General features: G+C 34.0%; 1 protein-coding gene across 1 annotated transcript; it reads right to left on the reverse strand.

Annotated features, from left to right (window-relative positions):
- Positions 1-20,536: 20,536 nt before the first annotated feature.
- Positions 20,537-30,118, reverse strand: LOC131513192 (small ribosomal subunit protein uS15m-like). Its single transcript, XM_058732541.1, has 2 exons — positions 29,406-30,118; positions 20,537-20,780 (listed from the first exon to the last, which is right to left on the reverse strand). Exons 1-2 carry the CDS (start codon positions 30,065-30,067, stop codon positions 20,537-20,539), a joined length of 906 nt encoding a protein of 301 aa, XP_058588524.1. The 5' UTR covers positions 30,068-30,118.
- Between the last annotated feature and the right edge of the window lie 41,971 nt (positions 30,119-72,089).

A 72,089-nucleotide genomic window follows, 5' to 3' on the forward strand; every position in this document is an offset into this window, starting at 1 on the left:
GTATATATATATATACGTATATATATACACATATACGTATACATATACATATATATATATATATATATATATATATATATATAACATTGCTGCTATAAACATTGGGGTGCATATACCCATTTGAATCCATATTTTCATATCCTTTGGGGAAATACCTAATAGTGCAATTGCTAGGTCATAGAATAGTATTATTTTTAACTTTTTGAGGAACCTCCATACTGTTTTCCAGAGTGGCTGCACCAGTTTGCATTCCCACCAACAGTGCAAGAGGGGATCCCCTTTCTCTGCATCCTCGCCAACATCTGTTGTTCCTGTGTTGTTAATTTTAGCAATTCTAATAGGTGTGAGGTGGTACCTCATCATAGTTTTGATTTGTATTTCCATGATGATGATGAGCAATATTGAGCATCTTTGGATGAGTCTGTTAGCCATCTATATGTCTTCTTTAGAAAAATATTTATTCATGTCTTCTGCCCATTTCTTAACTTAATTATTTGTGTTTCGGGTGTTGAGTTTGATGAGCTCTTTATAAATTTTGTATACTAACTCTTTATTAGATGTGCCATTTGCAAATATCTTTTCCCATTCATAAGATTGCCTTTTAGTTTTGCTGATTATTTCCTTCGCTGTGCAGAAATTTTTATTTTGATGAAGTCCCAATAGTTCATTTCTGGTTTTGTTTCCCTTGCCTCCAGAGATGTGTCTAGGAAGAAGTTGCTATTATCCAGATCAAAGAGTTTGCTTCCTGTGTTCTATAGAATTTTGATGGTTTCCTGTTTCACATTTAGGTCTTTCATCCATTTTGAATTTCTGTTTGTGAATGGTGTAAGAAAGTGGCCCAGTTTGATTCTTCTGCATGTTGCTGTCCCAACCCTATTTGTTGAAGACACTGTCTTTTTCCCATTTCATGAATGGTAAAATTAATCTAAAGGAAATAAGGTGATATTGCTCCCGAAACTATGATATTTGTGAAGTGATTTGTCCTCTCCATACCACAAGATCCTTCTCTATGAATGAGGGAAATGAGTGAAGTAACAGGTTTACTCTCTTATGGATCAGGTTTACTGTCTTATGAATTACTACCAGCACTTATTATTTTTTCTTCCAAATTTCATTTCCATTTAAATAGCATATGGCTTAAAGAATAAAATAGTTATAATTAACAAATTTCAAGAGAGTTTTCGTTTTATGACATTTTATGTTGTCTTAATTTCTATTTTGTTTGTGCAATTTAGTGTAATAAGTGGGGTTCTCCAGAGAAAAAGAACCAATAGGAGATACATAGACATTGATACAGATTAGATGTAAATATATAGTTTTTGTTTTTTGTTTTGTTTTGTTTTGTTTTGGTAAGGAATTGGCTCACATGAATATGAAGGTTGAGAGATCCCAAGATCTGTAGTCAGGAATCCAGAGACACAGGACTGGTGATGGTTTGATTCCAGTCTAAATGCCAGCCACCTCAAGGCCCAAGAAAAACTAATGTTTTAGCTGGAGTCCTAAGGCAAAAAAAAAAAAAAATCTATGTGCCAGTACAACCAGTCAGGCAGAGGGAGTTCCCTCTTACTCAACCTTTTTATTGCATTCAGGTCTTTAACTGATTGGATGAAGCCCACCCATATTGCAAGGAGTGTCTGCTTTACCCATCTAGCAATTCAAATATTAATCACCTCCACAAACACCCTCATAGATGCACCCAGAATAATATTTGACCAAATGTCTGGACACTGTATCCCAGTGAAGTTGATACTCTGAAATTAACTTTCACATATAGAAATATTTATGAATATGGTGAATAAATGTAAAGAAAAATGTATGTCAAAGCAAGTAGATACATACTGAAGAGAAAAATATTGCTTGCAATGTTAATTTTTTATTGGTGGCATCAATTTAATTTTTAAGGTTTATTTATTTGTTTTTGAGAGAGAGAGAGAGTCAGAGGGAGAAAGAGGTTTAGAGAGGAGAGAGAATCCCAAGCAGGCTCTGTGGTGTCACCGCCATCTGATCACAGGGCTCAATCTCACGAACCATGAGATCATGACCTGAGCTGAAATCAAGAGTCCAAAAGTTGGCTGCTTAATAGACTGAGCCACCAGGGGTGCCTGGTGTTGTGTTCATTTTATGGCTGAGGAAAAACCTGTGAAGGTCTCACACTATTGGAAAGTTGCAGAGGTAGTGATTGATTGCAGATCTCTTTCTGATTCCTAATGTTATTCTCAGTATGGTGTAGTTCTGCAGCTGGTATTGTATTTAGATGGTTATTTGAAAAAATCATATACAATTACTCAAAACTCTAAAAAGAAAATATATCTAAGAAATCCTTACCAGAAGGGACAGACTTTAAGTTAGGCACATGGGAGCAGATTGCTTAAATTGAAAAAAAAAAATCAAAACAGACTGATTTTATAAAATAAAGTATAAACTTCAAGTGCTCTCTAGCACCATAATGGTGATCCCTAACTTCCCTGTGATCTTTATATTTATAAATCCTGTATTCATCACCAATACTGTTCACCAATGTTCAATTTCTCTTGCTTCTGGACACGTGGTTGGACTGCCCTTCTCAATTCCCTTGAAGTCAGAAAGACTTTCTAAAGTCCAGGAAACACATGAGACAGAGCAGGTCCTGTTCATTAGTATACCCAAAATGTTTACCTAACTCTCTGGATCAGCACTACTACTTGTTTGTTTCAAAGATTATCCATATGGGGCGCCTGGGTGGCGCAGTCGGTTAAGCGTCCGACTTCAGCCAGGTCACGATCTCGCGGTCCGTGAGTTCGAGCCCCGCGTCAGGCTCTGGGCTGATGGCTCGGAGCCTGGAGCCTGTTTCCGATTCTGTGTCTCCCTCTCTCTCTGCCCCTCCCCCGTTCATGCTCTGTCTCTCTCTGTCCCCCCCCCCAAAAAAAAAAAAAAAAGATTATCCATATCCATAGATTTTTATAGTCATTTTAGGCTGAATATCAATAACGACCTCAAAAGCAACATATAGATATAGGATGCCAATACCAATGATTATTTGTAGATTGTTCTTTATTTTTAAATTTTTTTAAATATTTATTTATTTTTGAGACAGAGAGAGCATGAGCAGGGGAGGGGCAGAAAGAGGGAGGGAGACACAGAATCCTAAGCAGGCTCCAGGCTCTGAGCTGTCAGCCAGAGCCCAAAGTGGGGCTCAAACTCAGAAACTGTGAGATCATGACCTGTGCCAAAATTGACTCTTAACGGACTGAGCCACCCAGGTGCCCCTTTGATCATTCTTATGGGAATATTCCTATATACTTCCATCAATATAGAATGACCAAGAACTGACTGCACGGCTAAATATCCTGTTGGATGAGTTTCGTTATCTGCAGTGAGTTCTAAAACTAGAAATAAATTTCACTTGAAAGAGCCACAGACAAAATAAGGTATGTTAGAAAGAGAATATACAGAGCTAGTAGATAAGATCTGATATAGGGAAAGTGAATAACATTCTAATGGATTAGGTTTGTGAATTTATCTTTAAGCTCAAGGATAATGTAGACGCTTCCCTCTCACCCACCCCACAATACCACATCTGCCTCTTTGTACAGCTAAAAAGTACTGCCTTCTCAGATAGGTTTCATTGTCACAAGCACCTAAATGAAAGGCTTTTCAGAACAGCCTGTTAGTGCCCTCTATTGATGTTTTCAGTTGTTCAGATCATTTCAGAAAAAGAAACCAAAATGATTTTTTAAATGTCTCTGAAAGAATTTTCTGCAGAGGAGATGGCAATAAATTTACTATTTTCATGATATACATTTTCAACCATTAAAATGTGTTTGATACATTACTATAACACCAGCTTTCCCTTCTTTGGCTGGATGCACATTAAAAAAAAAACACAGGAAGTTAACATGATTGAAAAATGCAAACTCATTATGAAATTTCATAGATTAGTGCACAAACAATAGATTGTCTGAACAAATAGCAGGGGAAATTTCTAGTCAGTGTTTGCAGCCTGCAGCACAATCAGATGCTAACTAAATCTTTCACAGTGTTGCTCTGAAATTATTTTATGGTATGTAACAAAACCCTGGAAAAAAGGTATGCCTGTACACTTTACTCAGATCCCACATTGATCACTAGTAACCCTTAGTTTTAGTTTTTGTTTTTGTTTTTGTTTTTGTTTTCCTCAAGGGTTGCATGCTTCAAAAAAAATTTAAGTTTGAGGGCTGCCTGGGTGGCTCAGTCAGTTAAACATCTGCCTTTGGCTCATGTCAAACATCTGGGTGGCTCATGTCATGATCTTGGATTCGTGAATTTGAGCCCTGCATCAGGCTCTGTGTTGACATGTCAGAGCCTGGAGCCTGCTTTGGATTCTGTGTATGTATGTGTGTGTCTCTCTCTATTTGCCCCTCCCCACTCATGCTCACTTTCTCTCTCTCTCTCTCTCCCTTTCTCAAAATAAATAAATATTAAAAATATTTAAATTTGAAATTTTTATTTCACTTATACCACATTTCACTGATTGTTTAATATATGTGGGCTGTCTCTGTAATCTAAAAACAACTGAATTACAGACTGCAAAATTTCTTATTTTACTTTATTTTATTTTTATTTTATTTTATAATCCTCCCCCCCCCCATTTTTTTTTTTTTTTTTTTTTTTTTTTTTTTTTTTTTTTTTTTAAAGAGCCTTTATTCGAGGTAGCTCGAGCTCAATCCCCTACCTGCACCGACGCAGCGGTGAGATACCGGGGAGAGAGAGCGAGTTTTTTTTTTTTTTTTTTTTTTTTTTCAACGTTTTTTTAATTTATTTTTGGGACAGAGAGAGACAGAGCATGAACGGGGGAGGGGCAGAGAGAGAGGGAGACACAGAATTGGAAACAGGCTCCAGGCTCGGAGCCATCAGCCCAGAGCCTGACCAGAGCCTGACGCGGGGCTCGAACTCACAGACTGCGAGATCGTGACCTGGCTGAAGTCGGACGCTTAACCGACTGCGCCACCCAGGCGCCCCAGCCCCCCCCCCCCATTTTTTAACCTCTCTGCCTTTATCCCAGTTGGAAACTCGTAAGATTTTAAATAATAGTTTGGAGAAAATGCAGTTTAACTTTATTAAGAATTTTGGGTAGGAAATGAGCAATCTTCCTCATGATGTAATTAGGCAAATAGAGATGACAAATGGGAGTGAGGATGGAATGGATACATTTCTAATGTCTACTGAGTCATCATTTCCCTTTGGTCCATCTTTCTTACCCTTAAAGGGACTATACAGACACCAGAAATATTCATTTGAAATGAACCAAGACAAACACATGAACAAAATACACCAAGAGCCAAATACAAATCATCTGAAGAATTCTTTTTGTTGCTTATGAGGTTAAAAAACAAAACAAAACAAAACAAAAAAACACCATTTCTCTGATCATATTTGCTAATATAATCATCTAAAATTTTAATTTTAGCTTTTCTGGATGATTCCACAGGTACTCATAGATTCAGTCATTCTTAAGGACAAAATTCCCAAGGTTTACTCTCTACACTTTCTACAATTTCTGTTCCTCAGTGATTTTTTATTATAGTTGTTTTTTTTGTTTGTTTGTTTGTTTTTTTATAATGAGTACTAGCTACTAATTTAACTCCAAACTCTATGCAAATTCTATAACTCTAGATGTTTTGGCCAAAGAAGCTTGCTCAACTTTTTTTTTTTTTAATCTTTATTTATTTTTGAGAGACAGAGAAAAAGACAGAGTGTGAGTGGAGGAGGGGAAAAGAGAGAGGGAGACAGAATCTGCAGCAGGTTCCAGGCTCTGAGTTGTCAGCACAGAGCCCAATACAGGCCTCAAACTCAGGCGCTGTGAGGTCATGACCTGAGCTGAAGTCGGACACTTAACCGACTGAGCCACCAAGGCACCCTGAAATTTGTTCAACGATTATATTTTATTTATAACCCTTCCCTGTGTCTTTGAAAAAACTAATTCTGGAATAGAAAAATACCTATGAGGGGAATATAAGTTTTTATTTCTCTTTTACCACTTTGTACTAAGAATAAATCTGTTTGAATTAATTTTTTTTAACATTTATTTGAGAGACAGGTGAGACAGAGCCTGAGGGGAGGAGGCACAGGCACAAAATCTGAAGCAGGCTCCACGCTCCAGGCCCCAGGAGTTGTGAGATCATGACTTGAGCCAAAGTCAGATGCTTAACCAACTGAGCCATCCAGGTGCCAACTCTGTTTGAATTTTAAAAGCTCTATTCTTATGTGCATCTGGATGGCTCAGTCCCTTAAGCATTCTTGGCTAGGAATGATCTCCTGGTTTGTGAGTTCCAGCCCCATATCAGCTCCATGCTGAAGTGCGAAGCCTCCTTGGGAACTCTCTCTCCCTCCCTCTCTCTCTCCCCATCACCCACTAGCTCGCTGTCTCTCTAGAAATAAATATGTAAACTTAAATAATAATAAAAACATAAAAGCTCTATTCTAATTATATCAAAAACTCAATAACATCTGACCTAGTGGGAAGATAGTCAATTTTAAGTGGATCACATGAATGGAAAGCAAAATGTTGTCTCTTACAAGGTTCTGATGTCTTTTTCAAATGTAGTTGTAGAGAAAAGAAATGGCCTCTGAAAACTCTTGAATATGCCGTTATGTAAATTTACCTCATCTTCACCATGGATGAATTACTAACCATGACTAAAAGAAACAAATCTACAAATGAGTACGAGTATTTGGAACATATTTAGTACAACGTTAGATGGAAGGGTGAGACGTTTAAGAAGTTTTATTAGAGTTCATTCAAGAAAAGTAATACATATGCACACACACACATACACATGCAGAGAAATCTTTTTCTAATCCATTTGCATTTTTTCAGCTTCAGTATCCCACTTTCATAATTGTGAAGAAAAGAGGAAAGATGAGAAAATTATATATAAATTAAATCTTTGTTGTTGTATTCCATTTATGAATTCAAAAATGTCTTAAATTATCACTATAAATCAAAATCTATTATAGGTACAGGAATAAATGCTAACAAAGATAGAATAATCTATAAATGAAAAAAACTATATATTCTTATATAGTTGAAACTGCAAATAGAGTTGAAATTTCAAAAGGATCAGAAAAGAATAACATACTTTTGGATTGAAAAGAATTGTTGAATTTGAGATTTTTAGATAAAAATAAAATGAAGTCCTAATTTAAAAAATATCAAAATAAATTCTATAAGGATTCACATTTTGTTATACAAAATTGTGAAGTTACTCAGAAACTTTTGAATGATTACTTACATAACTCTGGAAAATGAAAGTTTTTTCAAGCATGATTCCATGTGTTAACACCATAAAAAAAAAACATTTTGGTATATTTGACTACATGAATTTTAAAGTGTTGTAGACCAGAAAAAAGAAAATGAAGAGAAATACAATCTGAGATTATTTTTTAAATACATATGATGTTTCATATGGAAAGAGCTTTTATGAGTAAATGAAATAAAATGAATACTCCAAGATAAAGTTGTACAAAAATTATACAATAAATAATAGAAGAAAATGAATAATCTCATCAGTTATTGAACATTAAAAAAAGAAAAAATAACAATGCTTAGCAGTCTTATCATTGGGAAAAAAAGAATGTCTTACATTAGAAGAAATATAAAGAAATGGAATGTTCTAAACATACATTTTTGTTTAAAATCTAATAAATACATATATTCTGGTTGGTGATATATTAACAAAAATGTAGTCTTTATCTTTCAATTCACAAAGTCCCCATTAGGCTTTCTCTAAGGGAATAGTAAAAGACTTATAAGAAATTATCCCAAATATTATTGCTTACATATTATTGTAAGATTGATTAATATGAAATACCTTAAATATTTACTATAAAGATTTAAAATATAAATCTATAAAATATAAATATATATTAATTAGATGCATACCAATAATCATATATTACAATACTAGCTAATCTGCAAAGATGTTTAGAAAAGTTAGTTACAGAGTACAACGTACACTTAATTACTGTGATTTCAACATATGTATGTGTGTTTGTGTATCCACAAATAATACACATGCATGGGAAATATTAGAAGGAAACTGATTGAAATATTAACAGTATTTATCTTTGGATGGCTAATGGATTTTAGATGATCCATTTAAACGTTTTCTTTTACTTTATTGGTTATTTCTACATTTTCTGAAATGAATGTATTTTTGAAAAAAAAAATTGTTCCTAAAAATATTTGGAATTCATCTTTTTTCACTCTTGCTATCCAACAATAGGTTTACCTTTAGTACCTTTCTAAGGTAATTCATTTTTCATCTGCTGACAAGAAGAATAATTCCAAACAGGAAAAAAAAATGGCCAAAAAAATGATATTTTACTTTTTTATTTCACTTTTATAAAGTGAGCTATCAGGCATATTAAGTTGAAAACCACCAGGAACCTTACAATGTGATACTTTGGGCTGTGGAATTTAGAGGTTTATATACTACAACATAACATCAGTAGGACTTCTCAATATAACTTCTTGGAGCAGGACTTCTTTCTAAAGAAAACTGGGGTAAAAAAATTTTTTATAAACCTTCTAAATAAGCAGTCACAACTGGGATGACACAAACATACCTTAAGGAAGAGGTTGTTTTTCTTTTTCAGAGTTTGTTTGACAAAGTATTAAAATTCGTAAGATATCCCTTATGCTTTTGATAGGCCATCTTGTGGTAATGAAGCTACTTTGTATATGAATGTATATGTATATATATGTATATGTATATGAATGTATATGAATATAGGGCAACTGAAAAAATGTAGATTTATTTTTTTTGAATACATATACTTTGTATGGGAATCTAGAAGATGGTAAAAATGGGCTTATATAGTAAAAAGACAGCAGTGGTCCAAGTATGGGCTACTTTCTTCTTGCCTATTCTTTAACCATTATTTTTTTCCTCTTATTTTAAATTCTTATTAGTGAATCTATTTACCCAAGGTTATCTTTTTGAGCCAAATCATAAGTTACTAGCTAGCCTGTAAATAAACCAATTTTAGTTTATCAGCCAGGGCTTTTGGAGTTGAGTATAATTTAGTGCTAGAAGGTTGAATTTCCCACATAGAAGGAGTTTGGGGTGTAAATTCTCCCAGAAAGAAGTATAGAGAAAAGGACACTTGAAACATTTCTAACGTGATTTGTTGTATTATTTGTTTATTATGACAGTGCTTATAAATATCTTTCATTTTAGTATGAATCCACCCCATTTAATACAGTAAATGAGAAATATATCTTCCCATTAATGGATTTCAGTCATTTCTTATAGGCTTAACCATATTTGACAATATTTTTTCATCTACAAAAATGGCAATTTCATATGACTCAGCCTACTACTAAGAACTAATGCAATCCTTTATTGCAGAGATTGTTCTATTGCTGCTGTTCTTTATTTTTTTCTGAGATAAAAGGAATTTTATAAAACGGGTTGATCTATTAAAAACTCTTTTTGGAAAAGATAGCAGTGAATAATTGATCCTTCTTAATACCCAATCTCCCTGCTATTTCTCCACTTTTAAGGAACTTATTCAGTTTCCAAATCTCTTAAATCATGTAAAATTATTTCTATTACTACCAGTAACTGAAAGTGGAACTGATTCATCTGTTTTGTTCTTTTTACCCTGATGTCAAAGGCTAAGACATATTCATAAAAATTGAGAGTAAGTAAACAATTTAAAAATATCAACATTTAAACATTTAATTTTTTTCCTTACTATCATATTCCCTCTAGACTCCTAATCAAAATAGATGTTGGTGTTCATCAAGTGGTGAATGGATAGATAAAGTATGCTATATCCATACAAAGGAATATTATTTGGTAGTAAAAATATATGAAGTACTGATATATTCTACAACATATCTAAACCTTATAAACCATTATGCCAGGTCAAAGAAGCCAGTCACAAAGGACCACATAGTGTGGAAATGCATTCATATGAATTGTCTAGAATGTGCAAATCTAATATAGATAGAGAGAAGGTCAGTAATTGTTCATGGCTGGGGAGGATGGTAAACTAGAAAGTAATATGTTCTACCAAAAGACTAATATGTAAAATATTCTAGGGTCAAGAACGATTAAAGAAAGACATTCATTTTTTAATATATTGTAATCCACTGAATGACAAATTGCTTCATTTCTAAGTTAAAGTTGCATGGGGATACACAGGAAAGACATTGTATGAATGGTTAAGAATTAGTGATTGGTAGATGGGATGGTCAACAAAGAGACACAAAGTTAAGTGATCTGGAGATTTCAATCCTTATGACAAAAAGGATAGTGGGCCTGTTTATCAACAGATGCAAATTTGGTGATGGTAGTGGTGTGTGTGTTTGTGTGTGTGTGTGTGTGTGTGAGAGAGAGAGAGAGAGAGAGAGAGAGAGAGTGTAGGGGGTACATAATGAGGACATAGTGAGACAGAATAACTTTTCAGAATATTCGTACTGGATATTTCAATGGGAAATGCAGAGTAGCATAGGAAAATGGAAAGCAAAACATAGAGAAATGGAAATAATTCACAAAAATGGGACAGTCTAAGTTTGGCTATTAGAAGAATAGCCAGGCACAAAGAAGACACAAAGAAGAAAAGCAAGCTGAGAATTCATTCCTTGGGAATTCTATTATTGACTATATGTAAAAAAGGGGGGGGGGGAAGATGACCCAGTACATAATTTTGAGGGAACAGTAAAAACTGTAGAAGACATTTTACGAGAGTATAGCTTTGTGGATATCAAGTAGATAATGGAAGGAGGTTCAAGGACTGGAAGGGCCAGAGTTATGAGACCTAGCCATGGATCTTTATATACATAAGATTTAATAACTCAATGAGTGAATCCTTACACATTGTATTTTCTTCTCTTTCTTGATGAGACATCTGATAAAAATATACCCGTGCTTCTAGTCATTTTCTCAACTAAGAGAACTTTTGTTCTCTAATGAATTTAATGATGGTGACAGAAGGTGGTGCCAAAGTGTGGGAGGTATGGAATGGCACAAAGAATCCATGGAGAAACTATAAACAGCACAAGATAAGAAAAAGAACATTTGCCATTTGTCCCAGCTCTGCTGGGAACTAGATATGTGTCCATAAGCAAGCCCTTTAGCTGATCTCTACCTCCTTTTCCTTAGCCACAAAAACATGCCATTTGAACTTGTCTTGAAGGATTCAGCTGAAGACTTACAATCTTTTAATCTTAAACATAAGAGTTTCCAGACTAGAAAGACAAACTTTAAAATACTTCTGAGACCTAAAAATATAGAAGTTATTTAGTACCTCAAAACCAGGAGAATAAAATTTCATCTTCCTGTAAAATATATAAAATGACAAAGACAAGCCAATTGAGGCAATTTTTTTTTCTCAAATTAACGTTTATAATAACTACACAGGGAAGAGGCCAGATAAATGTATTAATGGCATGGATGCATGTCAGTTTTCCTTGTAATTCACTTTTACAGTTTCTAAACTGTAGATAGTTTACCATGGAAAGTGTAAAATATTGGAAAACATGACTTGAATGTATGTATATTGAAGGTAAGTTATATTAAGAAACTGGTAGATTGGGGCGCCTGGGTGTCTCAGTCGGTTAAGCGTCCGACTTCGGCTCAGGTCACGATCTCACGGTCCGTGAGTTCGAGCCCCGCGTCGGGCTCTGGGCTGACTGCTCAGAGCCTGGAGCCTGTTTCAGATTCTGTGTCTCCCTCTCTCTCTGACCCTCCCCTGTTCATGCTTTGTCTCTCTCTGTCTCAAAAATAAACGTTAAAAAAAAAAAAAAAGAAACTGGTAGATAAATAAAGCCATGATGTACATTCTTAAGTACTACCATTAACATTTATATGAAAACACGTGTAAATTTTCTTCTACATATAGAAAATAGTTAGAAATTTTGCATTCAAAACAATATTTAGAAACAAATATATGGTTTTCAATATGAAATATTTGTTCATGACATAAAAAAATTTCATCAAATAATAACATAGAAGTTTGAAAGGTTTTTCCTCACATTTATATGCTTTATAAATGGCCACTTAGTTATATATGATGGTGACTTAACAAAACCTCATATGGGGGAAAAATAGTTACAAACAGAGATGGAGGAAGGCAAACCATAAAAGACTATTAAATACAGAGAACAAACTGAGGGTTGATGGAGGGTGGGGGAGAGGGGAGGGCACTTGTTGGGATGAGCACTGGGTGTTGTATGGAAGCCAATTTGACAACAAATTATATTAAAAGAAACTTATATAATACTTGCATTATACTAAGAGCATAGATTGGAATTTAATTTTCTACAAACAGGAAGTTTATCTACACATAAAAGTGAATTTTTATGTAAGACATGTCAAGATGGTTTTTATTACTAGGTGGTGGTTTAATAACAGAGACTTAAGTGCTAACTAACCTGAAGTTTTATGTCAAGAGCAAAAATTTCTGAAATTCTCATTTATTTTTCAAATATTATCTCTCCTGAAAGTAGACGGAAATTTCAGGAAAAAAAGTCACAAGTATATATGATATGGGGTACCTAATACCAGAAACAAAATATATACTGTATATATTCTATTATCTAAAAAGTTGTTCATTCCCTATTACCACTATCCCACTCCTGACACAAAACAAATTCAATGACAACACTACCAAAACCTCAATGGCAACCCTGGAGAGTAATATGACAATAAGTTAACTCAAGATTAGAGGGGTAAGTCCTTGGGTGATCTCAAGATGCTTTCTTAAGGTACAGTATGCTCACTGCACAGTGGAACCTCTCTCTGCTAGGAAGAGGACAACATCACTTTCTGCTTCTATGATAAAAGCAATCTAATCAGTAAGCCATATGCTTATTATTATTTAAGATTTAGAATTATTAGAGGTGTTCATTACCAAAGCCAACAATTCATGTGCTGATGGATGTCATTGTACTGTATAGGGTACAGAATGAAGCCTCTGCTGAACATAGGCAGTGGTCTCTATGGACTGGACAAAGAACTATGTAACAAAGACTTAAAGAGGCCAAAATGAACATTATACCAATGGGTCCCAGAAAACCTTCAGATTTCCATTTATCTATAGCCTGAAATGCTGCCTGTATCCAGTCTTATGGTCTTATAAAATTATGATGCTTTTCTATGATGAGTCACCTACAGTATGATTAGATTAATGTTCAGAAAATAACCTTTCCCTCTCTCACCTCTCATCTTTCCTTCTTCTCCATAGGGGAAGAATAGTATGCAGTCTTTCTGATAATATTTTGTCATGTGTCATGATTTGGTCAATGGAAAGGACAATCAATATATGCCAGCTATTAGCTCAAGCATTAGGATGTATCATGTATTTCATCTACCTGTGCTTTGTTTCCAGTCTTTGCAAAGAATAGATATCCCAAGTAACTTCCATCCATTAAGTATGGGCCCCAGAAAGAAACATTTGGAGGAGACTTACAGCCTTAAGCACAGCTATTCCAGGCAACCACATAATTGTTATCGTTTATGTTGTTGAGATTTTACCTGCATTTGTTGTTTTTGCTACATGGTAATAGTTAACCAAAGCACCCAGATGTATTAACCTTATTGTATGTTTTTGCTTGACCAAAGACTAAGGAATGTTGTGAGAAGCCAAAGAATACCATTAAGCTCTAGAACATCTTTTATAATGTACTACTGTAGACTGATGATTTCTGGTGCCAGGCTCAGGGCTTCTTGCTTATCTCGGTGCTCACTCTACAAACAACACCTCATTTTATGTTTCTGATATCATGATTGCTTCAGCAGAACTTTCTCAACCCAGGATTTAAATTTAGTAATGAGATTTCCCAGAGCCTACCTAAAGAGAGGAAATTCCAGAAAGGAAATCACCATTCTTTCTGAACATGATGTGATATTTTGATTGAGAATTATTTCAGGGAAGAGAGTCAAATTTCCCCTAACAGCCAGAGCAGAGAATTTAATTTCCATGTAATAATCCAAGTTAGTGTTAACTCCAAAGTACCTCCTATACCTGACAGAGTCAAATGCACACCTATGGAACAGTCTTAAAAATTGGCCTAACTATGAGGATTTTACTTAAGTCATGATACTCTCCTAATTAAAAGCTTTAAATGGTTTTCAATTGTGTTAAAAAAAAAATGTAAGCCCCTTTCCTGCACAAACGGGGCCCAACATCCGGCCCCTGCTAGCCTTTCCTATTCATCACTAACCAACCATTTGTCCCATTTCTTGTTAATTATGCCTCAACCTAACTGGGTTTTGTTTTTTTTGTTTTTTTGTTGTTTTTGTGTGTGTGTGTGTGTGTGTGTGTGTGTGTGTGTGTGTTTACTTCTTAAATATTACCAACTTTTTCTCTTTCTGGGATGTTATTCTTATTGCTCTGTTTGCCTCCTTGGATCTTTCCCCCCGATCTTCATATGATTAGCTCATTGTTATTCTTTAAACCCAGTATAAATATCATCTCTCCAGAGATGTCTCTCTTGCTTACACCAACCAATGAGACTATCTCCAACTGCTCCATCTTTTATCCTGTTTGTTCTCTCCTTGTGTATAAAGAGCCTGTAATTATTGTGTTCATTTTAAAATTTTCTTACTATCTGATTCTCCTATTAGAATATGATCTCTACAATTCCAGAAAAATTATCTGTTTGGGTTATTGGTTTGCCAGTATTTAAGAACCAGTAGGTGGAAACTGTAAGGTGATATAGTTCAATTTAAGAAATTTCCTAATGAGGATTTCCCATGTCCATGGATTCCCTTTTGATAGATATGTTAAATCGTAGACTAGATGCTTATTCCCAAGGTATTAGTGATATATTGATGCATTAAAAATCTTCCCAAAATTCAGTGATTGACAACAGGCATTTATTATGTCATGGTTTCTGTGGGCCAGACATTTTAGATCACCTTGCGTGGTTCCAACTCTGTCTCTCACTTACAGCCAAACTTTCAGCTAGGGCTATATCATTTCAAGATTGGAAAGAGCCTTAGCCTCTTAGGTGGCTCACACATGGCAGGTTGTTTCTCCTATTCTGAGTGTTTTGGAGAGAGAGAGAGAGATTGAGAGAGAGAGATTGAGATTTTTTTTATATAACCTAACTCTAACTGACATTCCATTACTTTTGCCAAATTAGAAGCTAGTGTTAGGTTCACGGCACACTCAAGAAGATATTACATAGGAACATCAATACCAAGAGACTAGGATTGTCTTAGAATCCATCTACTATCATCAGAGCTATTGTAGAGTATTCTAGAATTGGTTAGCAGTTTATACTGGCTTAGTACTAAACTTTCACTGCCAGTACTTTTTATTAAATTTGTCATTGAAATACTTGGAACACCAAAAAGCTTTTTAATTATTTACAAGACACATTTCTAAAGTAATTCCTGTCCTAGTAGGGTTGTTTGCACCCTGAAAGCCTCTACAATTTGAATACGTCAGTTATATTCCTTCCTTCCTTCATTCATTCAACAAATACTTGTTGAATACTCAAAGCTGACTATCTGCCATGACAAGAAGATGTTAAGTAATGAAAATATACTGAAGAAGAAAAAAAGTGTTTGCATTCATGGAACCTAATAATAGTGGGAGAGTGCCACATTAATCAAATGTTTAATTGCATTTAGACTTTCCTGGATAAATCCCTTAGAGCTCTTCCTTTCTCCTGTTACAACTGCATCTGCTGCTGCGGCTGCTTCACTAATTCCATAGATTCAGATACACCACGGGGGTTAAATTATGTCTTTAAAACTTATTGATAATGCATAGTGAAGTTACACCTAATCTTGGCTAGTTTATGAGTTAGTGTTTAATGATTTTCCTCAACATTTACATTATTAAGATGTTACATTGCTTCATAGTATGTGTTTACTGCACTGGTTAACCAACAACAAAACAAGCTACGATAGATACCACTTACTCCATATTGAGTTGTGACTAAAGGTTTTTTTGATGGGCCAACCGTCTTAGCTCATGGATTAAAAGTATAGCAACATCAAATAGCTTTGAGACTCATATAAAGCATCATCAAAATTCATGGTAAACATATCAGGAGAGACTGCAGATAATGTTTAAACTCATTGTCAAGACAGTATTGCCATCTTGCCTGGAATTGATAAGGTTCATCTAAGCAGATCAAGGGAAAGCTCTTTCCATTTCTTTTATTTATTTAGTTAGTTACATTTTTTTTTTTTTACAAGCTTGCAACATAGGTGGGGGGAAAACCTTCAGACACAAAGAAGAATGAATCGCTGATAGTTATTCACCAGACATCCTACATATTCTGTTGACTTATAACTTTGTAAATTTCGGAGTATGTTATTTCTTACCATCATTGCTTTTGTTGTCTTTTCTCTTGGCCAATTTTCTGGGCGTATTCCCCACGGAATAGATGAAACTAGCCTGCTTGAACTTTTTCTATGATGTGTTTGACAGAAACTTTTGTCTTTCAAAGAAAAGTAAACAATCGCTGAGGGATTGAATCTCTTTCCAGCCTCTTTAGTATGCATATTATGGACTGAAGGAATGACCTAAGAGGTCTTTCAATTGCTTATATTTTTAATAAAAGGGGCCTTCATTTTTTAAAAAGTTTAATGACTTGGGATTTCATTTACACCAAATAATGAGAGCCTGTGCAAGACTGCAAATTGTACTTTGGGTGTTGTCACGCACTGCTGCACTTGATAGATAATTTATTCAGAGGCCTAGGAGAGAGCTTCGTAAAAATAAGTGGCTTTGAGGGTGCCAATAAACATTGATGCCATGCACGTGCCAGCTGTGAAGTCATTAGTAGGTGAAACACCCTACTGTGCAAACTGCTTCAAACTGACTCGAGGAGGGAGGTATTTTAGCCAAAAGCAGAAATGAATTCATAAATGTGTCCTACTTTCAGTTCTCTGTCTCAGTTCTGTTTTAAAAATGTCATTTATTCCTTTTTTTGGTTGGTGTAGGTTGCTGGATATAGCCTTTGAAAAGGCAGAGTGCTCTATTTTTTCAGATTCTTAACAGATAATTTTAGTGCAGTCTATCACTGAACGATTAGCATTACAAATCTGCCTAACTAGGTAGTAAAGGAGATGACCAGTTGAGATTGTGCTTAGAACTTCTTGTTAAGAGTAGATGAGGTTATAGGAAACCATGCTTACACACTGGTACTAGTTTATATTTTGAGAAACATATACATACATATTATTTCATTTCTGCTATAAGTAACTGTGAAGCAGAAAGAGAATTAACTTGTTCTGTCTATCTGCAAGGATAGAAATAAGAACTATGTATGCAGAGTAAAATAACTAGATTTTGAATAACAGAATTTTCTAGAACTTTATCTGACCAAGGGGAGGTTAGTCGTTTTCCATAGCCAGTGAGTTTCTCGTCCCTGAAATACTCCAATATATGCTAGATAGCCACTTGGTAGCAATGCTGTACTGAGAATGTAGGTTTCCAATAGCAAGGATATTCTGCCAGATGACTTTAGCATACTTTCTTCCAAAGATTGGTTTCTATCATATTTTTGCAAAGAAAATTTCCTCCAGGCTAATTTTAGCTCTATAGTATCAGGCAAAGTAAAATAAAACATTATGGCAGGGAAAAATGCAAAATAGAATTCTCTACCTTGTAATTGGGAATACTTAGTTTCCTTTCTTTATATTCTGTAACAAAATCTTCTGGGAGAAAAAAAAAAGTACTGAAAAAGCAGCTATGAATATGGGTCCTCTGGATTATTCTTGCAGCATAGAAGAGTGCCCATTCAACATGTTCTTTATTTTTACTTAATTATGATTCCTGTTACTTCTTTCATTGTCCATTTCTTTTCAGAAGTACCCAAATAAGCAAATGATAATTTTTAGATTTATGTTTGTGTAACCACACTATTATCAGCTAAATGCAACCAATTTCACAGTTAATACTATACTAATTAGCTTTTCATTATATTAAACATTTTAAAACATTTCTTAATACTGCAAGTGAGGCCAGGAAACATAGAGGAGTGTTTGGGTCTTGCTCAGCGAGCTGTGAATACATCTCCTGAAAGTACACAGATAACTGAGAAATGAAGCCTGAAGTACTATATGTAAAAATGTCTGCAGATGAAATACTGTTTCTTTAAGTTGAAGGGCCAATATAATTATGATGGAGGTAAAGCATCCATTTAAAAATACAGTCCAGGGGCGCCTGGGTGGCGCAGTCGGTTAAGCGTCCGACTTCAGCCAAGTCACGATCTCGCGGTCCGTGAGTTCGAGCCCCGCGTCAGGCTCTGGGCTGATGGCTCAGAGCCTGGAGCCTATTTCCGATTCTGTGTCTCCCTCTCTCTCTCTGCCCCTCCCCCGTTCATGCTCTGTCTCTCTCTGTCCCAAAAATAAATAAAAAACGTTGAAAAAAAATTTTTAAAAATACAGTCCAAATTTACAGAAAATACACTTGGCACAATATAAAATATATTAGATTTATTACTAACATTCTGTTTTGATTTGACATTGCAGAAATTACTCTCCAAAATGAGACTTGGGTGCCTTGGTGGCTCTGCTCGTTGAGCATCTAACTCTTGGTTTTGGCTCAGGTCGTGATCTCATCATTCAAGTGTTCAAGCCCCGCATCTGGCTCTGTACTGAGAGCATGGATCCTGCTTGGGATTCTCTTTCTCTCCCTTTCTCTCTGCCCCTCCTCTGCACACTTTCCTTCCCTCTCTCTCTCTCCCTCTCTCTCTCTCTCTCTCTCTCTCCGAAAATAAATCAATAAACATTAAAAAAAGTGAATCTTGAGCATTTTTCAGTTTTAGTATTTGTTAAAAAATGATAATTAGCATTTCAATTATGAAAATATAATTTATCATAAAAATATAAATATTGTGAATATATAATGATTCTAAATAAAATGAATTTTAGGAATGATATTTTTATAATATGTATTTGCTCTATTATAATCAGAGCAAAAATGATATCAAGTTAGGATCAAAGCTTGTGAAACTGGAGAGAAAGTTGTGGTAGGAAACATTAGACTAAAAATCAATGCTTTATATGACAGATAACTTCCAAGAGTTCAGAGTCTAAACACGTATGTGGTTTTAAAATCCCAAAGTAATCATTTCCATTTGAAATACTCTAAATTTAGTACTAGAATAGATAACTATTTTTATTAAGGTTGTGATAATCCTTTAGAAAGAATTCTAGATCTATGGTTTTAAAAGATCACAAGAAAACAAGGCCATTAAAACTGTATCTAAGGAATAGAACATTCAGATATTGCTTTTATTTCATGGAAAAATCAAAGTATTTATATCAAACATTGGACCTTGGAGAGAAACGGTGGCAATCCAGTTTCATTCTATATTTAGACAGGTGAATTAAAAGTAAATGATCTTTAGAGAAGCAATAGAGAATATTGTATCATCAAATATAATGCATAACTGAGCATTTCTATATCTCTAGTAACTGAAATTTTTAAAATATTTTACCTGATGAAAAAATGTCATTTGTTTAAAACAGAAATTAAGTAAAAAAAGGCAGAATTATTTGTAAGTAAATATTCCCCAAAAGTATAAAACATTTCTTAAACAATGTTATTATATATACAAATAGTTCTCTAAGTTTCTTCAGGGAAAAGTTTTTCATATAGCTAGACACAGACATATGTGTGCCTTACATACAATTTATTTTTAAGGGCTCTTTTGAATTATAAAGAATATCATCTATTGGTAGTTTGGATCAATTTTGAAATATTGGATTTTTGCATTTCAAAGAATGTGTGACTGCCAGTGTAAATGAAAAGTGTTTTTTAACTGTGCCTTGATTACATTGGAGAATATATTTCCCATAATCCCCTCTCTTACATAGTTCTGAGTTAGACTTGGCTGTGATAGCAACCTGTGAGGGAGTATAAATTTAGTGCTGTAGTCTAGTACAGTTTCTTCCCCAAGTTGTACCTATTTTCAATAATTTCCAAGGGTATTTGATACTTATAAAGACTCTGGTAGATGGACTCTGAAGTTACAGTCTATGCAGTTGAATCCAGACTCTACTACCTGTCTGTGGTAACCAGAATAATGACTTCCAAACAAGTTCCCAGAGTTTGTGAATAAATTATATGGCAAAATGAACTTTGCAGATGTAATTCAGTTAAGGATCTTGAGAAAGGAAGGTTATCCTGGTTTCTTCAGGTAAGCCCGATATAATCAAAAGGATCTTATAAGAAAAAGAGGGAGGCAGGAGTCAGAAAAGGTGTTGTGATGCAGGTTATGTCACAATGATGCTTGAAATTATCCAATGGCTTCTCATCATGCTAAAATAACCCCCCAGCCCTGTATCTTGATATAGTTGGGTTTAGTCTAACTCTCTTAGCCCTTTTAACACCATTCCATTGTGAAGAATCACACTGTAGATGCATTTGTTTTCTTTATGCTCCTGAACCTACTGCATTTATTCCTACTTAAGTTCTTTGTATTTCTCTTTATTGAATGGTCTTTTCTCATTTTCTAAAGGTATAGCTTCTTCTTTTTAGTCATTCATTTCTCAGCTTAAATATTCCTCTTTCATATATCTGAATATTTGCAATCTCACTTAGGTTCATTGGCTATCTGAGGGCTATGCTCTTTGCTGGCAATTTCCCCTTTATTTCTTGAGACAAACATTTTCTCCATTCCTGTGGCCTGAGGATCCTCAAATTCTGGCACTGTTACTGTTTTTTTCCCCCCTACCAACAAACAGCCCTTCCTTGTCTTCTCTGAGTTATGCTTTGTTTCTCCATGTGGAATGTGTCCCGAGGGTTGAATATGTCTGGAAATGGCCTTTCCTTTACAGCTAGGGCAGAGAAATATTATATTTTTTAAACCATAGTATGCACACTGTCTCTCTCAAAGATATTCTACTTTCTTGTGTCTCTTTTTTCTTTTTTTTTTAATGTTTTTAAATGCTTATTTATTTTTGAGAGAGAGAGAGAGAGAGAGAATAGGGAGGGGCAGAGAGAGAGGGAGACACAGAATCCAAAACAGGGCCCAGGCTCTGAGCTGTCAGCACAGAGCCTGATGAGGGGCTTGAACCCTCGAGCTGTAAGATTTTGAACTGAGTTGACCTGAGCCAAAGTCGAGGCTTAACCAACTTAGTCACTCAGGCCTCCCTCTTGTTTCCCCTTTTTGGATATTGATCAGTATCTCATATTTTGTTTGTATATTAATTTAACTATCACCCTTACTCTGTCACAATAATGTAAGCTCCAGGAAGCAAAGACGTTGTCTTTATTCTTTACTGTGGTGTTATGTGTGCTTAATACAAGGCATAGCACATTAAATGTTTGTTAAATAAATGTATTTGTCGGTTTAGATGGTGATTAGACTTCTTATGAATCAAACTGCATCCGATTTTTATAGCCGAGAGAGGATGAGGAGGTTGTTTAGTCTGAAGACAAAACACACACACACACACAAACAAACTTGCACAGAAAGGGTCCAACAGTTTTCCTCAGTAATTAATTCCCCAGCCAAGCTTTGTAGAACTTGTATACAATCCCTAGAGAAGAAGCTGCTTGAGGAAAACAAATACACTGTTGGGGGGAGGGGGGGTGTCATTTGTAATCTATAAGTATGGAGGCAAAACAATGTGAATTTGGTGCACAGTTCCACATAAAATTAGGAATAGATGTTCTCCTTAGATATAAAGTTGAACAACTTTAATGGCTGCTCTGTTAGTAAAATCTGGAGAGATCACATTTTCAGTGAATGCCAGTATTGTCACTAATGAGCATTTATCGTGGCAAAATGATGCTCTGTATTTAAGGTCATGTTGTGAGGAGCATGGAAATACCGGTAAAAAGTGAGTAAGAGGGCCATGCAACATTGCATGTAAAAATAATGCTGAACAGTTAGCTGAAATGCACTGATGTGGCCATCTTTTTTAAATCTATATTTAACTCTGATTTCTGCTCTTGCTTTCAGTACATTTGAAAGAGAATAATGGTCTTCTTCTTTGATGCCATCACTCTAATTTTCAGATGATATTGTGTAGTGTGATAACATATTTCAATATCTAAGATGTTTGAATAGATGAAATAAAGTTAATTGTTGATTCTTATTAATTTTCTGTCACTGTAGGATGCTTTTATGCCTCTTCATGTAAATGATTGACTTGCATAATTGCTTGTATGTCCAAGTACTGCTTTTTGAGAGATGACATCAGTGAATTTAAAGATTTTATTTTAGATTGCCTTTCAAAATTATTTCAGATACCTTCTTATATATAATTATTCTGCTTAGGCGGAACAAAAGTGGGCCAAATTTATGCTAGAATTATGGTACTCTTTTTCTCTGACAATATATACTTAGCTATCAAGCATTTTTATGTCTGGCATCTAGTTTTCTAGCCTAATTTTCTGTTGGGGGATTAAATGCATTATTCTATTCACTTACCAATCTATCCTTCCACCAACCCACCCACTTATTAATTCAGCCATAATTTTTGGAGAATTATCTTTGTATCAGACACTGAGGTTTCCCATGGTGATACCAATTAGGAAAAACATATGGTCTTTTCTTTGGAGAGGTCAGAGGTAGTGAAGGTGTGAGACACAAATAAATAATTTGAAAACAGTCCTTTGGCCACTTCTCTTGTTTTTCTTAATGCTTGTAAAGCTTTATGCACAATAAGGTGCCCTTGATGTTGGACATTAATTGGACACTCTGGAAGACTAGGGGATATTAAATAATTAAAAGTAAATAAAACACAGTGTTTCGTTTGTGTTTGTTAAAAAGGGTATTAACATTTGGGATAAAAAATCTTGAAGTTTATTATCATGCTCACAACTCTTATAAAGGTTCATAAAATGTGCTCTACTCTCTAAGACCATTATAATGAGAGAGAAAGTTTAAAGGAGGGGAAGAAATTTGATAGCAAAATGTATATTAAAAAGAAAATGCAACTGAATATAGATGAACTCTATCAGTAACAAGAAAATGATAGTTTTCCAGCTTAATTTACTCTGGCAAACACTTGCAAGTATGCAATGGAAATATAATCTAAACACCTTATTAGAATATGTATCTCTTTGCTGCAGCTTGCTTTATCATACGAATAGATATATAATGCTTCCAGGAATAATTTGTGAGTAAATGTGTTTTGTTAGCTGTTACCAAGAAAACTGAAGGGAGAAATACATTTACCAAAGTACTCAGAATACGATTTCTTTAAAAAAATGCTCATATTTAGGAGACCCACATTGATAATTTACATCGCTAATTTTCTATCAGCATCATATGTGATGAAAGCAAATTAAATAGCTTCTACAACACAAAAGATAGATAATATCTTTAGTCAAAATGTTTTTGTCAAATACATTATGTCCCATTAGAAAGTAGTTAATAACAAACTTAAGCAAATTGAGGAATTGTGTGATGATGCTTAGTCATGTAGATAATATAGTTAAATTTATATTAGGGTCTTGATATCATTTAAGATGGAAAAGAAATTGGTGAAAACAATTCTACTTCATTACTCATTAGGACGATACATTCTAATAAAATAATTCAAAGATAATTGCTTTTCTATCAAAGTACTAGATTTTTGGACTTCCCAATGTTTTAAAAATACACTGTTTCTTTGACATAAATATTCATGTGAAATTCAATGACACAGGGATATTAATCCCCTTCTAGGATAGAAGCAGCCTTTAAGATTAACACGTTACATTTCTTTCGCTGTTTCTCTGCCATCCTCTCCTTGTCAGAGTGATCAGACATCTGTCGATCTCTAGTTACTTTTGCACTCATGTAGAGTCACTTCTTTATGGACCACATTCTTTAACTCAGCTTTTTACCAGTCAATTTACATGCATTTTATGTGTTAATAAATATCTGTCTTCAGCAATTACCTTCAGCAAGGTCCTCCAGTCAGTGACTGGAGGAAAAAAAAAAAAAGAAATACTCTGTCCAGAATGTAGAGTTCACCACCTGGAAACATTTCAGTGTCCATGTTGATTTATAATTAGCATTATAAAGCTTAGATTCTGCTTATTTGGAAAATGTCACATAATAACAATAATGTCATTTTGTAAATCAACTAAAGTAATTGAAACAGAGTTTCTCAAGCTAGAGCCCACAAACAGTTTGGAAACTTGTTTTGTTTTTTTTTTTAATATTTATTTATTTATTTTGAGAGAGAGAGGGAGAGGGAAAGAGAGTGTGTGGAGAAGGGGCAGACAGGGAGGGAGGGAGGGAGGGAGAGAGAGAGAGAGAGAGAGAGAGAGAGAGAGAGAGAGAGAGATTCCCAAGCAGGCTCCATACTGTCATTACAGAGCCCAACACGGAGCTCAATCCCACAAACCATGAGATCATGACCTGAGCTGAAATCAAGAGTCAGACACTTAACCAACTGAGCCACCCAGATGCCCCTGGAAACTATGCTATTAATATTACTTGAAATGGTCTATGTTTTATAGGTTTATATGATAATGATTTATATATTTGACTTAGCTTACTAATTGTGTAACAGTAAATATATCTATATTATATATACTAGTTATATTTAGTTTCATGAATCTAGATATTTGCATTACACTGTTATAGGAATAAAATAATTCTAGGTGTTCAAGGTAATCTATGCATTTCAAATTTTGAATTAAAAATATGCTTCAAATACTCAAATGTTTCATTTATATCAAAAATCAATTATCATTTTTAATGTATTTTTTACTGCTTGTTTATTTGCTTTGAGAGAGAAAGAGTGTGCAAGAGGGAGATGGGCAGAGAGAGAGGGAGAGAGCTTGATGCAGGGCTGGATTTCACTAAGCATAAGATCATGACCTGAGCTGCAACTAAGAATTAGACACTGAAAAAACTGACCTGCCCACGTGTCCCCCAATTATTTTTTTTATTTTCAAAATTTAACACCTTAATATGTATTAACAAGAATAGGCTATCTTAAAATCAAGCAGTCTTAGAAATTGGTTTCATAATCCCAATTTTTTTTAATACTTTGATTTTTTTTAGAGCAGCTTCAGGTTCATAGAAAAATTGAGAGGAAGTTACATATACACTTTATATAAACCCACATATATTCTGCCTCCGTGCATACATACCCTCCTCCCTTAATTAACATCACTCACTAGAGAAGTATACTTGTTAGAGTTGCTGAACCTATATTGACAAGTTAGGATCGCTCAAAGTCCTTGGTTCACATCACAGTTCAGTCTTGGTGGTGTACATTCTTTGGGTTTAGACAAACTTGCTCACAATTATTTTGAATCAGGAATTCAGATAAGTCTTGGCTGGATGAGTTGTGTTTAATTTATGTGTCATAACCATGAGTACCTAAAAGCAAAATGTCCACTTACATTATGGTTTCCTCCTTTGCATATCAAGTGCTTAGGTGGACGTGGCTGGAAGGCTGGACTGAGCTGGACAACTTTCCTTGTCAATGGCATCTCCAGGTTTCTCCATATTGTCTCTTACATGGTAGATTAGGTCTCCAAGATCCCAGTGCTGAAGCTGCCAGGTCTTTAAAACACTAGCCTGAAGTGACATGGTGTCTGTTTCACCAAACTATTGAACATAACAGTTAAAGGAAAATCACTTTTATTCATAGAAGTAGTGGCAAAGAATTCATGGCTCTCTTTATATTACTAAGAAATCTCTAAAGATTTTTATTTCAAGTTATAAAATTTGGTACACACTGTGTTGAATAAAATAAGATGAAATGTTTATAATATTTAAATATAGTTAAAAGAATTTATCATGTTCTAGGACTACAGATAACTTTATTATCCAGAAAAGTTAAACTCCTTTATTAATTTTTTTGTCTCTTTTATTTTAACTTAATAATGTCATTGGAAAGATTTATTTCATGGTGTTTATTAGAGAGTGCATTCACTTACCTATGGTTTTGTCATAGTCACTTACAAATGCTTATCAATAGTCACACAGACTGGCAGAGTATACAGGTAATTTGCATCATTATAAATATATGTAAAAAAAAACAAAACAACTATTAAAAATATCTCAGGAGCACCTGAGTGGCTTGGTCGGTTGAGTCTCCGACTTTGATTTCAGCTCAGGTCATAATCCCAGGGTTGTGGGATCTAGCCCCACATTGTGCTTTGCTCTGAATGTGGAGCCTGTTTAGGGTTCTCTCTCTCTCTCTCTCTGTCCCCTCCCCTCTTCACATACATACTCTGTCTCTAAAAAAGAAAATAAATAAATAAATAAAATCTCAGAATATGTTAAAGTCTTGGTGTCAAAACGCCTATAGAATTATAAATTTTGAAGTTTAAAGGAAACTTAGAATTATTTTAGTAAAAGATAGATTGTCCCATTATCTTTAAATAATTTAGGCATTGTTTTATAAGTAAATAATAATACATTAAAATTTGGACTGCTATTTTCCAAAGACTTAGATATGAAATATGGTGCATTTTGTTAATCACCAATGACGATTAATTGATTATTGTAAAATTGTCAAAGTAATTCATGTATAGGAACAATTAATTGAGCAGTATTATGTACCAGGAACTCAAGTGTGTTCTTTTTTTTTTTTTTTTTTTTTTAATGTTTATTTATTTTTGAAAGAGATGGAGACAGAATGCAAGTGGGTTAGGGGCAGAGAGAGAGGGAGACACAGAATCCTAAACAGGCTCCAGGCTCGGAGCAGTCAGCCCAGACCCTGATGCAGGGCTTGAACTCACGAGCTGTGAGATAATGACCCGAGCTGAAGTCAGAGGCTCAACCAATTGAGCCACCCTGGCTCCCCTCAAGTGTGTTTTCTACATACATTATCTTATTTAATCCTGTTACTCTAAAAGATATGTATCATTTTCTTCTTTATTAATAACATTTTGAAACCACTAAAATTAGTTTAAAGTTGCTGCTGGGAAACAATTCCTCTATTTAGACAAGGGACTATACAATTCTTAACCATGAAGAAAAATGAATTACATTTGTACTGGAGGGAAATGTAAAAAAATGAAAACCTGATAGTGCTTTGCAACTATTTCTTTTTCTATTTTTCAATCTGGAAGGACCTTCTTAAAACAACAAATAACAATAAAAAAAAAGGTAAAGGCTAAATCATAAAGGAAAATATGGGTAGAATCTGCTATCATATAATGAAAATCTTCCACACAACAGAGATCAGAACAAATGTAAACAAAACAAAACAAAACAATCAAAACAACTTTAAGGAAACCCAATAAATGCAAAGAACAGTAAAAAAAACAAAACCAAAAAGTCGAATATACAATCCTCACCTCCCCCCAGGCCTCCCCTCCCACCCCAAACAAATGTTAAAGCTTAGAGACATAGTGATCCTTAACAACAAGAACTTGAGACAGTTAAGCAGAGCAACAATATATTTTGAACCCAGGTTCAAATGACATCATATCCATTGTTCTTTCTAATTAAAACAGTGGTTCTCTAATATACAGCTCTTCTTTATGTCTAGTCCATCCATTTGAGTTAATAAGTATTGATTCAATAATGGTAAATGGCTGGGCACCTGGGTGGCTCAGCTGGCTAAGCCCTGGACTTCTGCTCAGATCATGACCTCATGGGTCATAGGTTGGAGCCCCAAATGGGGCTCTCTGCTCTCAGCACAGAGCCCCGCTTTGAATCCTCTGTCTCCCTCTCTGTCTACCTCTCACCTTCTCTCTCTCTCTTTAAAAAATAGATACACATTTAAAAAAAAATACTGATAAATGGCTACATTTTGAAAGTCTTTTATTATTCAATTACTTTTCTTTCCTAAAGTTTACATTTTCTTTCTTTTTTTTTCTCCTAGTAAAGGAAAATGAACTGAGAGAGGAGGGGGAGAAAGAAAGGGACAATAAAGATAAATATAATGACGACAACAATGATGATGATAACAATGCAAAACAATAACAACTTTAAGATTAAGATTACTCACCCAGTCTTGGGGCGGCTGGGTGGCTGGGTTGGTTAAGCAACTGACTTGAGTTCAGGTCATGATCTCACAGTTCGTGGGTTCATGGGTTCCAGCCCTGCATCAGGTTCTGTGCTGACAGCTCAGAACCCGGAGCCTGCTTTGGAGTCTGTGTCTCTCTCTCTCTCTTTCTGCCCCTCCCCCACTTGCACTCTGTCTCTCTCAAAAATAATTAAAACATAAAAAAGACTAAAAAAAAAAAAGATTACTCACCCAGTCTTAACATTTGATCTTTTCAGGGATTATTATGAACGTATATATGTGTGTGATGCTGTTACATACTGCTTAACAATCTCTTTTTTTACTTGACAGTTTATCATAAATGCGTTTACACATTTTAATTGTTTTCTATACCTATCTGTATCTATTAATCATGAGGAAATGCCTCTGCCTACCCTTTCCTTTGTTTCTTTTGTCTTATTGAATTGGAAATGTTATTTATATATGAAACCTTTATCATGTTATCTGTCATATCTTTTTCAATTACCTTTAGTTTGTGATTTTCATTTTTAATTTTATTTTATGGTATTTAAAATTTTGTGAACAAAAAGTTTCAATTTTTGTAAGTATATCAACTTTTTCCTTTATGATATATACCTTTGGTACCATATCTTCAGCTATTCAATGTGTAATAAAGGTGCTGGTTCTGAAATGAAATTGGATGCACACGAATGCATTAAACGTACAGATTTAGTGCTTCTAGTCACATGTAAACTCAGGGAGCCATTCTTAATTGCACCTATTCTGGTTTGTGCATTGATCCTGAATTGGCAGTGATAAACTTGCAATTTGACCTTTCTTTTATTTTCCCTCCCCTTCCTTCCTTCCACAAATATTTATTGATTACTTTCTGCATAAACATTTATAACATCAGATGATAAATGGGACATATACCCTAACTTTAATGCACATAAAATATTAAGTTGGTATTACATCATCACTCTTCCTGTTGATGTCAGAGAGCGATGGCACTGAATGGCAGTTTTAAACTCTATGCTTCTGCTGTATATATTGAATTCCAGGTGACTATTCTGGAACAAATTATAGGTGACATTGGCTTTTTTTTTTTTCAGTCTATCCCGGCCCCTGATTGGGTATTTGACTCTTGACCAGGCTTTCAACCTCTGTGTATCTATAGACTTGGAAAATAAGGGGATTCTTTATATCTTAGGTCACTATAACCAAAGCTTATAATGTTGAAACTAGTATGAGGGACCCATGTAGGGCCAGGATATACATTATCAGACTAAAATAGAATTTTACCTCTTTTATGTTTCCTAGTAATCACTCAGTCCTCATTATACTACATATTTTTTTCCCTCATCATATCATCTTATTAGAAGTCCTCACAATTCAAATTTATCTAAAAAAATTATCTAAATTATCTAAAAAAATTATCTAAAATTAAATTATATGTATATATGTGTGTGTGTGTATATATATATATACATACATATATGTATATATATATATACACACACATATATATATATATATATGCCGCACATATGTACCTCCTGGAAAACCCGAATGCACAGCGCCTTCTTGGTCGCCCAGCGGTGGTGGGCTTTCCGGTGGTATGCAGGAGGGAAGGTGTACTCAATCCCCAGCTCCTTGCAGATCTTCTCAAAGACACTATAGTTGGTCTTACGGAGGTTTTTGAGCATCTTGTTCCTCTGGTCGATGCTCATCAGCAGATAGCACTTATGGGTTTTGTCCTTTCGGTGTTTCTGCCTGTGTTCTTCGTAATTGCGAATCTTGACGGTCAAAGCAACAATTCGAGCCTCCAGGGAGCTGGTGTCCTCAGGGTTTGCCACAATCTTCTTCATCAACTGCTCTTGCTTGACTTTTAGCTTCTCCTTCTGGCTGGCCATTTCCAAAGACAAGAGTCTTCTTACAACATCGTCAAACTTCTCAATTCCGGGAATGTTCTGGTAGTCTTTGAGCAGCGTGGAAGGGGGCGGGTCATCTTCTTGGCTGCGCTGGACAGGTTTCTGGATGGCATATCCGCGAACGGCTGGAAGGATAACACCTCCAGGAGGGGAGGGAAGGCCCCACTGGTGGAAGGGAGGCCTGGCGCACGCTCCGCCCGGCAGCCCGCGGACTGGAGCCTGGGCCACTGCCTGGGTCGGAATCGACCTCAGCGCCCTCCACGCTGTTCTCAGCATGCCGACTTGTGACCCCGCGGGGCCGGCGCCACGGCCGCCGCCGTCCCCTTTGCGGCATATATATATATATATATATATATATATATATATATATATATATATATATATATATACGCACACACACATATGTATATATATGTATGTGTGTGTGCGTGTATATATATATATATATATATATATATATATATATATCCTGAAAATACCAGAACTTACTTTGACAATAGTGTTAGTCCAGTACCTAATTTCCAAATGTGGAGAGTAAAGTTTTACCAGTGTATTTGGTCCTGGTTTTTAGGTGCTTTTTTATTTATGGTGCTGTCATTTTCTGCTATTGAAAACTTGTTACTTACAACCTCTGACTCATCCACTGTTCTTTTTCCTCCTCATTCGTCCTCAGGTTTAGGGATCCCAAGGTTGAACTCTTCTTAATTTACACTCTCATGTACAGCATGTATTCCCAAACCTCGAAATCAGTGACAATATATCCGGTTGTTGAAGGTTTTCTACGTCAACCATATTGGGCCAGATCTAACTCATCTCTATAGACCTCTAAACTTGGAAATGTGTCTAAAGTCAGTACAGATAACCTTCTTTCTTGATATGCCCTGTTTTGGAATTTTTTGACTCTTTTTTGCTCATACTACCAGTTGGCATCACCTCAGTTCATCTGAGTTTGCAGTAGTATAATTAAAGCTTAAAAAAGAAATGATTTTAATCATTCCTCTGCTACAGCTCCCTGCCCCCTAGGAAACTGTGCTCATCTCCTTCTCACTGAACAGTTCTGCATCGAATGGTTTGTAATTGCTAACTTCACAAGAAGTCCTGGTAGCCCTTTCATCAGAAATGCTATGACAATTGCTAGGCTCACCTTTGCAAGATTAAAAGTTGCTTTTCAGAGAACCAAAGAAGAAAATTCTAGGGAAAGTTTGTCTACATAATCAAAGGCACATTTGGAAATAATCTTTTTTTTTTTTCATTTTTTAAGTTTGTTTATTTTGAGAGAGAGAGAGAGAGAGGGCACATATGTATGTGCAAACAGGGGAGGAACAGAGAGAGAGGATGAGAGAATCCCAAGCAGGCTCCACACTGTCAGCACAGAGCTCGATGCAGGGCTCAAACTCACAAAGCACCTGAGCCGAAATCAAGAGTCAGAGGCTTAACCAACTGAGCCACCCAGGTGAACAGGAAATATCTTTTGAAAAGAAAAAAAAAAACAAAAAACAAAAAACAACCAGCTATATTTAGAAGGTGAAATTGTTTCATAATATTTCATAGGATCTTAAAAACCCACATATGCAATTTGCTTCTTCATACACACTGATTTTTTTAATGAATTAGAAAGTGTAAATTAAACAAAATTTTTCTTCCATTTGAATAAATTTTACTCTCCATTAGGACAAAATTTTATATTTGATACACCTAATTAAAATTTGTGATTAAATTGTTCTTCGTGTTTTTTTTTTTTTTTAATTAACATTTATTTATTTTTGAGAGACAGAGAGAGACAGAGCATGAGTAGGGGAGGGGCAGAGAAAGAGGGAGACACAGAATCTGAAGCAGGCTCCAGGCTCCAAGCTGTCAGCACAGAGCCCTATGAGGGGCTCAAACTCAGAAACCACAAGTTCATGACCTGGGCCGAAGTGGGACGCTTAACTGACTGAGCCACCCAGGTGCCCCTTAAATTGTTCTTTGTAAATCATACATATAAGAACTGAAAAATCTACATGAAACTGGAAGTTGATACATCACACCTGAGTATTTTAAATTTTATACTCTATCATAACGTAACTGACGTTTTCCTTGTTCAAATTTATTCTTAACCGTGATCACTGCCTCCATCAACCCCAGTTACCCTCAGTTTTATATCGGTGGAGCACCTCAGGCATAACTGTAAAACTGAAATTTTTATGTGAATTATTAGGCTGTGATTTCCAAGCGCTAAATGCAACTTTCTATACTCTGTGTGGTCATACTCGCGCTGGAGTCTACAAATGACATTTCTCCTTTGTCAGCTGGTTTCTTAAAGGGTCTGCCAGTCGAGAACAGGAAGGAAAATCAGAAGGCTGAAAAAGTAAAAGGGGGATTGCTTCCTCCTTCCTTCTGTCTCTGTCTCTCCTGTCATTGCGCCAGCAAAAACCTTCTCCTTGACAGCAATACTTTACCCCATGTCTAACAGAGCGGGCCTCCTGCACTCCCCGGAGGCAACATCAGAGGCAAAGCAGTGCTGCCACCTACAGGCCTACGTTCCAGCTTGAGAGCCCCTTCCTGCTCCATAGGCAGCCACACAGCACCCGACCTTAGAAATCTGATTCCCAGCCTACAGCTAGGCTTCTCCAGTCTTCCAGATCCAGATAACACTATCCGACAACCTTTGTTCTCTTGGACCTATGGGAAATGGCTGCTTTTTGCAGTTATTACTTCTGTAAATTCAGTCTTCCCTTTTGGTCTTTTTCACTTCTACATGTCCTGCTTAATAAATTCCTATAATTATATTTTCTTAATTGAAATAACTATAGTAGTTTATTCTCTCTCACTGAGTCCTGATCAATAAAATCTTTTAACTGTTTTTAACTGTAAATCTCATTAATATCTATATTCCCTGTCAGAGTGAGAGGTAAACCTTGGTAACCTTGTGTTGCAAAGAGTGGCTAAGTCATGTAGTTAGCCATAAATTAGTCCTAAGATTCTTTTCTTTTCTTTCCTTCTTTCTTTCTTTTCTTTTTTCTCTTTTCTTTTCTTGAGAAGAAGAGAGAGAGAGAGCAGGGGGTAGAGAGAGAGAGAGAGAGAGAGAGAGAGAGAGAGGGAATCCTAAGCAGGCTCCACACTCCGTGCAGAGCCCAACACGGGGCTTGATCTCAAAACCCTCGGATCATGACCTAAGCTGAAATCAAGAGCTGCAGACTCAACTGACTGAGTCACCAGGTGCCCTAAAACTGGAATAATTTTTTAAGTTTATTTATTTTGAGAGAGACAGAGACAGCATGAGTGGAGGAGGCGCAGAGAGAGAGAGAAAGAGAGTGAATCCCAGGCAGGCTCAACTCTGCCAGTACAGAGTCCAACGCAGAGTTCAAACACTCGAACCTGAGCCCAAACCAAGAGTTCGATGCTTAAATAACTGAGCCACCCAGGCGCTCCTAAAACTAGAATAATTTCATTAAAGTTCATTTTATCAATTAAAAAATTGTTTTTTTCCTCTACTTTAAGACAACTAAAGACAATAATCCTGTTACATTTTAAAAGGTTCAATTCAACCAATAATTTTAATGGGGCCTGGCATTTTCCTGATTATACTAATGTAGACTTCATGCAAACTACAGATTGGATTAGAAAGAGATCAACGATTCATATCAAGTTTTCTTTTATTCTATAACAAGAGAAGATTGAGTGTGAATTATGAAGTTTCATGATAATCACCTGATAATTTTAAAGCACTAAGCCCTGCCTTAACCACTTCAAAAAAATATAATTCTTGCCTGCATTGTTCACTATGACAGATAATAAAGATGAAAAATACATGAAGAATAGATACTTCCACTGAGAAGTTTAAAATATAGTCAGAAAGGCAAAAATAAAAACATATAACTGTGTTAAAGATGGAAATAGTATACTAATAATAATGACTGTTACTGAGAATTTAATAAAATTAAGATAATAGATACGGAGTGGTAAAAGATACATCAAAATAACTGAAATAGCACATGTGGTAAAATATCTAGTGTGTTATTTTTAGCCTATAAAAATTCCCAAGGAAGGATTGCACAGAGATGTTATAGGTGATAAAGAAGAAAAACATGAAAACTAACTGAGGGAAGAATTGTGATATGTCAGGGCTGTGAACAGTGTGAATTGACAGGAAAGAGTTTATTAAAATAAAGAGTGAACCAAGGCTAATGGAACGCAAATTTGAAAGTTTATTAGTCATATAACATCTCAAATTGAGATAGTTCCCAAAGATGAGAAACATCTGGGGTGGATTTTGGTACATTGAAATCAAAAAGTTTAAAATTAATATACCATATAGAAATAAGATCTCTAGAAAAATATACAAATTTATGAGAAAATGGTCTACTAATGAGAATTTTTTCCTTAGTTTTTCTGATAAAATGTGAAGTAGGAAAACACAGATTATGGATATTAATTGTCAATGTAGGCATATTAGTTGATAAAATTATTTTCTATTATAAATCTTTTTTCTTCTAGGCAATACATGTAAACATGTAAGCAGTTGACATGATTTAATGAGAAAATATCAGGGGCTCCTGGGTGGCTCAGTCAGTTAAGTGTCCAACTTTGGCTCAGGTCATGATCTGGTGGTCCATGAGTTCTGGCCCCTGTGTTGGACTCTGTGCTGACAGCTTGGAGCCTGGAGACTGCTTTGGATTCTGGGTCCTTCCTTCCCTCTCTCTGCCCCTTCCCCACTGGTGCTCTGTCTTGCTCTGTCTCTCAAAACTAAATAAATGTTAAAAAAAAATATATATATATAAAATTCCAATATCCGATAATATATTTAAATTTTTAAATTTACACTCTCCATAATAGAACATATAGGATTTATGAGACTTATGAGCACAGATATAGGCACAAATATGTATATGTATGTTATACACATTTATACGACATACACATTTATATGTAAGATTGTATATACATACATCTGGAGTTTATATATAAAGATTTTACATACATATGCACACACACGCACATGAAATTACATTTAGGATAACATTAAAATAAAAAGAGATGATAAATAAATGACAGGCTAGGAAAAAGAAACACCAGGCAATCCTGGTTAACAGTTTGTGTAAATAAACACAAAACTTGTTTCAAATATTCCTAGCTACCAACATGTAAAAATCATCTAATTATTTATCACAAGAAGAATTGTATATTAATTAAATACACCTATAAAATGTGGCTTTGAAATACCTACTTTTGTGTAAAATTTTAATACAATTTAATACAATACCTAATTTTAATACAATTAAAATTTTATTTTTTATTCATTAAAATCTTTTGCAAAATATAGAAGAAGAAAATGCAAAATCAGAGTGATTTGGGTGGAGGAGAAAATTATTCTTTTTAAAATTATTCTTATTAATAATTTTTATATTAATTCTAAGCACATTTTTAAAATATCAAACTAAGTTTTAAGAATGCAGGGGGAACTGGTACATTATTTTACAGGCATGTACATTTCCGATGCCTTGAGTTGATACAGTAATAATAGATGAAAGTCTAGAGAAATAAAGGGAATGCATGTCATGTACATAATTTTAATATAAATTGTTTCAGTCAAGCTTAGGGGTGTTAGAACAGTATAGAATTGTAAACAGGGGATTGAAAGCAAAAGTGTATGCTTTTTATCCACTAGCCACATAGTTGACCAAGTTATCATTTTTGTATATAAAGTTTCAAATGCTGTTCAAAATGAAAATGAATATACAGTGGTTACATAAAAGGAAGTATAAAATCTTAAAAACTTAAAATTTAACAAATAAAACACCCTCCAACACAAATCATACATGTCCACTTATATAAAGTTCTGAAAACAAACAAAATGAAGTGTAGTATTAAAAAATATAAGTATTGAATGCTAATTAACATAAGAGAAATAATGATATTCATAAAGCCAGGACAGTGACTTTCTTTAGGGTGGTGATAAGGGATTGTCCCTTAGAAAAGTATCGAGAGTCCTTTGGGACCTTGGGAAGATGCCATTTCTGGACATAGGTGATAGATAATACTTGCGTATGAATCGTTTTTGCATTGCATTTATATTATTTAGTAGAGAAACGTTTTAATTTCATTTCCTGCACAAAAGTGGAATACAAACACTTCAAAACAAAGCCAAGCCTTTTTGTACACAAGGCTTTATGATCTATTTAAGTTTTGGAACATATACTCACCTGAAACTCCAGAATCTGCTTCAGAAAGTATGGAGGTGGAGTACATTGAGAAAATTTCAGTAGCATTTGATGCCAATGCTTAGGTAAAACTTCTAAAACTAATTTTAGTATCATGTTAATGAAAACTTTTTTTTTACACAACTAGATCTATGCTTTGAAATGTATATATTAACTTCATGACATATGGTAACAATAATCAAGTGGGAAGTTGCAGAATGTCAGAAGAGCAGTGACATATACTTCGATAATACTACTATTGAGTTCTTCTACTTGGTACTGTTTGACCAAAACAAACAAACAAACAAAAAATGTGTTTCCTGAAGGCAACTATAAAATACAACCCTAAAACATATCACAATAGAAGAGGGTTTTTTTTTTCTTGTTCTTCCCTTTCATGCAAGAAAGGAGGAAATAAGACTCCAGTTTACCTAAATTCTGAGACTGTCTTTGGGCATAGGCCTATATACTTCTTGTTATTTAACAGTGAATATTCTTAAGAATCCACGTGACCCACTTAATTTATCAAGATGTTGCAGGAAAAAAAAATTCTGAAAAAGCAGTTAAACCTTTGGCTTTACATATCTGCACAAGGTGTTCTGGCCCGTAAGTGTTACAATCTGAAAAATCATAATAAAAAAATCCAATAAATGTTGTAAAGAGTTTAAAATTGTTCTAATAGGCTTTTCAATTAGGTGAAACTGAGCATAGCAATTGTCAATTAGAAAGGACCTGCACCCAGAATGGCCTATTCCTCACAGAATTATTGGAGACTCAACCATGCAGTTTAATGAGGGAAGGAAGCACAGTGATTTGAGTGGATATGGTTTATTTGCAACTCTTCATTATGTATGAGTGCAAGTATACACACATACTGTATTTCAGGGCCTTAGGAAAATATTAACATTAACTTGATTTTAGATCTCTCAACGTCTAAAATTTTGTTAAAAGCATAACATTTATTTGTGAGAAAAAAGAAATAGTCGTGGAAATGATTTAGTTTCTTTCATGAAATGTGAATGCTGTTTATGCCAAGTTGCTCTAGAAAATGAAATATTGTTTATTTGTTATTTATGTATTCCTCAAATCAGGGCTAATTTATCTCTTTATAATACTGAAATGTGGTGTTTTCTTTAGAAAACTCCTTTATAATTTTTTTTAAAATCCTGTTTCTACTCTTATTTTTATTACAGGAAAAATAAATTATTTAATAACAAATCATACCCTTAGCAGGTCATTGTCTTAACCACTTGAATTTTGAATTCACTTATACTTCTTGTGATTATAGGTTTTGTATTTTTTTGATATCCTGTATTTTTTAATAAAATCATTATATACATACTTTTGTTACTCTCATTCAGCACTATTTTTTTTTTTATACTTCCAGCCATTTAAAGTTTATATTTCTTTATAAATGCCCTCACTGGACACATTTTGAAATTATCATTAGGTCTTGCATATATTGTCGAACATACTGCCAACCACACTTAAAGTTGTCAGCATTCATTAGTTATTGTTATTTGGAAGAGTTTCTCATAAATTAGTCCTGAAATAAGTACTCTTCACATTCAATTGCACTATATGAACATGTGTTAAGTTCCATTGGCTCTGTAATCATCATCAAGTGAAGGAAGCTTCTGAATAAATAACTCCAGGAATTATAAGAGTATGATGGTTTTATAGGCTTCCTTGAAATTGAAGTCCAAATAAAGTCTGTGAGCTTTATGTTACTTTAATTGAACTCTGCACTGCAGGGTGAATGTTAAGCAAAGGGGAACCCTATGCTTCTCTTCTGACAACTTTGCCTTAATGTTGTCATTATATAGAATTTGTAGGTCCCTAGTGAAGAAAGGTGAAAGTAATTAAAGGGTAATTGTAACATTTACTTTAATCACTGGATTTAGTAATCATATGCCATCCTGATATTGATATTGTTTGTACAAGTTATACACATTTACAATATATAGGGCTCAATTAAGGAAACAAAAGACTGAGTACTTCTGGTAGAGAGAGATTTAATACAGCATAAGGAATTAGAAGCCAATGCAACAGTTGGAAGGGCTGCAGAAGAAATATCAGGAAGCCATTTTTAGATTTGTAACCCAAACATTGCCAGAATGATCTGCAACAGAAAACCTACAGGTAATTTTCAGAGAACTCAATTGTTGAAAGCCACCACCAATGATCTTAGCTACCTGCTGAAAATGAATTTAATAAATTATCCTTCTCTTCCAACTTCCAAATTGTGTGCAATTTTCTGATTGGCAGCACCTGACCAGGAAGCCTAGAATTAAAGGATTTCTGTGAAATATAGTTCAAGGTTCTCCCCTATAATAAGGAGAAAAAATGTATAAAGGGCAACAAGTACAAAATAGAAAACATGGATCAGATTTAAAATATTGTTTATTTAGAATGATTATTATTTCCTGAAGGTACATTTGCATTGTATCTTAAAGCTGATTAATTGGGATTACTGCCTAATTCAGCTGAAAACATAAATATATGCTTACACATGTAACAGGGACACTTCTACCGCAACATTTTAAAACAAGATAAAAATAATGTGAGTGACACTATTACATAATTGACATATATTGGAGTGTATTTCAATTATTTTCTGGCTGAATATAAGTCATTGCCATAATGTTGCTAGAAGAATACTATTGGCATTGGATTTTACTGTGATATGGGATAGATGGATGTATCCTATTCATTTTCTTGTGGAATTACAAGATGTGAGTTATTTTTTTTTGTTACCAGTAAACAAAAAATGTGATTTGAATTTAGTCAGTTTTAATATTTTTTTGTAACTCTGAACCAATCTTTTCATTTCAAGATGGTGAATTAAGTGTATACTTCAGTCTTCCCTTTTCATATCACATCCTAGAAATTATTAAATCAAAAGAATAAAAAAAAAAGAAATGGATACATTAGAAATGGAAAGGAGAAAACTTTAAGAGCCAGAAATTGTGAATAATCCTTGAAAGACTGAAAAATGACCATTTCTGATAGAAGACTTAGGACAGGAACAACATTTTAGTTTCCTGCCACATAATGTAGGTTCAATACCAAGGGAGCTCTGAGTGTGGAGGTGATGAAACACAGAAATCAGGATGGGTGGCAAAAAAAAAAAAAAAAAAAAAAAAAAAAGAAGAAGAAGAAGATGAAAGCCCAATAAGTTACTTAGTTTGGTTACTGTTGTGGGAGGCATTAACAAAAAGGAAAGAGGTCTGTCACCAAGCAGAAACAATAAGACAAAGAGCTTGGATGAAACAGACAGAATGAAGCTGCAGGTGACTGGTAACACATTTCTTTTTATGACATCTATGTTGAGTGATTTCTTCTTAGCAAGGTGATTGAAATTCTGGACTTGTGGACGTGGATATTTGCTTTTTACCCCCCGGGTTTGTCAGTGAATTCCATACCTAAAGGCAGACGACAGTCTATCAATTGATCTTAAAAGTTCAAAAGCAAGAGGCATAAACTCAGAGAAAAGTTAATATTATGAAAAAGAGAACAAGCTCAAAAATTGAAGAATATACAATAGAAATACAGCTAATAGAGCAGTCAGAAGACATCAAAATAAATGTAATTATTATTTAGAAAGAGATAAAGGTAGATATTGTACTTATCACAGAAGAATCGATGCATATAAAATGAAGGATATATATATTCATATATGTATATGAAACTAGATATTATAGACATCATAAATTTATAAAATGTAGAACATCACTCATTAGCACAATAGATACAGCTGAAGTAGAAATGAAAGGTGAAAAAATTGACTCACAAAGCAATACTAAATGGAAAAAAAAACAAAAACATTTTAAAGAGGGATTAATAGAGGCACAAACGACATCAGTCAGTTGTGCATCTGCCTTCAGTTTAGGTCATGATCTCGCGGTTCACGAGTTCCAGTCTCACATCAGGCTCTGTGCTGACAGCTCAGAGCCTGAAGCCTACTTTGGATTCTGTATCTTCCTCTCTCTCTGCCTCTCCCCTACTCTCTCTCTCTCTCTCTCTCAAAAATAAACATTAAAAAAATTTTAAAAAAATAAAGAGGGATTAGTAGACAAATATTAGGCATCTTTAAGGATGTCCAATAATTAGTTTCCCTCTTCTCTGTCTTGGAATTTAAAACAAATGAGAAATAAAACAAAAAGTAAGGCTGATGATGGCCATATGTTCATCTTTTTCATTGATAATAACTGGGTTTGGTATGGAAATCAATGTGCAGATTTATTGTTATGGCTTCGAGAACATTGGAATCAGGCAGCTTTTCTACCCAGACACAGGGGACACTAACCCCTGTAGGCCATCTCCTGTAAATACAGTTTTATTGATAGTTTATGGTACCCTAAGAGTATCAAAGAATATGTTTCTGCAAGCAAATTAGATACAAGTAGAAAAAGAAGAGATTACCAGGTCTTTTTCTAAACTTAACAAATCTGGTAAAGAAGGAGAAATATAGAAGAGTCCAGGGAGAGAAGTATAGAAGGTGTCCAGGCACATTCCAAAAATTTAGTTCCTTCAACATGAAAATACATATCAAAGTTTTGGAAGAACATCTTCCCCAATCAACATTGACTAGACATTTAAGAATAACAATCTTATAGGACTTCGAGAAGAAACAATATAGAGGATAGATGAAAAGTAATATTTGAATAAGTAATAGCCAAGTATATTCTAGACCTGCCCCAGAAAACAATAGGAAAGATAAACGTAAGTATATATACCCACTGCGTGTGTGTGTATATATATATATATATATATATATATATATATATATATATATACATATATATATATATAATATGCACAGACACACACATGCAAACACATAAACACGCACGTACACCCATGGAGAATTATAGTTCAATTTCAGATCATCAGGAAAAAAAATGTTAAAAGTTACCAGGGAAATTCATATGGAAGATTACCTACACACATATGACAACAGACTTTATTATCAATTAATAAGACAAGATAAGAATGGAAGAGCATATTCAAAGTTGAAGGGAGGTTACTTTGAACATAGACTACTAAACTAAAAAGAAAAAAAGCTACCATTGCAACATGAAGTCAAAATAATGATTTTTTTGTAGAAACTGGCATATTAAAAAGTATGACCTACGACCCCTGTTTGAAAGACTTATTAGTGAATATTCTCTAGCAAAAAGAAAAAAATACCTAAAAAAAACTATTGGCCACCTTCCCAAATATGGTATTGGAATGGGTAACTCCTTCGAATTTCATTTATAGTCTTCTTAAATGTTATAGAAATCTTGAACCAGAAGCATTCAGAGCATTCTTACTATCTTGGAGACGGTATTTTCCAGAAGTATGGCTTGCCTTATAAAGTTAAATTTAAATGGGATATTTTGTTAAGTGTTAGTGTCATATGCTCTCTCATAAATATGATTGAACTGATTCTATATCATTGTATTTAGATTAATGGTTTTTTGTTAGTGCTTAATATTAAAATAGTGTGCAAGAAAATATATTGAGAAATAGAAATTCATATTCTAAATAAGATATTTCTTAGTATCTGGCTAAATAAGCCATGAATGGGTAGCAGGAGAAGAGCAATGATACAGAAATACTATTTTTTCTTATTATGGAACTTATCAGTTAAATACTCACATCGCCAATCATATTTCACCAATATTGCATAGGAGTCCAATGCCACACAATGGTTAAGGCATTGTTTTAGTGGTAGTTATATCTGAGTTCTAGTCAGATTTATAATTTCCTGGAATTTGACCTTGGACAAGTAACCCAACCTTACTGAGTTCAATGCTTTCTTCTCAGAAAGATATTTCCTGAACATCTATTCAAATACTCACCCCTCAATCTTATCCCAGTTTAACATTATTCTTCTATTCTGCTTTATTTTTCTCTTTGGTAATTATTACAACCAGACATTTTAGTACATACTCATTTCTTTGTTTATTGTTTGTTTCACCCACTAGGATGTAAAGTCCATGGGGACAAGGATTTTGTCTTATTCATTTCTGCGTCCCAGGACAAATCAGTAGCTGAAGCACAGAAATCACTCACTAATTGTTTAGTAAAGGAATGTACTCATACATGAATTAATAAATGTACTAAAAAGAGTTAAAAGAAATCATTTTTCCCTGTTCTTCAATAAAAATGGGGAAGTTTGAAAATACATCTGCAGCAAAACACAATGATTGATAATTTCTTATATGTAGAACTTGAAGAAAATTCCTCCATTCAAAAATAACACATTACACTTTTGAATTGGTCTTGTTACATGTTTTAGTTCATATGAACTCTTCACACAGGATATGGGCTAGAAAGTGATTATATTGTGCTTTTTACTTTGTAGAAACTGATTCTCAGGTAAAATAGGGGTATGTGTGCATGTGTGTGAGTATGTGTGTATGTATGTATGTTTTGAGATATACAGAAACATAGGTAAAGATATAGATATTCAGGAGGAGTTGATCCCAAAGATGAATGCCAGGACTTTTGCATCTTATCCCTCCTTCTTGAAGTTGTCTTTAAAATAAAATTTTCATTTTCTTTCAGCATTGCTTAATTGTAAAAACAGAAACATGAGATAGTTTTTCCAGGCAGCAGCTGAAGTCATGGCAGGAGGGGCATTATCTTAATTATACCACAGGTCTGACTGGTACAGACTAGTGGTGGTCAGAGTGAATGAGCATTTGGTGCCATTTTCCCAGGCCATCTGTATACTAATGAGTGTGGTTATGCCAGACCCAGGCTAATGGCAATCAGAGTTCTGCAAGTAATAACACTTTAAGCTGATCTTTTGGGTAGAGTTATTTACAGAATATGCAAATCAAAAAGTCCTTAATTAGCATTCTCAAATTCTCCTTTCTCCTCTCTATGTAATCCTTTAGCGTCATTGTTCCCTCTTGAACATTCACTTGCAATTCTTCCAATATTTTTTTTTTCCAGAACAGCTCTCGGAAGTAAATTATATTTAGGGTTCTTAATCACAGAAGGATTTTATTTTTGTGTGATTGCAGGGATGACACCAACAGGGCAGACTCTCAAAAGCAGCGACTTTGAAACAGCTATGCCACAGCAGGACATAGGGTGAATACATTTGATAATGAAAGATTTTGTAATTTACAAATCATTTGTTAAATTGACTATCGCTAAGAGGTTTTCTACTGCTGTTCTTCACTCCTTCTCTTCGTTTTATTATTTTAGCAATTAACTTTATTTTGTTAAATTTACAGGAAAGAAAATCAGTGTGCAAGTTTCTCATGTTTCTATTCTCAGGAGGGTGGGGGTATAGATTTTGAAATATTTGGTTTGTGTACAGCAACAATAGAAATTTGTCCTGGCTACACTTCTTAAAGGCACAGTCCAGAAATCTAAAAATTATGATAAAATGATAATTTTATTAGAATAAATTTATGACCTGCGTTCAGTCTCATATTAAATAGAGACAAAAAAAAGAATAGTTGAGTGGGAGAGATTATAAGAAGGAATATTGAACCTATGGTCATTTAAATTGGGCTATTGAATATAGCCCCATAATAATTAAAATCATTTTATGTAAAGTGGATTATTTAAAATTTGAATTTATATTTCAAAGTTCAATTAATTTTTACTGGAATGAATATGATACTATTCTTTAATATCATCTATAGCTATGAAGCTGCATTTTTGTAGTAAGGTAAGAAAACTTTTTTTTTCAAACCATAAAGAAGACTTTTAGCAAAGAACTTTGATTGAAACAAAAATACTGACCTATTCTAGAAGCAAAATTGTTTACAGGTAAAATTATTTGTAAATCTTTGCAAATGATGTCTTGTCTCTTTGCAGTTTTAGTCATCATGTGTAATCAAGCCATTATTTAATATAATTAGCTTTCCAGAAAGGCAACAACCTATTTATTAATGTCGTAATGAACTAAATGAATGAAAGAAAGAAAGAAAGAAAGAAAGAAAGAAAGAAAGAAAGAAAGAAAGAAAGGAAGGAAGGAAGGAAGGAGTGGGGAAAGAAAGAAGGGAGGGGGGAAAGAAAGAAGAAAGGAAGAAAAACTGATTCCTTCTATAACTTGCCCCTAATAGACATTCATGCCCTCCTCACAGTTTTTCTGGTATTGTTTTTATCAGCCACCTGAGTCTGATGCATTTCTTATTTGTTGTTTTCCATTGGTAACTATTTTAACTTTACTCCATGGATCACAGTGTCAAAAGGTGCTTTGGAGTAAATTTTGTTTTTAAAGCAATGTGTTATTTTGCAAAGTGAGCAATAACTGTGTTCTGATTTTTAAGCAACTTAATTTTCTTATACTGGATAATCTGTAGATACTCTTCATAATGTCACACAGACTTGAGGGACATATTTTAAACTATTCTTTGCTGCTTCTGTATACTACAGAAATTACATTCCTCTTTTTCAAATCTTTCATTGTCCATATTCCCTGTCTGCTATTTGTTTTATGAAAATAATAAAATAAAACTTATTTTTAATATTTGGGGGATGTTAGTATAATTTTGCAAGTTTATTTTAGAATTTGTGGCTTATAAAAATTAAATTTCAAGCAATGATGGATATACTTATATTAAAAAAGTCATACTATTCTATGCAAAGATATCCTATCCTATTCTATACCAAGATTTATACACACCATGACCTTGATTGTCTAGGTACTATTTTATTTGGAAATATTCTCAGTCTAACATTATTTTCTTCAACATGGTCCACACTAAGGAAATCATTACTAAACTATCAGACTTCATTCTATTTGATTGAATATGTTGGTCGATATTAATAGTATCTCATACAATTGTAAAGAATCACCAAGAGCAAACATTCCTTAGTTTTCATAATTGTTTTTAATTTGACAAATTTGTGACGTGTATAAGAAAATTTGAATCTGTCATCCAGTAGATTACCTGTAGAATCTGCAGTGAGTGTTGCTGATTTTGAAAATAAAGCAGAAACTAGTGACCACAAATGTAGCATAAACTTGTCATCAGATAACACTAAGGGAAGCCAGTTTCATAAATGAAAGGAATATAGCCAACAGCATTGCCTGACACAAAACGGGTTCCAGATGCTCTTTAGAGATTTGTTTTCCAAACTCCTCTTGACTAAAAACTACGTTGTTAACCTCTATATCCACAGGTTTTATCAGAGTGCCTCAAAGAGGACATATGTGACAAATAGTTAATGTATGCAAGTTGTTGACAGTATTAGAAAAATCCATTCAAATCATCACTTCTCCCCTGACTCTGTGTAATAGTATTTTGTTTGATTTATTTACAGAATAAATCATTTTCCGTACTTTTGTTTAGATTCATAGTTGATTCTGCTTGTTTAGTACATTCATTTGCAGATTCTCGGGGGCATCTTTGCAGCTCTATAGAATTCATAAGTAATATTTAGTTTATTATAATTCCAGGTTACAGTTAAGGTATTTTATATTGAGTCACTTTATTTACAATTTTGAAGTCAAAATGTTTTTATTTGCACAAAGAAAAACCGAGGAACGGTGACAGAGACTTTAATATCTTATGAAGTAAAACTTCCAAATTCCCATAATGATATGCTAAAATAAAATTAAATAAATTTCTTAGAGACTTACAGATACAGAAGTAAAATTATAATGACATATACTGTTGAATTGCATATTATGAGAGATGCTAGCATTTCACTAAATAAATGTGAAGTCACAGATTTTGACAATTAAAAATACTTATGCTACCTGGAATGAGTAAGTTACACATTCAAATTCTATCTGAGTTTATACATGGGGAGAAATTATACACATAAAAAGTATAATTAGTGCTGCAAGATCCATTACATTTGATAATGTGATTTTTTTTTCTTTAGTTTTTTATGAAAAAATATATATTAGTTCCCAGTAGTTCCAAACTTGAAAACTGATTTAGGCATTCATGTTAAATGAATATATGAACGAATGCATTTCAATATGCTATACACACAGAACTTATTTTTGGGCCAAAATGTGTTTCAAAGACTACGAATATCAGAAACACTTTTGATTCTTCTCAAAAGGTAAATACCTGGAAATTTTCCCAGAAATAATAAACAAAATTTCTATAAGAGGACCTAGGAGTTTGCATTTTAAATATCTCCCTAAATATTCTTTTTTTGTACATTAAAATTTGAAAATTAGTGCCCTAGGTTATTTTTTGTTGTTGTTCTTTATATTCTTTCAATTTTGTATGTATATGTACTTAGGAATAGTTGTATTTGATTTACATAGGAGCAGTTTAAATGATGATTGCATTTATTCATCAGAAATAATTAGAACAGTTGGTATGTATTAGGTGTCTAACTGAGCTGGATGCTCTATATATACATTATTTTAAAGACCCTTAGAAGTTTTGGGGGAGTTGTTTATTTATTTGGAGAGAGAGAAAACACAAGTGCAGGAAGGGGAGAGAGAGAGGGAGAGAGAGAATCCCAAGCAGGCTCTGCACTGTCAACGTAAAGCCCCATACAGGTCTCAGGCTCACAAATCTTGAGATGAGGACCTGAGCAGAAATCAAGAGTCAGACACTTATCTGACTGAACCATCCAGGTGTCCCTAAATGCTCTAGAAATTTTAAAGAGGTTAAAGGGATTAAGAAACAAAGCCTAGAGATGGATAGAAGTACAGTGGTGACTCCAGATCAAAACCATATCTATTAATGTCAATGGTTTTTCTCAAATCCTTAATAGGAAATGAAATTTTTAAATGTTCTTTCCCAATATCCATGACACGCTATACCTGTTTCTCAAATTCAGTCTTTTTCAGAATTTTAGTAAGGATAGAATTTCTTCAATATAACCCCCATACCTTCTTGTCTTAATATTACTTACAATTTTACTACAGAAAACACTAGAGCAGCAGTTTGCATCTTTCAATAAATTAGATGCCAAGATGATAGGAAACAAACATAGGGAGATTCGTTTTTGAAAAATAAATGGGAGTGCATAAAAAGGGGGTCAGGGAAGACCTTCAGACAGTGATGTATGAAGGAAATAGAGGAAAAATGAAGGAAGAAAAAAAAAAAACAAGGAGAAAATGTTGAGAATAACCTCAATTTGTAGGGCAGCTTCATGGAATGTCTTTCCAGGTCCATGGGGACGCCATAAAAAAGATTTCTAGTTAGATGATTCCTATATTCAGCAGATATAAACCTAGTTCTATTAACCCCACTGTGCTTATTCATTGCCTGGGACATCCATGTAAGTCTATGGCCTTAGCATGAACACTATAATGGATCCAAAGTTGCAATGGATCATTGGAGACTATTATGCCAACTTACACAGCTCACAGCAGGTTCTCTTGATGACGAAGATGCATGGTCCACTTCCAAGACCTCCACAAATAACATTCTGGAAAATTCCTTACTACACAATGCTTTGACATGCCCAAGGGTATGGGTGAAATGCTATTGCCTTTGCATTTCCAGGACATCCTAAATATGAGGGATAGAGTTCACAAATATATATTTATTGTCAAATACATATTTATAGAAAAAGGATTTGAAATAGAAATAATATTTTCATTACTTAAGGCTGACTTGATTTTAAACACCAGGATGGATAATTAAAATTAAAGGAAATAATCATAACATGTGACAAAGTATTGATTTTACAAAGGGAATCTAAAAGTATATCTTATAAAGGAGATGGCTCAATTTATTGAATTTATTTTATTGACTTTATTAAGTGAATTTATTCAATTCTATTATGCATTTGGAACTGGAGGATAGATTTTAAAAGATCCTTGATTATCGGGATTATTGATATATTCTTCTAACAGGAATAAGAGAATAAATCAGGTCTTCTAAAGAAGAATCATCACTATTTGAAAGGATACAGATCTTACCAGTGTTATTACTCTATCTGATGTCTGCCATGTGAATTAAGTTTTGAATTATTGTAAAGGTGAAGCAATGTTCATGTTATGAATAACACTATTGACATGGATAAAATAGTATAATTGCATAATTTAAATTTTTCATGAATGGGCATGAACCATGATCCATAGCTTAAACTATTGCTGATTTCTTCCTTTGTACCTGATCATTTTATGTTTGACATGTTCAAAAAATATTATTTGTGACACATGAATAGCTCTTAGCAGTAGGTAACCAAAATGAGGTTATAAGGTTTCTCTAGTGCAATAAAACTCAGTGGAGAAATAACCAAAAAGCAGGAATGAAACCATTTTTCTGTTACTCTGGGCATAATAACAAATTAAAAGTTTAAAGCACCAGTAACTTCCAAATTCTCTTAGTATAATACCATATGCTCATATCTCAAAATATAATCTGGAATTTAATTGTGCATGTAAGAAAATCTACACATACATATTATTGTCAAAAAATTGATTTGCCTTCATTGAAGTCCACAGGGTTGTAGGTAATGTTATAAACTCTACATATAAAAATAATTGTTAAGTAGGTTTTAAAAATATCCAACTGAGGTAATTTAGGGAAAAAAAATTTGTGGAGAAGTGAAAAATGAAACAACATAAATCTAAAAAATACAAGTTTATAAAAATGTGAATTGTCACTTAGCATGCTGTGGCAGATGGAAATAAGCAGCAAGCCTTATCATAAGCTTTGCTGTTAGGTCTCTCCAGAACTAAGGCACATTTTAACTCAAAATAATAATAAATCATATTTTTGTAGAAGAATGGATAGGGATGACATTCTATAAATCTTCTTCCTTTCTATTTTAAACTTCAATAAGTTAGAACTATGGTCTTTACTGGAATACGTTTTTTTAACACATATATTATATATATATATATATATATATATATATATATATATATATTTATATATTTATATATATTTATATTTAAACAAGTACTATACTAATAAGATCTAATGCTTTTTTAGCAATGGCAGTTTTATGTATATATATTAAATATACATATACACACATATATTTATATATGTGTATATATATATTTAAACAAGTATGCTATACTAAGATCTGAACACCTACATATTTCATATTTATTTTTACATCTACACATACAATACAAATACTGCATTTTTGATACCTTAAAATATAATGAAGATAATTTCCAGAATTCCAAGAAGGGAAAAAAAGAGAGAAAATCAGTACATTTGGTATTTATATTTGTTTGGTAATGCCTACCTAATTGATGGTAACTCTATAAGAACATCTCTATCAAGTTTCTCTTTATACTCCTGTCAGAGGGGAAATATATTAATCAGGGTTCTCCAGAGAAACAGAATCAATATAAGAATTATATATATATATATATATATATATATATATATATATATATTTCTTTTTTTTCTCTTGAGAGAGGAGGGGGGAGGAAAGGATGGAGGAAGGGGAGAGGGAGGGAGGGAGGGAGGGAGGGAGGGAGAGAGAGAGAGAGAGAGAGAGAGAGAGAGAGAGAGAGAGAGAATGAATGAAGGTAAGTTATTAGCTTATTCCATTATGGAGCCTTGCAATTTGCCCTCTGCAAGCTGGAGACTCAGTAATGCTGCAGTGTAGTTCAAAAGCCTGAGAGCCAGAGAACTGATGGTGTAGATTCCAGGCAGATTCTGAAGGTTGAAAACCCGAAGTGCTGAGAATAGAAAAAGATGAATGTTTCAGCTCAACCAGTCAGTAGAGAGAGATTGAATCCTCCCTTCTGGTACTTTTTTGTTCTATTTAGGTGCTCAAAGGACTGGATGAAGCCCACCCACACTGGAGAAGACAATCTGTTTTCACTCAGTTTCTTAATTCAAATGCTAATCTCTTTCACAGACACACCCTGAAAAAAATGTTTAACAAGGTATCTGGACATCCTTGACCCATTCAAATTGACACAGAAATTATCTCTGGAAGAAGGAGACAAAGTCATGTGGAGGATTTTTTTTTTCTTAAGCACTTATGAAAATGACTCATATAAAACAGAGGTGATAGCTAAAAACCATACAAATAGTTAACTGGCCATGAATGGTTTATATTCTACATCTATACAAACAGAGGATTGCATATACACCTACTTCTGCTTCCTCTAACTTAAAAAAAAAAAAAAAGGAAGATAAGCAATGTAAGCCCAGAAAGATAAATAAAATGAGCAATTATTATAGCAAATCAAAGATGTTAATAAAACGTTGGAAGAATGCGCCAAACTGATAACTACTTTAGCAGGGAATAGAAAGGTGAAAGCTAATTGCTTATAGAACACTTGGATGATTCAGTCAGCTGAGCATCTGACTTTGGTTCAGGGCATGATCCCACAGTTCAAGAGTTCAAGCCACACATTGGGCTTGTTGCTGTCAGCAGAGAGCTAGCTTTGGATCTTCTATCCTCCTCCCTCTCTCTGCCCCTGCCCTGCTTGTACTCTCTTTCTCTCAAAAATAATTAAACATTAAAAAAAATTTAAAAAAAAAAACTAATTGCTTGCATCTAAGGATGCAATAAAAAGCAAGCTTATTTACACAGAAAATAATAGAATGTCTCAGCAAATAAAATTCCTAATTACTTCTGAAGGGAGGGGTTACAAAAACAAAAAGAATGGGTGGAAGTTTATTTAAACATCAGTTAGAATGCCAAATTTTCACATTTTCCCCATGCAGGCTGCTCCTTTTTATCACACTGGCGAGATAGAGAAAATACCTTCTCTGACCTAACTTAAGCAGACTTCATATATGGTAAGAGCAGAGAGGAGGGTGGGGTCATGTAAAAGCAATTGATCAAAAGTCAAAATGCAGTAGTGGTATTCTTCCAACCTTCATGTCCTACATTGGATTTCTAGGCACTGACAATAAAGGTTGTCCTCACAGCCAGGGGCATATCCTCACACTCTTAGTTGATTGTTAAACTTTATTGATAAGCACAGAGATGCACTAAATAGCCTTAGTAAGAGAGATCTGTTTGGTAGTATTTTAACACTGTTGAATAATATTTCAAACTGTCGAGGAGGTAATTTTTGAGGAAGTCCTTTCCTTCTGTGCATTGATTTATACATCTATTAATTTAAACAACACTTGTCTGTCACCTATCATTGCAGACATAATTATTTCTGTCTTTAAAGTTGGAACCTAATAATTATAATGCACTATAATGAAGAATCAAGTGGATTTTGTGTAATATGCATTTGGAGCACACATCTTCTCAGATAGTCAGGGACTGTAAATCTTGGAATTTTACTAGTGAATACAGACTCTGCCCTCAAGCCAGATAGTAGGAGGATATAATGTTAAAAAAACAAAAAACAAAAACACGAGAATCACTAAATGAGATGAAAGGTGAGTTGACTTCCTCAACCAATGTAGATAAAACTTGACATTTTATGGCCATGGAATCAAGGCCTTTCAGGTTTATTCTCACATGGACAGTCTCATTAATTATTAATAAGAACTAATTTTTGTTAAGGAATAGAGTCACAGCTGCATTGGAGAAACAAAAGTATGAAGCCCCAGAAGCAATTAGAAATTGAGTTCAGACAAACAGCTTTTAATAAGAAATGGGATAGCCTAGACAGGATGCTAATCTGAATCCAACTTCTGAGCTACAGCTAGACATGTGGGAAAGGGGGGTCATGAAACCAGTGCAAGTGTCTCGATTTGTTCTATGACAGGCTGGCACCAGGACTGGAGAAGTGACAGTATGCAGCCAGTATTACCTAGCTAATAGTGCTGCACTCAAATGACTGCTGTTTACGATTAGCTCTCACAGTTCCTTGTGGCATCAGAAGATATTGAACATCTATGTGTCTTTAAGAATATTGTCACAGAGGTAACGTGATAAGCAATGTTTTGCAGGGATTTTTGGTCTGAACACAAATGGAAAAAATAGATTGTTTTCTCCCCCATGTGTAAATTCTCCTTGTCATTCTCCTTTCTTTCAAAATACACTTTTTCTTTTCCTTTAGAGCACTCTGTTATTTGTTAATTTGTTTATTGTCTTCCCACTAGAATGTAAACTCCACATAAGCAGGGATTTTTTGTTTTATTCATATCTCTACAGGCAGTATCTGGAACAGGAGCCAATAAATATGTGTAAAATGAAATAAATAAATATCTGTTGAGTAAGTTGAGGAGAGAAATACATTGCAATAGGGAGTATTGTTATTGTGTTTTGTTTACCATTGCTTAAGCAAAGCTTTTCACAGACCCAGAAACATTATAGGTAATGTTTTCATTAATGGAGAGTTGTTTGGAAATTTAATGTGTTTGAACATTTTCCTTAAGACCTAGAAAAGGTTATTGTATTAGTGAAAGATTATGATAATCTGGGTTAAAACAGTAGAGCCCTGGAGCCTAACAGGAAAACTGTGTGACAGACCAGAGAGGAAGTGATTTTCCTCCTCAGCTTCCCAGTCTCAGGACACAGCAGCTTTGATATTCAAAGTGTTTAGAGGTTATGTTTTCCAACAGAGTAATCATTTACAGTTGGCCTGGTCAGAAAAAAACACTGGTGGGAGACATGAGCAGTAAACCAGGGTGGAAGTTTTTTGGTCTACTTCCTCCCAGTGACAGATGAAACACCCCCAGTCACTCCCAAACATACATTCAGGGCAACATTTTCCATGGGAGGCCAGGAGAAGCTATGTTCCCACAGTTATAAAGTATCAGGCAACAATAGTTGTAACTGCTGGAACCTAGGGGATACTGGAGTTACTTATAAAATAGGCTCTGATTAAGTTCAGGGGACTCCGACTCTTGTTTTTTGCTCAGGTCATGTTCTCATGATTCTTGGGATTGAGCCCCACATAAGACTCTGTGCCGACAGCATGGGCTTCTTGGGATTCTCTCTCCCTCTCTCTGCCCTCCCCCGCTCCCATGTGTGTACCTGTGCACTCTCTCTCAAAATAAATAAATAACCATTAAACAAAAAGGCATGACAACTTACAATTCATAAATAAATCAGTTGGAGATATATGAAAGACATTCAAGTAGAAATATTTTGTCTGTGTAGCAAAAGAAAGTATTCAAGTATTCCCAGTATTTACCACAGATGACTACCTAATGTTTCATGTTACTATCAAGCCCCAAATAGTCCATACTAAACACGTTTGTTTTGTTTCTATCCCATTTTGAGTGCTTATTCCATGTCCGAAGGTTTACATAAAATATATCATTGGATGACAAAGTAATTCATAAGTTTACAAAAATGTAAACGGAGGCTTAGAAACGTTTGTTTGTTTGTTTTTAATGTTCGTAGTCACAACTAGTAAGCATTAGAGCTAGTATTCTGAAGCAGGCAGTCTGACTCCTGACCCCAGCTGTCAACAATATCACTATATGGCCGAAGACGTCAATTTTGTCTGTAACATTTACCAAGTTATAGCTCCCCATGCTTGGGATCTACAGTTGGCTCTCTGAGGACAGCTAGTTAACTTCAGGACATTGAGAATGCACAATTGGGCAGGGGGAGTAAGTGAGGAGATAAGGCCACAGCCCTATGCTGTTGCTCTGAAAAGGCTGGTAACAATTACTCAAAAGAGCCTTTGTGTTCATTTATCATTTAAATAATAGCTAGAAGGGCTTGAGAGGGAAAACTAAATAAGTTTAAATGCTAATAATATTTGGAAGTAATGACACAAGAGATTGTGAAAGAGATATATATAGTAAGCGAAATGACTTACTGTTTCCTTTATGAAACTAATATAATTTAAACATTGCATATTGACTTTTTAAGAAAATATATGAGATAATGGAGACTTCAATAGTACTCTACTTCTAAGTCCTACTACCATAGAAAGTAATTTACTATAGGCTGTTACATTAAGACACTATTTCCTTCCTAAAGGATACTTATTTTATGATAATAAAATTATTTGTTAGAAATGAAAAAAAAAAACAATTATTTTTTCTGCTCTTTTTGGTTAATGTTTAAGAAACAAAGTTTATATAACTAACAATAAAAAGTTGTATGACAAATTTAAACAGCAACTTAGCAAGGGAAAAGAAGCTAAATTATTATTTTACAGCATAAACTGTTAGTGTGACCACATCAAATATTATCAAGAAGTTAAGGGGCGCCTGGGTGGCTCAGTCGGTTAAGCGTCCAACTTCGGCTCAGGTCATGATCTCACGGTCTGTGAGTTCGAGCCCCGCATTGGGCTCTGTGCTGACCGCTCAGAGCCTGGAGCCTGTTTCAGATTCTGTGTCTCCCTCTCTCTCTGACCCTACCCCGTTCATGCTCTGTCTCTCTCTGTCTCAAAAATAAATAAACGTTAAAAAAATAAAAAAAAGAAGTTAAATAAAGAATATTACCCTCTGAAAACACACACACACACACACACACACACACACACTTATCTTTTATCTTTCTCAGAGAACCATTTGAGAAATTATAAAATCTATATCAAAGACAAAAATTTAGTTCTACAGGTATAATGGGACATCATTCAACTATGCTTTTTTTCTTAAAAGATATTTTTAAACCATGATGAGGTTGTCTTTGGATTGTCAGTATTTTGAATTTCTGAACCATATTATCTTTTTGTCAGTAGTTTACCATTATCTCTGTGGCTGTACCATTAAATTCTCTCCACTGCTACTCAAATATCTTTTTTAAATAATTCTTGTTTGAAATATTTTAACACAGAGTCCATAATTCTCATACGGATTGTTGTTCCCTGCATCAAACCAGGGTTTGGGGTCTACTGTATCTCAAAATATAAGTGTATCAAAATAAATGGACAGGGAATTCTGAAGACATCTTTCTTAAGATATACAAAAAAAGAAGTAAGATCAAGAAACAGTTTCTTCTTGGTTTAGAGAAATATCTTTTAGAAAATATGTCAAAAATCAATAAATTTTTAAAGAGACATCTGTTAGTTTTAATTATTAGAATGGCAAATCATTTTAGATCAGTAAGGGGAGAAGGATGTTTCTTTTTAACTTGTACATAAATGAAACATTGAAGAAGGAGCACCTGGGTGGATCAGTTGGTTGAGCGTCTCTTGATTTCAGCTTAGGTCATGATTTCAGGGTCATGGGATAGAATCCATGTCAATGGACTCTATCTCCCTCTGCCCCTTACCCCAGGTCTTTCTCTCTCAAATAAAAAAAAAGAAAAGAAAAATACAACATTGAAGAAGATTCACATTATTTAATCTCGTGGATTAGTACTATGACAACAAATATATTATCTTTTGTTGTTTTGAATTTCTGGCACCACCCAGGTGCCCCTCCCCTCACATTTCTTAATACCGTGTCCTGTTTGGGAAAATGTATTAATTCCATAAATGAAATATTTATAGAATTGATAAATTGCATAATTACAAGTTACACTGTATATTACATATTACATATATATAAACATTATATTTCATGGTACAAGGATGAATTTTTTGTTTTCAGTATTTTCAGAGATAGCAGGAAAATAGTCTAAAATAATCTACAAATCGACAGCAGAGGGCACCCATTTCCTGCTATGAAGCAAAGCTGAATCAATTCTCTATGCACATTTTTCCATAAGCATGTATTGCTTTGTCAGTTTATTTAGAAAAGAAAAAATGAAATAAAATATGCTTCTTCCTCCAAAACATCAACTGAACTGAGAAATATTTGAAGTGGGATCAACTATGATTAAATTAAAATTAAACTCATAAAAAAGTGAACAGTTTTTCAAGAAAACACATGTACAAAAGATACATGTGCAACATCTGTCTTCTTTTCTATCATCTAGCTAGCTATCATCTTTCTGTCATGTATGTTATCAATCACCTTTTCTCAAAATGCATGTCGATATACTTATAACTTATGTTTTTCATAATTACTATCATTTCCTGTGTATAATTATTGATAACAGTCTTTGAAATTATGTAGCATAACTGAATAAACATGACTTGCTCTAATTTTCCTAATTTCACTTATTTATTGTACATATGAGTGTGTGTTTGTGTGTGTGTAAGAGAGAGAGAGAGAGAGGAAGAAGGAGAGAATTTTGCAGTTGTAAACCATTTTTGATGGTTTGATATTATTGGACTTTTCTTAATATATTTAAGAGAAAGGAATGGAGCCTTTAATGCACATAATGACTTTATAGCAAATCGATAGAATTAAGATTTTGAATTTAATGTGGAATTAGATAAAGATGTGTGCATTTATTTCAAACTTAAATAAATGCCTTCAATTTACATTATATATATATTTTTTTCAAGTGTTCTGCCAAGAACTTGGCCCTAGTTTATTTATGTGCATCAGCATTTTTAAAAATTTTAATTCCGGTATAGTTAACTTACAGTGTTATATTAGTTGCAGATATACAATATAGTCTCAGATATACAATTCTATGCATTTCTCAGTGTTCATCATGGTAAGTGTACTCTTAATTCCCTTCACCTATTTCCCATACCCCCACCCACCTCTCTTCTGGTAAACACCAATTTGTTCTCTGTAGTTAAGAGTCTTGTTTTTTGGGTTGTCTCTTTTTCTCTTTGTTCATTTGTTTTATTTCTTAAATTCTACATATGAATGAAATCATATGGTATACATTATATTTTATTTGTATTTACCTAATAAAGAACAGGGGTGAATATGATTGATCTGATAACCATAAGGCTTATATCATGTGAATCACTTTAGTCTTAGGGTTCGGGAATTTGTTCTGTTAGCTTTTTGTAATAGAACTGTGTGTTTTCATTGGTGAGCATAGAAAATATTATTTTAATAAATATTTAATAAAAAGATGTTTTATCTATTCATTAGGCTTCAGGGTAATACATGTTCATCAGAAGAAAATAAATAAGATTATTTAATGTTTTTTGTTTACAACAGGTCACATGAAAGAATACATGAATGTATAAATTTGACCTTCACATTTTGCCAGCTTTAGCAGCAATGAGTAAGTAATTTTCTAATACTCAACTCTGTATTTCATGCTCATTTTTATTTTTTATTTTTATGTTTTAAAATTTTTTATATTTATTTATTTTTGAGAGACAGAGCACAAGTGGGGAGGGGCAGAGAGAGAAGGAGACAGAATCCGAAGCAGGCTCCAGGCTCCAAGCTGTCAGCACAGAGCCTGACGTGGGGCTTGAACCCACAAACTGTGATATCATGACCTGGGCTGAAGTTGGATGCTCAACCAGTTGAGCCACTCAGGCGCCCCTGTGCTCATTTTTAAATAAAGGAATAAATTCACTTTTAGTGATTATCATACATAACCTGTCATTGAAAATATAAATGTTTTAAAAACTAAAATGTAAAGTTTAAAAATATGTTCATTAAGAGTAAATGTTATAAGTACTATATTTAATCTTGAATGTGATGATTTCTAAGGAATTCAATAAATACAAAGATCTCTATATAGCAACAAAGAGGAATTTTAATTGAAAATTTCTTTAAGATATAATTTTTAATTTTGAAATTGGCTTTAGTTTTATGAGAGAAATACAGAAGGAAAATATACACCAAATCAAGTAGAAATCAATAGTTAATATTTGGTTAATATTGTATACCAAAATTCTTTTACACATTTTCATTAATTTTTGTAGTTTGAGTATTTTAATTTCTCAAGTTAGTATTTAATAAAATCTGTTAGTTATCAATAATGTGTATCTTCCAGTTTTCAGTTATGATTATAACAATTATTTACATAGTAATAGCACTCATGGGTTTTTTTTGCTTAAAATTAAAATACTGATGATTAAGTAACTTTGGACAGTTTTTTTGCTAAGTGACTATTTTATTTAATGTTTATTTAGTTTTTGAGAGAGAGGAGTGAGAGTGTGAGCAGGGGAGGGGCAGAGAGAGACGGAGACACAGAATCTGAAGCAGGCTCTAGGCTCTGAGCTGTCAGTACAGAGCCCCAGCACTATGGGGGGCTTGAACTCACAAGCCCTGAGATCATGACCTGAGCTGAAGTTGGGTGCTTAACCGACTGAGCCACCCAGGAACCCCACTTTGGACAATTTTCAAACTGAATTTTTGTCACAAACATCTAAATCATACAGATTTAATTATATTGTTAATTTGTTCTGTCTATATGCAAAACAGTTGCTGATAAATCAGAACACTTATGGAAATACTGCTTTAGAAGGAAGAAAAAGCTGTAGTATTTATATTATTCAAACAGGGGTAGAAATGGGTTAATGAAATCAGAGGAAATAATTTGTATTATTGATTGAAATATTTGGTTATTTTAAGGAGGTTGGTGGCAGCACTCAAGGCATAACCATGTGTTTTCTCACTGCTGTTTTCAGAGGCAGATATTATTCTCTGAATAGTGAACAAGAAGTTACATCCTGAATAAAAATTGATAATGCCACTCTAGTCCCTCTGCTCATAAGACATTTTTTATATTAAACTTAATAAACTAAAAAATTATTTCACAAATGTATTATTATTTCTCATAAATAAACAATGGAGGAAACCACCATGAGACCAAGTTTTCTGAAAATTCAGTTTTGAACTTTAGAATATGATATGAAAAATTATTTTCTGCACATTAGGTTTGAGACATACACTTATTCATAGTTTTAGGTAGAACATGAGCTTAATGTTAGTAAGCAAAAAAGACACAAGCACAATATTTTCTTCAAATGTTTTAAATTTGGGATTTCCTAATTGACACATCTTACCTGTATATATTTCACTACATTTTCTGTACAGTTCTGTTTCTCAATACCTTTAATTGTCATTTCCTATCCACATACTTTCAAAACTATTGTTTTAAACATATTCAAATTCCTTAAGCAGTGGCATAGATTTAGCAATAAAAGTGTGTTTAGTGGTCATAGTAATGTTGTTAAAGTAATGGTATTATTTTTCTTGTTCATAGATATTATCTTTTTCCTTACCTGGTTTTTTGTTTTATTTTGCCCTCTATTTAAAGGAAAGTTGATTTTCATCCTAGAGGTTTGGGCAATGGGTTTCAATGCAAAATGACAGTTTATTCAAATTGTCAGCATTCTTACCAATCAATGCAGATGGCTACATGATTGATCTAGTTATTGCAATCAGTATAGATTTTATACAAAGCATCAGCTGTGCCACAATCTATTTGGCCCCAGAAACTACATCTTTTTTCTAGGTCCTACCTTTTAAAAAGGGAGGTGTTAGATTGAATACAAATTCGCAAAAAGTCATTTAATCAATCAAGCAGAAGGCGGTGAATGACAAGTTAACCTGTGGGGACAGAAACAAGCCAACTGCTCTTGATGGTAGTAAAAGTAGGACAAAACGTCAGAAAGTTTAATAAAAATGATTGTGTTTTAGAATAAAATAACTCAGTTAATTAGGGAAAATTAGTAATGTTTAAATGAAGAACTAACAATGCAAGATGTTTGAAAAACAGGTGTCTATTGTTACTGCCATGTTTAGCTCAATGCCTTATCACCTTCTTTCTCTTCCGGTTTTTTTCTGTTTCTGATAAGAGCTCAGTCAGAATGAAAACCTCAGTCACATTCAGTTTATTCTTCTGCCTCTACCATTTAATTAATTAGTCATCAGATATTCTATCATTCTCTTCACCATCCTTCTCTACAAGACATTGTACCAGGCACTTTTCATGTAACAGCTCACTTTATTCTCTGAAGTCTATGAGGTAAGTCCTATTACTAGTTCTTGGTCTCAGATGACAAAAATGAAATTTAAAAGTCACATGGAGACTGAATGAAAAGCAAGGTTTTGAATGCTGACCTATCTGCCTCCAAGGTAATGGCTTGAACCATTATGCAATACTGTACTCAGGGGTGGGGGAAGTTCTGTCAAAACTGTTTCATTTTCATCGATCAGCGCTTCTCCATTCTTTCTTCATCACTAACTTCATCCATTGTGTGTCTTGTTTTGAAATTGTTTCTCAATCTCTAGTTTCTCTTAAACTGTAATCCATCCTATTAAATACTGTCAAAATAGTATTTCTATGTTATGTCTCTGTTCACAAAACTTTAAGAATTGTCCTTCTATATGGAGTGAAATGCATATTTGTCTCAGGAACCACCTTTAATCAGGTCCATCCTGACTCCACACCATATACCCTGAGACTCTACTCAAATAAAACTGAAATATTTACCTTTCTCCAAATTTGACATTTTTTCTCCCCACTTTTATTGATTTGCTTAAACCATCCTTTCTTTTTGGAAGATCTCTCTCCTTTTCGACTTTGGTTTATAAGTATACTCTCAACCTTTTAAGTCTCAATTCAAATGCTTTTTCATCCATGAAACATGCCAAAAACCTCCCAGAGGTATAGGAGTTTCATGTTTATATATGTCATGCATATATTCTTACATATATAGCTATACTTTACACATACACACACACACATATATATATATATATTCCATATTTTATCTCTCCTATCAAATAACTATCTTTTCTAGTGCTTCTCATCATTATACTCATCATAGATACATGCTTCTTATCACATATGAATAATTATGTAACTGTGCTAAAAACAAATTCCTTTCATAAAACAATAATTCACATTCTAAGTACCGGTAATTGATCCTATTTAGAATATAATTTTTCCACAGGTAGATGTTATTTTCTCATTTTTGCATTTCTAGCATAACATAGCTGAACAATGAATGCACAGATTCATTCAATGATATATAATGATGATTCAGTCACAGATGAACCATGAATGAAAAATATTGCACAACTTATGTGTTTTATGCTGCTATATTATAATCTCTTTGACTTAAGACAAAGAGTCATGACTTACGCAACTCTTTGGTATCCACAGCACCTAATAAAATATTAAAATAACACCTTATACTTTAGTAATTTTTACATGCTTAGAATTAATTATTACTAATAAAATTAGAACTACTGATAGATACACAAAAATTAAATAAAACTTTCTTAAAAATACCAGTTTTCTATTATTAGAAAATAAATATTATTGGGGTGCCTGGTGGCCCAGTAAGCGAAATGTCTAACTCTTGGTCTTGGCTCCAACTCTTGGTTTTGGCTCAGGTCATGTTCTCATGATTTGTGTGTTTGAGCCCCTCATTGGGCTCTGCACTGATAGCCTTGAGCCTGCTTGGGATTCTCTGTCTCCCTTTCTCTCTCTCTCTCTCTCTCAAAACAAATAAATAAGCTTAAAGAAAGAAAATAGGGGTGGCTGTGTGGCTCAGTCACTTAAGCATCCAACTTCATCTCAGGTCATGATCTTATAGTCCACGAGTTCGAGCCCCACATCAGACTCTGTGCTTACAGCTCAGACCTAGAGCCTGCTTCTGATTCTGTGTCTCTTTCTCTCTCTGCCCCTCCCCTGTTTGTGCTCTGTCTTTCTCTCTCTCTCAAAAATAAGTAAACATCAAAAAAATTAAGAAAAAGAGAAAAGAAATACAATTACAGTGATAATTTAGAGTTGATATCTTAAGGAAATACTTTCTCTTATAAGAAACTTAAATATATTTACATTTTTCTGAGCTGGGTTTAAGTTATAACAAATAATTTATAATGTTTTAAAATGAATTTTTCATCAGAATAATATAAAACACTAGAGAAAGAAGAGGAAAGGTAGCTCTCTAATCTGGCATTTGAAATAAAACAACTAAAAATCCACATCATTTATATTTCAAACCAGATTTTACATGATACAAAGTTTTCTATTTAGACAAATGCCTGTTGAAAAAAGTTTAAAGCCATTTGATTTGGCTGTTATGATTATTAAATAAGTACCAAAATAGTGACAATTGTTAATAACCCTCTATTGCAAGCCAATTTGAAAACTTATTTATTCTCTTAAGTCATGATGTTTTAGATAGTTTGGTCATAATAATTTCATATATTATCGTTATGAAAGTTAATATTTTCTCTGTAATTTTATACATATTATAAACTTGGAAAATAATTGGGCACTGTCAGTATCTCACTTCATTTTGGTGCTGTGTGAAATAGACTTTCACAGGAATAATGCAATAATTTGAATAAGTGGACTGTGACATTTGAATTAAAAAAGAGTACATATTAAAATATCAGATCACCAATCAGCACTGTCTAGTCCAAAGAGAATCCTCCTTGAAAGTATCTGAAAGGTTTCATAATAATAAGAAGAAAGATAATTTGACTTTTAGTTGATTGCCAAGACCATCTGTCAAAATGTCATTAGTGTTTCTTGAGCAGCAAAAACACACAATGGTACATTTTGAGTTTTTAATTAAGTCAAATGTACCTGCAATTTAAACTTGAATTATTCTTAAATTAGATGTGTAACTTTCTTCTATTATAATAGGAATAACTTAAAAAGTCTGGGTTTTAATTTAATTTAATTCAATTTAATTTAATTTTTTAAAGTTTATTCATGTATTTTGAGAGAGAGCAAGAGCAGCATGAGTGGGGATGAGGCAGAGAGAGAGAGCGAGAGAGAATCTCAGTCAGGCTCCACGCTGTCGACTCACACAGCCCGACCTGGGGCTCCATCTCATGTACTGTGAGATCATGACCTGAGCTGAAATCAAGAGTTAGATGCTTAACTGACTGAGCCACCCAGGTGGCCCCTAATTTTATATTTTAATTTAAATTTAATTTAAATTTTAAATGTATAATTTAAAATACTCATATTTTAAACAATGTCTTAAACTCATTCAAGATATCAAACATACAGCTAAATATCAACTGTGACTTCTTTTAATGCTAATACCTACCCATGTTTAAAATAATACACATTTACTCTTATTTTTAATTAAGTCTGGAGGTATGTATCTATAGTAAAATGAAATAATGCTGAGATCCCAGAAACTACTTGTGGACATAATATAAAATGATACTTTTTGGTTAATACGTGCCAAACTCAGAGCCATGTGCCTTGCATATGATATCATATTTTAAAAACAACTTAATTAAGTAAATGTGACTATTGTACAGATGTGGATTTTTAACAGAGATTAACTGCTTTTATAACACTTATAAGTGAGAGAAATGGTACATGAAACCAAGAATGTCTGTCTAAACACCAGACGATACAATGTGTTACACTCTTATTATCAAACAACCTATTATAAAACAGTTGCTTAATAAATGCTTAGTATGTTTGTATTTATCTAAACCAGGAGTCATCCACCTCTAGACTGTGGGCCAAATTCTGTCTTGTAAACAACGTTTCATTCAAACACATCTTTGCCCATTTATTAACATATTGTCTATGGTTGCTTTCCTAGTATAGTGGCAGAGTTGAGTAGTTAACACAAAGCATAAAATAGTTACTTTACAGAAAATGTTTGCATTTTCTAATCCCCAGAATCTGTTAATATTACTTATATGGCAAAAATACATTGAAGATATGATTCAGTTAAGAATATTGAGATGGGGAAATTATCTTGGATTATTCAGGTAGATTCTTGATGTAATCACAGGGTTCCTTATAAGATAGAAGCACAAGATCAGAGTGGAGGGGTACCTGGTTGGCTCAGTTAAGAATCCTGACTCTTGCTTTTGACTCCGATCATGATCTCAAGGTTCATGGGTTTGAGCCCTGTGTCAGCCTCTGCACTGGCAGTGTGGATCTTCTTGGGATCCTCTCACTCCCTCTCTCTCTGCCCCTAACTTGGTGATGCTGTCTCTATGAATAGATAGATGATAGATAGATAGATAGATAGATAGATAGATAGATAGATAGATAAACAAACAACAACAAAAAGGAGATCAGAGAGGATCAGAAGAGAGGATGACAGAAACAAAGAGTTTAAGTGATATACTTTGAAGATGGAGGAAAGAGCCATAAGCCAAGAAATACAAGTAAATCTCTAGAAACTAGAAAAAAAGCAAAGAAATGGATTTCCTCTGGAGCTTTGAGAAGCAATCAGCCTAGATAATACCATGACTTTTGCTCAGTAAAACAGATTTCAGATGTCTGGCCACTAGAACTATATGAGGATAAATATGTGTGGTTTTAAGCCACTAGATTTTTGGTAATTTGTTATAGCAGCAATAGGAAATTCATACATCCTTCTGACAGAGACCTGAAATCTTTTGGATTTGTGAGACATATCTGCAGTAAGATAATTCTTAAACTTTTGGCGACCAGTGGCCACCCTTTTGATCAACTTGATAAGAATAATGGGTGTTCTCCTCAACAAATTCTGAAGATGCATACATACACAAATTTTTGCATTCAGATTCCTTGAAAAGCATATTCTTATATATCCCTCTTATACTTTTTCACATAGAACTTTATTCAAATTTAGCCTTAAGATCTTTTTCTATTATGCCTTTGGTACTTTCACTAATAATTTTTACAGCCTATATACTTTTTTATACATCTTATCTACTAATATGTGAATTTTTATAATGTAGAATATCAACTTTTAATGTTTCAATTTCTAGTAGCTAATAAAAAGAACCTGGCTATAAGAGGAGTTTTAAAAAAAAATGTTTATGGAATATATGGATTCATTCTTTACTATTGCTATTCTTTACTTCTATCATTTAGTAAATTCAGGAGCACTGTAGGATTTAAAACTGTATCTTCTTGGTACCAAATGTTGTCAACTAGTCATTAATTATCTGCTCTTACAGAACGAATTTCCTACTATTATAAACATTTTTTTTAAGTTTATTTATTTTTGAGAGAGAGGGAAGGAAGGGCAGAGAGAGAGGGAGACAGAGAATCCCAAGCATGCTCTGCACAAGGCTTGACCCCAGGAACCATGAGATAATGACCTGAGTCAAAATCAAGAGTGGGACACTTAACTGACTGAGCCACCCAGGTACCCCAAATTTCTGCTATGTTAAACTCTCTCTTTTCTTTCTCCATCATAATGGACTATCTTTGAAAATAACACTATTAAATATATGATGCGCAAATTGTGAAGTCACTAGAGTACAGTGAAGTATTCTAACCAAGGATTTTAGACTATAAAGAATGGATAGTTGCCAAGGTAACTTCAGTTAGTGTGAGTTTATTGAGGATGGTAAGGAAAAAAGAAAACTGCACAGCCGGCCAGCACTGAGAGTCGAGGTTGTTCTGAATGGAACAGTAGTATTATGTCGTATTCTAGATGCTCAGCTCACCTACTGCAACTGTAGAGATTTTCCTCAGAAGGAAGTACTTCTCCTCTACTGTGTTCCTTCTGGAGATGCTTAAGCTAAATGTGTCTTTGTTTCATGCTCTATAGGTCTTCTCTTTTCTACTGTAGCGTTCTCCTTACTTCTGGATTCCTGCATTCTTCATTTTCATACCATTCAGCCATGAGTGGGCGGGAGGCCAGGTACCAATCTCCATCACAAGAAACTCCTCCTGTACCACATATCCCTAGGGTAAGAAGCTGTGGTCAGGATGGTGGTGTATTTATGTTGAAAGTACAGGAAACTCTGCCTAAGCAATCCCTCGGAACCAGGCTATAAGCGTGACCAGTGCTTGTGTTTTCTCAGATGGATACACATAAGCAGTTAACATGCTACATAGTTCCTACAGAGCATTCAGTATAATCTTTATATTTTTCCTGTAAAAGTATGCCACTAGGTAAATGAATTGGAACATTTTTACAAGAGTACTAATGCAGAAATCACATCTGCACACATACTACATAAAGTGATATTTTATTGAAATGGAAAGGTCATATCATACTTGTGATCAACTGTAATGATTGGAAGTGGACATGTAATTTCTCTGCTCATAATTTCATAAAATGCAGGAAATCACTATAAGCTTCTTTGAAAAAAAATTAATAAGATATTTGGGAAATAGTGCTGAAAACTGAACAACTATAATGTAAGACAGCTGTACTACATGTAGCCCTCTGAGATTTATATATGTATATATATAAATATATATATATAGGGAGTATATATATATGTATATATATATATATACATACATATATATATATATATATATATATATATATATATATATATATACATATATATATATATATGGAGTCTTTGGAGACTCCACTTGCCAGAGAAAGGCTAAATTGTCAGTGATTTAATTGCTCCAGGGATTGCAAAGGTGATCTTGTAGTTTGCCTCCAGTGACAGGTGCTATCCCTTTATTATAATTTGAACCCCTGGGTGTTAAAACATTCATGGCTTTTCTATTAGGAAATCTGCATACTCTTCCAGTCATGTTTATTCATAATCCTGTGATGAGTTGTAGACAAGCTCATGGAGAACTTAAGGCTTTGGCATTTTAGTCAGAAATTACTATCCTCACACATAAACAAAAAGGACGAGGCTGATTTGCATTTATATTTTAAAAATTCATTAAATATCTTTACATTAGTATTTTGGGTCCTTTGAAATTAAACATGTTATGAATTATTGCACTTACTAATGGATTTTTTTTTTTAGCCACTAGTGCTTAGAGAATATATATATGAAAGGTATTAGGTATTTGGCTGTTTTTTAAATGTATGCACACCAGAGGGCATTGTAGCTTTTATTCAAATCTTTAGAAATCTTCTTTTAAAGAAAGTTTTATTTTTTAAACTTTTTTCCATAATTATTACTTATCTTTTGCTTTAATATTTATAAAATATGTTTAAACAATATTATTCATCCAAGTGTATTGAGCCATCAGATGTATTATAATTAAATGAGAAAATTAAAGAAAGCAAACCATTTTAATGACCTTCTTAATAGTACCTTAGATTCCTTCACATTTTTGGTCTTCTTTTTCCCTACCTCAGGACAGTCAATTTTATATGTATTTTTCTATGTTCTTTCTCAAGATAATGTGTAAATTGTTCCCTTGACAACTCTTGATTTTTTTTTAACCTCCTTTGTACTCCAGCTATACAGGGTAAATTCCCCTCCTTGTAAAAGAGCTCCATTTGATTGATCCATTCAGAAAACATTTATTGAATGTCAGAGGTAAAGGACTCGGATTTAGCCTTTCAGGAACTCATTTTCTAGTAGGGAGAAAATGGGAATACTTATGATGACCATCTATTGTGGCAAGTACTGTGATCTAGAGTGCTGAGAAAACTCAGATGTGTCCTTATCACTATGGATGATGGGGTGATATGGACAGATGGTTAAAGCTGAGCTAAGTTGTAGACAACAATTAAAACATTAATCAGGTGCAATGATAAGCCTTCTTATTTTTAAAATTATTTAAAAATGTAATATGGAGCTATTCATGTATAAGGACAGATGATCAGAGTTAAAGGAAGGTTATTTCTTTTGTGTGGATTTCATGATAGTGGTTGCAAAAATCAGTATGATCAAACAAAAGGCTAGAAAAGCTTCTGAAACCAAGCAATTTTCTTATTCGTTGTTTTTTATTTTATTTTATTTTTTACTATTTTCACAACATGATGTGATTGTGGCTTTTAAAAATTGAAACTCCTGGGTGATTATACCTTCAACTCGAAATAAAATATTTATGGCAACAACAAAAAGGTGTAAGAGCTAATGTGAGTGGAAGCACAGCAGTATAATGTAACATATTCTTAGGAGAAAGTGCAAGAAGCACAATGAGCTGTAATAAGCTTTTGTCAAGGAGGACATAAATCCATTTACAAAATACTTCTCAATAACAATGCATCGAGGAAATCTTTTCCAATTGTCTTTAACTAAAAGTGATTTTTCCTCTTACGGAATGTTCTGCCTATTTTATAATCCTCATCTTATATTCTTATATTTCCTATTAAATGATAAGCTCCATGAGAGTGCTGATTTATGAGTATATCTCCCCCAGTGTTTAGGTCAATGCTTTGAACAGAAGAGAGGCTCAATAAATATGCACGGTGCTTAACTTGAAAAGTAGCTATAGACATGAGCCTGAGAATTAAACATACTTCTATTTAAAATGATAAATTTCAAAATGCTAGAAGCCGTGTTCCTAATCTGTTTTGTTAATTAGATTTGTTACCTTAATCAAGTAGTTTAACATTACTCTGCCTTACTTTACCTGTTAAATAATGGAGTTGAACTTGTTAATAACACGTTTGATCATTTAATTTGTCCCAGGCACTGGTAGAAGGCATTTGTATGCATTATATAATTTATTTTTCATAACTACCCTTATGAAATGGTGTGGTAATTATCCAAATTTATTCCAGGAACCCTGGAGTCACTTGAATCATAGTGTCAAATAACTTTCCAGACATCACACCAATAGTATGTGATGGAGTCACAACCAAGATTGCATCTCAGTTCTTATTAGAAAGCTCACTCTCTAACATCTTCTAATGTCAGAAATGCTACAGTTCTGTATAAAAAAAAATCACTTTGCCATTGCTCAATAAAAAGTAATTCAATTATCCTGCAATATGTTTCTCCTCTCCTCTGTATATGTTTTCTCTGTTATTAATTTTGAACAATGAGACATTACTTCTCAAAAATCTCAACTATTGGAGGTTTAATATTTAACTAGCCTAGAACTTAAACAAAAAGGAAGATGCTTTAATCATTTAGGCTATGAAAGTTGAATAGAATGAGTATTCATAAATAACCTCCACACTGGACCAGCAAGTGCTTTATCTTAAAGATTCTTTTCTGTTACCTTCAAGAAGAGAACAAGAGTATCTCCTTGCTGATTCATTTTGCAAAGCGTAAGTCATTGCCCTTCACAAAGAGGGAAAAAGATGTATAAAAAAAGCCATGAACACTATTCAAATTCATTGCCTCTTCCAGGTGTGGGTAATTGAGTTGCCTCAAGATCAATATGAAACTGCCTAGGATACAGAAAGTCAATAGCTACTTCCAAAGTCAGTCTGTCTAGTTTAGGTATCTATAAAAGTAAAACCTCCAGCTGCTGCTTCAGAGCACATCTAAATCTGCATTAACAAAACTTGGAAGCAAATTCCATGGAGTAAGAGCTCCCTAAGTATCTCACTTGGATACAAATAACTTTAGGGAGACCCCCGTTGATCAGATAACTTTACTTTGATATTTGCCAGACCCTGGAGTGACATTGAATGAGCCACATATTCATTTTAGATAATTCCATCTAAAATCTGATTTAAAAAACAAGGTCGCTGTCCAAGGTTATCATCCTTAGGCTTCTAAAAAGTACTTTAAAGTATTTTCTTAAAGCAAGGGCGCCTGCGTGTCTCAGTTGGTAAAGTGTCTGACTCTGGTTCAGGTCATGATCTCCTGGCTCATGAGTTCGAGCCCTGCATTAGGCTCTGTGCTGAAACTCTGGTCCTGGAGCCTGCTTTGGATTCTGTGTCTGCCTCTCCCCCGCTCATTCTCTCTCTCTCTCTCTCTCTCTCTCTCTCTCTCTCGTGCGCGTGCGCTCTCTCTCAAAACTAAAAACATTAAAAAAAAAACTAGTGTGAAGATACTAAGATTCTTCATGAAAATAGTTCCATCTTAATATAACACTGAGAATGGTGCATAGTGATGGCTTTTTTATTAATTAAGAGGTGAGACTGACCGAGGTAAAACCATATCTTAAAAAAAATAATTTTGTGAAACTCTGATCTTCCAGAAAACATTGGTTATTTTTAGCAGTATACTACCACTTTCCTTACAGAAGGGTGAAATTTGCCAGTGAAAGAACTCCACATTGGAATCATTGTTGAAATGTGCAACGCTAACTTTAATCCCAAATTGTCTCCCTGGGACTTCTTGCTGATCACCACTGCAACCCTACGTTGTCCTGTGTGGGGAATGGTGGAGAGAACACTGCTTTCTTTCTATTAAACTCTGAACCCTGTGCCACAGGACCAGTCTTAAGCCCACACAACCCAATTAAGTATAGTCTTTGCAAAAGGCAAAGAAATCGAAGCAAGCAATACACACATAGAATATTATGCAATAATAGTATAATATTGTGCACTAACATTCTCTACTGTATTTCTGCAGCTCATGGCCCCAACTTTCTCTAATTCCTCATTTACATCTATATGATATTGACAGAGTATTGCTGTGCATTTTTTTATAAAGAGGCCTAGGAGTTCTTAAGTACCGTTAACCTACTTTCCATTCCTTGTGTTTTTATTTTTACTTTATTATTTTTTAAATTTTTTTAACGTTTATTTATTTTTGAGAAAGAGAGTGACAGAGCATGAGCAGGGGAGGGGCAGAGAGAGAGGGAGACACAGAATCCGAAGCAGGCTCCAGGCTCTGAGCTGTGCACACAGAGCCGGACGCGGGGCTCGAACTCACAAACTGCGAGATCATGACCTGAGCCAAAGTCAGAGGCTTAAGTGACTGAGCCACCTAGGCGCCCCCATTCCTTGTGTTTTTAAATGATTGACAGTGGCATTTCCTCATCTTTAAGGTTCACTCAGTTCTCAGAATGGTCCGGTGTCTGCACTCTTGTGAAGGTTGTTGTTTATTTCTCTGTGGGGTGATATGGATGTGGATTGTAGGATGCAGCACAGAGAAGAGTCCTCAATAAAAAGAGTAAATGTCTATGCAATGATCTTATAGCTGCTGTGATTATGTGTTTCATTTTACTAGGCAGTTAACATCAATTAACTTAACAATAAGATCTACAATAATTCCTCAAACCTGAGGAAGATTTTTATTTGATGTATATTCTTGGGCAAAAAGAAGATAGGAAAAATTATTTTATTCATGAAATTTCCCTTAAATCACCTCATACAACAGTCTCTGGTCTTCAGATTCAGAGCACATATTCCCTACGCTGTGGTTTATTCATGTCAGATATACTGGTTTGCTATTTTGAGAACCCTTTCTTACTTTTGAAGTACATAGTCATGCCTACAAAACAAGACGAAACCTTATGTTTATAAACTGCTCACCATCTCTACCAGTGTTTCTTGGGAATAAGAAAAGAAATTACGGTGGAGAATTAATCAGCTCTGACAGTAGGCTTCCCATTGAATCTTGGCTCCACACACCAGTTCTTTATGTTGGCGGGTTAGACATGCCTGAGTCTTAGTTTCCTCATCTATGAAGTTAGAAAACTGCTGGCTAACCGGGTGGTTGTGAGGCTTGAAAATAACACCAAATGCTCGACTCAGTGTCCGGAACAAAGTAGGTGATGAATAACCATTTTTGAATGAATATGATTCAAAGAATATATCAAAATAGCATTTTATGGTCTCTCTTGCTTATACTATTTCCATTCCTCCGTTGATGATTATTGATCTCCTTTTTTTGTGTATGGATTTAATATGTTAGGAATAAATCAGATAATTATTATTTTTTAAGCACTTGCAGCTTTTTACTAGTTAAAAAGTATTATAGCACTTCTCTAATAAGGCTTACAGGATTTTTCGCATTCCTTTATCAGATAGAAACAAAGAAACTGCATAAGATATTCTGAGAGATCTTCCTGCTTTACAATGCTATAAACAAAGAACCAAAATCCATTCTTTATTTCTTCTTCAGACAGAATAAAGTCAAATGTGGATGATGGAGTGTCTATATTTTCTTATTTTACATGTATTTACATCTTGAATCAAAAGTAAAACTCTGAAAAGTTTTCATTTCCTTAGTTGGACTGAAATTTCTTAGCAAAATATTTTATTTTGGGTTTCACTTGTAATAAAAAGGGAATATTTCTTAAAAACCTGCAATGCTGGCTTTAGGAACTACATTTCTAATAGGAATAAAGAAGATCTTTTAATGAAGAATTTTAAAACATTGGGGTGTATTGGAAGTATAATAAGGAAGAGGATATCTTATTATTACCCTGCTAAAACCATATATATGGCATGTTAGTTATGGAATATTCTGTAATCACAGCTTCATTTAAGGAATATTACTTACCACAAGTACCCCTGAATTGGTAGAATTAGATTCCACATTTAGACTACAAACCCATTTAGTGCCAAACTAAATGTGAGAATATATATATATATATATATATATATATATATATATATAATATTCATATACATACATTATATATGTATATAATTGTATATACATTATATTCATATAATATGTATATAATGTATATAATATATATAATGTATATAATATGTATATACATTATATTCATATATATATGTATATATACATATATAATATGTATATAATATATATATGTGTGTGTATATATATATATATATATATATATGAATATAATGTGGACAAATATATGGATAGGGCCAATGAGAAAGAGTAGACTCATTAGTTATTTGTGAGGTAGCACCATTGGTACATGAATAGTGAAGAGACTTTTGAAAATGGGTCTCTAAGTTTACTCTGTATTCTAGAACACGGTGAGATGCACCATCTGCAAAGACTAGTACTTTGATAAAATAGAAACAACTAAAAATATATTAAATATTTTAGTGCATTATATTAACATATAGACTGCATGTGTTT

Source organism: Neofelis nebulosa, chromosome 5, assembly GCF_028018385.1.
Source record: "Neofelis nebulosa isolate mNeoNeb1 chromosome 5, mNeoNeb1.pri, whole genome shotgun sequence".
NCBI lineage: Eukaryota > Metazoa > Chordata > Mammalia > Carnivora > Felidae > Neofelis > Neofelis nebulosa.

Bases quoted from the DNA above. Each gene is read 5' to 3' on its own strand.
- LOC131513192 (XM_058732541.1), bottom strand. From the start codon at position 30,067: ATGCTGAGAACAGCGTGGAGGGCGCTGAGGTCGATTCCGACCCAGGCA. The intron at 20,781-29,405 runs GTGCGGCATATA...TCTCTGCCCTAG, and splicing joins GTTTTCCAGGAGGTACATAT to CTGTAAAGGAAAGGCCATTT.